We start from the raw sequence: 72089 nt of genomic DNA on the forward strand, positions 1-72089 counted from the left end.
TCTGTTCATTTGCATGTAAGCTGTAATATTGTAATAATGGGTGTCAATATACATAGACTAGTTTTATAAGTTTTATAAGGTAAATTAATATATTCTAAAAGGAATACAGCAAACAGAAAAACATTTGGGTTTTTATGTGCTCAACCAAAAGTTCGTATTTACAGACGGAGACCAAAGCATTATATGTGGGCTCATATTTATCTATATATACCATACGGAGATGTTACTATATCCCAAATATAGTTCAGTATTAGAAGGATGCAATGCTAGTAGAAAACATTTTCCAGGTACTTCGGGCTGCCTAATCAAATGAAAACAACAATATTGCAGAAGTATTGCTCATACTTTGTTTCAGGAAGTGCCTAATGCCATACAAGTCATTCATCAGTGGCGTACAGTGGGAATAGTGCAGAGATACAGCATTTTCATTAAGCTGGTTTTTGGGTGGCTGCCTGACGGTCAGAAATGAAGCACTGGTCTGCCTGAGCTCAAGGTGTGCAGATAAGGAAAGGAGAAAAGAAATCAAGCAAGGAACACAAATTAAATACATAGTCAGTGCTCTTTTATCTGCCCTGGCCAGAAAGTGTCCTTCCCTTTTTCTTCCACCTAAGGCTCCAAGCAAGCTGCTTATTTTTGCATACTATTGTTGCACTATGACAGCATCTATGTTCACGTTTGCTTTCATTTTGATTTCTGACACTGTGTATTACTCATTTCGTGCTAACTGGGTCTTCTGCTTGCTGGGTCTTTTTTAACACTGAATAGTCAAAACCTTCTACTTGATAAAAACATCATTTGCAAGGAGCTGGCAGCAGCTGTACTCAAAGGCTTTCTAACTTGTGACAGCCCACTTCTGTTTCTCCAGAGCCCTTTCAGCTGAATTCAGCTGGGTTCTCTTTCCGACCGCAGAATAAAGCGGTACTACAACAGCACCCGGGAACATCAAGTCTTGCTGCTGGTTCCCCTTTGCCGACGCCTCATCCCCCTCCGGGGCCGCAGAAGCCGGGGGCGGGCGATGTTCCCGGCACTGCCGGGCGCCGCTGCCGGTAAACGAGCCGCGTCCGCGGGCTCCCGCCTCCGCTGAGTGGCTGAGCGCCGGCGGGGCGGAGCGCGGGGCGGTGCGGGGCGGCTCCGTCCGCAGGCAGCGCCCGAGCCATCGGACAAGGCCGTGCCGGGCCAGCAGCTGCCGACCCCGGTCTCTCGTGCCTCGACCCGCGCCATGGAGATCGAGCTGCCGCCCGCCGCCCAGGTGAGAGCGCGGCCGACGGCCGGGGGGGGCGGGGGGAGCGCGGCGGGGACCGGAAGGGGGGCCCGGCACGCCCGGCTCCACCGGCAGGGCCCGGCCCGGTGTCCGGGCGAGGAGCGGGGCGGGGAGGGCGGTCACGCGGCCGGCGGAGCACGTGGCGCCGCTCCGCCCCTGTGAACGCGCTGAGTCACGGGGGGGCGGGGCGGGGGCTCGGAGGCCCCCGTAGACCCCCCCGCCTCTCCCGTCCCGCTCTGCCGGGGGGGCCGGGCCCGGCCGGGTTTGGGCACGGGCAGCTTCAGCCCTCGTCGGTCGCGCAGGGGTCAGTCAGGGCTGCTGGGAGCCGTCCGCTGCGGGCAGCCTCGGCTGGGGCAGGAGCCCGGAGGAAACGGGGAGGGCGAAAGGGCAGAGCCGACACCTGAGGGAGCGGCTGGGGAGGCACTCGCCGGCGGAGGGTCTGCCCGGCCAGGCGCAGCCCCGCGCCGCTGCCCTCGGCGTGCCCGGGCGCCTCCCGCTCCCCACTCGGTGAGTTACCGCCGCAGCGGCCCTTCTGTTGCAGCGCTGCCGGAGCCGGCCCACGGGGGCTGTTCACGATCATGCGCTACCCTGGGGCGGCTCTGGCCTTGGTTCGGCCTCCCACACACAGCCCCGGGAGTGTAAACCTGGTTGACCCCTGCCTCGGCCTGTGCCGCTGGTGCGGTCTGCGGCCGGGGCGCTCACCTCCGCCCGCTGGGGACCCCCCGGGGCGGTTTCAGCCAGGAGCTTCGCTGGGGTTTTGGTATATGAGGGGATGAAGGCTTGGTGGTCTCCCCTAAGGCTCATCTGGTGGAGGCTGAGAGGTGTTTGGGTGTGTTCATGTCTTGTACTCTAGTACAGCGAAGCCTGGGGAAATCCAGTACTTCTGTATGGCAAGCTAGTTGTACAAGAGTGGGGTGAATAACTGAATTTAGAACCCCGTTTTAAGTTTATATGATAGTTATATGTTTTCCTTGAGCTTTTAAATGGAGAACATACCCTTATCAAGTAAGATCTAAAGGAGCATTACTTATTTAATCTCTAACCAAGTAATCCAGAGCTGCTTTAATTCTTCTAATACTACAAATTTAAGACTCAAGAGTTTTTAGGCTCTTTCAGTGTATGTCAGTACAATATATGCTATGTAATAGTTTATTCTAATGTTACCTGTCCATCCATTGGGATATATACATGGTTGCTTCCTACAAGTAACATCTCTCTAGCAGTGTTGTGTATACCTTGCTGTTGCATTTTCTGTCTCAGACCACTTAAAGCCCTGCCAGGTCCATCTGTTTTTTTCACCCCAGGTAGCGTGGCCATGGCCTCCACCTTGCATCCTTAGTATCTTGGAAAGCACTGCACCAGAAATCATGCTCTTGGCCTGTGCTGCGTAAACACCCCATGAATGCCTTTTTTGCCTGTAGCATCCAGCTAATGGCAGTCTTGCTGTTACTTCTGCAGGAATCATGACAGACTGATTCCTGTGCACCTGCTTTTGTACCTTCTTGCCCAATGTACTGTGGCTTCTCTACCAGCTAACCTAGCTTTTGTTACTTGTTTGCCTACTTTGTCAGCCCCTTTCTACCAAAGCCACCTGTTGCAGTGTCCCTATCTGAGCTCAGCAGCTGCTGGTTTCTTCCCTTGCAGACCTAGCCTGAAAGGCACTGCGTTTGTTAGATAGTAAATGATTACCATCTTGGACATAGGGTTTTCAATGTATTTATTAAATGGAAAACTCAAATACCCATTCCCATGAAATGTTCACTCAAACTGAGCAACGGGGAGCACAGTCTTCATTTAGCCCCTCAGGTTTTGCAGTCCCCAAGGGATGGGAATGGTGTGCACTTGTGCAAGTACAGTAGAAACACTTGGTCTTTTATGTGCCTGTTAGAAGTTAATAACAGCAGTAAAGGTGAATGTGAAGGACTAGGATTGATCTGACTCATTAACCAGAATGTTAAAATCGGAGTTTTCTGCTATATACTTCTGTGGGAGATATGTAGAACCCTGCAGTGTTCTTGGGAAAAATAGTCCTTTGTTGTGCCTCTTTGCCTGGAAATAAGGGTGCATGTCTGTATGCAGGGGTGAAATGGGATTTTGCCATTGCACGCTAATGACACAGACATCAAAGCGTCTTAACAAAAAATAATGCAGTGTGTCAAGATGCTTCATATCATGCTTGCGAAACCATGATATTCTCTTAGTTGCTCTTGTTCTCCTTGGTAATTTTGAAGTTACTGAAATGGTCACTTGCAACCTTGTAAAACAGCTCAACAAGCTAACCAGTTATTATGTTTTGAGTCTCACAACAAGAAGAGAACAAAAAGCATTCACTCTCCAACACAGAGTGAAGGTGTGGGTTGCACTTAGGCTGAAGGAAAACCAACTAACAACTGGCAAAACCAAATAAGCAAATAATTTGAGTGCCTGTGTAAATGTATCTGTTAGGGGCTTTCTACCAAGAGAAGGTCCCTTCAGTCTAAAGGACTTTAATGAGGAATCACACATACTTTTTTTGACACATTGTGTTCAATTGTAAGGTGAATGGGTTTATTTTTTAATTCCCTAATGGCCTGTCATTTATGGGCAGAATGAGAGAATGGTTGTGGTTGGAAAGGACACCAGGTAGATTCTGCAGGCAAACAAGTGCACACTGCTCAGACCTGGCAACAAGTCTTTGTTTTTTGAGTTGCTTATTTTTGGTTTTGCTTCTTGATAATGGGATTTAATAGCCCTGTTGAACAGGAATATCTGATCAAGGTATCTTTAAAAAGATTTATTTATCTATCTATGTAGACAGATTTCAATATAAGAAGACATCCCTATTTCTGAATATAATGTTGTCTACTAAAATTACGGACAAGTTTGAAAGAAGTAGATAGCAGAATAGGACAAGCTTTATCTTAAGTAAAAATGCATTCATTTTGACCCTCTTAGTTCTTCTCTGCTTACCTTGATATCAGGCTGCACTGATAAGAGCTTTTTTTCCTTCAAAGCTCACAAAACTTATCTTTCAGTTAAGCTGGGGGTAGATGTAAGCTTGGCTGAATGAGTATAGACTAATAGGAGCTGACTGACAGTCCCTTCAGGAGAATAGCTAATTGGATATTATTAGTAAATATCCATCAAATGAACACTGTTCTGTAGTTTGTCTTTAAAATGTGCAAAGAATTTACAATATACTGGAAATTGACGGACATGCAAGAAGTTAATGGCCCCTGAAAAACTGATTTGAGGTTTGTGGTTAGCACTCACAAAGTTGGAGAAGAGTTTGGCTTTGAAAGCTTGTTGGGAAATCTTTGAAAGACACCAAACTGGAACAAAAAAGAACATTCAGTGTAAGCAAAGGGCAGCTGGATGATCTCGTGTGCTTTAAAGAACTTGAGACATTTTTATGGTGCTGTGTGGGTGGTTAGGAAGGTTTGTGTACACTTCCCACTAATGGTCATGGGCTAATATAAATTTTGGCACGCTGTCCCTTTATTCTGTTTCTTACTTGAAAAAATAGGATTGGTTTCATGCTTACCCTGAGGAAGAATGCAGCAGGTTATGTACATTCACGAATGACAAGGATACTGTTGAAAATGTGTCAGATTGTCTCTATTGTGGCCCCTAGATACCCTTTTGTTTTTTTTTCCTCGGGCTCTATACCTTAAATTTGCAAAGCAGAAAAATACCTGTTTGATAGATACTGCTGATTTTGTGATCCTGACTGAAATGAATGCAGCAGCAGTATATTGAACATATTTCATTAAAGAAATCTCAGATACTGTTGTGGAATATGCTGGGCATTGTGAGATGTCACTGAGGACCACTAGCAATGGAAGGACTGAAGTGAAGCATTTGTTTACTTAGGTTCTCGGTAAAATCATTTTCCCTATATAGTTGTTAAAGTTTGTTTTATTTGGTCCTTCAATAGAACCAAGAACCCCCAAAGTAGCAAAAGCTCTCCAAGTTTTACTAAATATTTTTGGAATGCATTAGGCTTTTAAAGGAGAGTGAAAGAGTCAATTGGAGGCCCAGAAGAGGGTGAGCTTAGGGGAGAAGGAGAAAATATAGAAAGTCCTGATGATGACAGTAGATGATGCCAAGTGTGCCTATGGCTGTGACACTGGATGTCTGCTTCATTGGAAAGAAGGATTTTTTTTTTTATTTTTTGTATCTAGGACACTACTTATTTCCTTATTTTCCCCCCCTTTTTAGTTTAAAATGATGAAGATGAGCTTTAAGGTGACTAAACCATTCAGTAAAATTAGGCCAATTTGTGAAAGTGTGATGTATTTGCAGTGATTGTGTTGGCTGAGGCTAGTACAGTACAAGTCCGGGCAGTAACCTGTCAGTGTGAATTAAATATTAATCTCCTGCTGCTGTGCTTGAATTGCAGCCAGCAAAGAGTCCTCCAAAGTCTGCAGTTTAATCACCTAGTTAAAGTTTGTCTTGGCCTCCATCTCATTCCAACCCTAAGTAAGCTATTATTTTAATGTAGCACATTCCTAGTGAACTTGAAAGCCTGTTCAATTTTCTGATACAGTCTATTATACCAAAGTTGGACTTTGTGCCACAGGATACAGCTTTAGGTGAAGGGTAAAAAATATTGTGTGTAGTTCTTTTTCAGTTATAATCTAGTTTAGCTTGTTTTGGAAACACCTCATCTGCTGCTTGGACAAGTGTTTCTACATAGACCAATGGAAAGTTAGGTAGGAGGAGTTGCAAGTCGCAGCTTTGCGTGTTAACCAAAGGCAACTGATGTACAGTGAACTGAAATCCTGCTCAGGATTGCTCAACAGTAATACTTCTATGGCATATTTGTTTTATTAAGGTAAACAATTAAACCAGCTGGTAAGAAATGAAACCAGCAATGCTATCTGTGGTGTACAAAACTGCTTTAAACCATGGCAGGCTTATCTGAAACAGATACCGGCAAATACGTTTCAATTTAAGATAGGCATTATATGCTATATCTTTCCTACCCAATAACTGCTTTCTGTAGAGGAAAAGCAAAGCTGGTAACAGTCACATATGAGTTGGCAGTAGCATGAAGTTTGCTGATCATATAGTGCTTAAACTCTTTCTGCAGTACAAGAACAGTATTGGTACTCTGTGCAGCACAGTACTGAAGCACAGGAACAGCTGTCTCAAGACTTTTTTGTTTTTCTTAATTTTTCTTTGCCACCTTTTAGAATAAGGAAACAAATACTTTCCACAGGAGAATATCTTGTTTTAATATTAGCTTAGTTTTACCTAGATGTGCATAGTCCAACTGTGCCTGTTTCAAATAGAAGCAGAGTCTCTTCAGAACCATATGTTTAAATTAAATATTAATTTGGATAACCAATCAGTCTCTAACAGCATCAAGTAAAGATAAAAATGTTTAATTGTTTGAACTGCTGTGGAGAAGAGGGTTTGTCTTCGCCTTGTGAAGCATCTTCTATTTTCTGTCTTGAGCCATTTTGACTTCTTGGTGAAGTATTTGCTTCGTTTTCTTTAACTGACACATTGATTTTTGAATGTTATGTGTTGATACGCAGACTTTGTGTTTAGCTCTTAATTTCTACTTTAATACTTCAAAAGAATTAAGTATTTCTATATGTTGATCATGGAGATAACTGGAAAGCTAATAGGAGTTAAGATGTGAATAACTCTAAGCTAGCATTGTTTTACCAGCAGAATGTAACTGCTGCTCAGTGGTATATTACTAATCCCTAGCAGAAGTACTAATTGGCAAGGCTGTAATAGAATGGGAATAGCTTAGAAATAACACCCAGGTGGGAGCATTTTATAGAATACAGGTCTGGTTGGAGTTTTTCATTTTCATTTTTCATCCATTTAAATTTCTGATTTTGGTCTGATTAGCTGCATTTTTTTTCTACTGGGAAGAAGGAATCTAAAATAGTGTTTATTTTTAGCTAGGTTTTTTTTTTGGAGGTGCTTTGAATTACATCTTTACAGCTAAAATAAAGCATTTCAAGGATTATGTCTTTGTTCTTGATGCTATTACAGTACTGAGGGAGTTGAGACCACCCAACCTTGTACTTGTCTTGCAGAATCTTAAGACTTTTAGTTCAACTTCTGCAATATTAGTATGAGCCCATATATATATATATGTGCAATTAAAGTAACTTTGCTTTCTCTTCCCTATTTTAAGTTTGATGTTACAGCAACAAGTTATGTAAGACCAGTTTGAAATGACCTCTTTCAAACCTTTTAAGGAAGTATCTTCTGTATGACTATGAAATATAAAGATATCCAATTTTCCCTCCTTACCCCCCACCTCTGTCTTGCAATTCCAGTTTTATTGCTGCTTGCTGCATTGGTTTTACATGCTGCCTCTTGTAAGTGAAAAAAAAATCCACTCTCGGAGACTGTTTGCAAAACAAAGTTTGCATACTTGAGAAATTGACTCAGAAAGAGATAGCCTGCCTTTAAGAAGAGGTTTGTTTTATGGTTAAGGGCGTGCCTGTTTGCTGTGTTTGGAATTAATGCTCACTAAATGTTGAAACAGTGAGTTTTCTACAGTTGAGTTATGTGACAAGATGCTGTGACTTTGGTTTGCTTCCTGCTCAGATCATCACTGCCATTCAGCCATATGGAGCTGTGATAGAAAAATCCTGGGGGGGTTGGTTGGTTGGTTTGTTTGAACCGTTGTGATAAAACTAGTACCTCCCTACTTACTGCTATAATTAGAGTGGAGAAGTTCTTGTGCTGCTTGGGCTGCTGGAAGATCCCCCATTCAGAATTCCCAGGCAGCACGTGGTCAGTGCAGGTCTGCCTCTCTGAATGCTGCCTGCTCCCCATATAAGATGGTCTGTCTTGGTCACCGTTGCAGCTGGCATTTGTGTGGTGTGCCACCTAAACCTGGGCTCTGTGATTTCGCCTTCCTGTCTTCAGGAGCTGTTTGCTTGTGTTACATGCTGTTGGATGAGAAGGCTGAATGTTGTCCTTAACCCCAGGGTATTTCCAGTTTGCGTGCAGTTATGTGATCAGATGTTCCACAATCCCCTGGGCAAATAAAACAAGGGGCAGAAGAGTGGCAGGCATAGTTGGGCAGCTCAAAAGGCTGGTGCAGCTCAACTCAGATGGGTACCAGTTTTTCAGAAGCTTCATGGCTGGAAGGAGAACGTGGAGACTTTAGCAGCAGCAGTGATCCAGGATGTGTCAATGGGAGGATTCTGTCCCAGCTTGTTACACTAACACTTGTCTTCACCGCCATCACAGTTGTAGTAACTGATACATATGCACCGGAGCAGATAATGCAGTCATTAAGTGTCCTTGGAAGAAACGTACTATAGACCCTGATGCAATCTTCTGTGAATTGTTTGACCTGAGATACGCAGGCATGTTTTCTGTTTTGTAATGTTGAATTGTATTTGCTTTTTTTTTTTCCCCAGTAGTAGATGGGGCTTGAGCAGATCTGTGTCAGCCATGGAATTTTGGAAGATTGCCCTACCGATATTTGTAAATCAAACCTGAGTAAACTTTTGAAACAAATAGGATTTAAGATATGTAAGGATGAGAGTTGAAGCACTTCAGTAACCAAAATGATTGTAGTAAGATAGTTCTGGGTTTTTTTGTATTACACTAAGTTATCACTCCTAACAGCTGCTCTTTGAAATTATTTACATTGCATATTTGGCTGTGGCAATGCACATCATGTTTAGGTGCCTCATAGCTGTGTGTGCCACAACAGGGAGAATTACAGCACCATGATTTCTGATACTGTGCTTTCTCATTTGGTTTTAATATCTGAACTAGAGTATTATCAGGTCAACTCTTCAACTAGTATAAATTCAGTGGAATTTTGTAGTTCTGTGGGATGCTTTCCAGCCTAATTTGTGATCCTGTATCATCTGCCACTTCAGGATCTCCCAGTCCCAGGAATCCCTGCTCAGCTGATAACCAATGTGAACTTCTCCAAACATTTCTAATCTCTTGAAGTTTCTTTTGCTAGCAAAATGAATGGAAGCCTCTTAAAAATGAAACTGTTAATAGAGTGCTTTAAATTGTCCTGATAAACTCATACTGAGTTCAGAGCTACAGAATTATTTTAAATTCAAAATTAAGCTTGGGATGCGAGTTTTTGGTAAATAGTATGTGTATGTGGCAGAGATGATGAGCAAGGTCTTATAAAATGAAAGCAGTAATGACAGCAGTTCATAGCTGACTCTGTAAGTAATGAGTTACCCTAACAAGATGTCTTTTATTGTCTGAATTAACTGTGGTATAGAGGAATTTTAGCATCTTACAATTTTTACTGGTAATTTGCTTTAATGTGATTTCCCTTCCCCCCTTCCCCCCACGTTCTTATTGATGCATAAGGAAGTGTTTTGGTCAAAGGCAGAAAACTGCTCAAGATCCAAAGGGAGCATTTTCCTTGCATTCTGTATTTTCTTGTTTTGTAAGTGATGATCATAACCATTTTTGCTCAACAAATTTATTCTAATTGCATCTTGAAAGCAATCAAATCTTCTGTAATGTCTTCTACTGAAAAATCAATTGTAAATGCTGCTTTTGGAAACAGTCTTTAAATACAGTGTACTGTATTATATGTTACCCATATTAACATGCCTGGTGTATGCTTGCTGTTTATGGCTGGAAGAGGTATATTGACATATTTATTATTTGTGGCAAACAGTCTTGTTTTGGCCATCATAGGTCCTCGTAGAATGTGTAAGAGGACACACATGAGGGATCAGCCTTTACCTTTGAACTTAGGTACAGCTACCTATTTAATCAGAAGGCTGAAAGGGGCATCCCTGCGATGCTGTGAGCCTCATGTGTACTCCAGGGGGATAAACATGGAAGCCCCAGGAAAGCAGTGGGCAGTAGAGGCTCTTGATTTGAATGGAGAGATGGGCACAGTTACTGATGGTTGAGGATGGGGGTTTCGTTGCTCTTTTGTGGATATAAAGAATTACTGCTTTATATCATTTGGTAAGAGGTATAAAGCCATTCACCTACTCTGGTCCATGCCTTGGAAGATGAATTAGCTTCCCTTGCTTTCAGAATAGGTAAATTGAATACAACACAGGACTTTTAAAAGCGAGGGTTAGACTGCAGCACACAAACAAAGCTTTAGGTTTTGTACACAGGTTTGTTCAGTTCCTCCACGTATTTACCTTTTTTAAGTAAAAGCTGTTGCCATGTATAAAACCAGTAAGTTGGCCTGTGGGTGCCTGACACATAGGCTCTTTTTTGAGCTTTCTGGTTTAGTTGTTTGACTTTGCAGGATTTTCAAGTGGAAGAACTTCCTGAAACCTTTATGGGGGTTGATGACTTTTAGAGGATTGTTTTTTTGCTGAGAAATATGTGAAAAATGAGTAAAATCTATCCTTGCCTTATTCTGTGGATAAACAACTCATAATACATCCTGGTGTGGCCGGGGGAAGAGGAAAAGCTATACTAACTTCTTTTGTGCAAATTAAATAACAATTTCTGTTTTGTGTAAATTTAGATCACTTTTGTTTACTCGTGTGCAGTTGAGTGGTATTATTTAGTGAAGCCTTTCTGCAGTATGTCACTAATGAAGGCTGTGCATGGTGGCAAATAAACTATTTAACCATGAATTCTTTGTTTGGAAAAATAGTGTCACCACAGGGAAAATTTGCCACACTCCGTTCCTCAAATCTGTTACTATCCCGTGTTGTCCAGTGGTGAGCTGCTGAATAGCAGTGTATGTTTGGCCTTTTTCTTTCCCCTTGTAGAAACTAAATAACCTTTCCAAGTGTATTTGAAGTTGAACACTAGAAAGAGAATAAGTAAAATGTGGCCCTACTTACTTAGTCAAAAGTGTACACTGACTCTAAATTCCCAGCACTATCTGTATGTGAAAAGTGCACAGAAATTACAGACTCTGATCCATAAAGGTACTTAACACTGGGCCCCGCAGGCTGCAGTGGTCAGTAGGCACCTGTGTAATCTACCAGAGGCAGGCTGATGTGTACTGAGCATGTCACAGCTGACCACCTCTGGAGTAAGCTATTCCCTGCAATGTACCTGTATTCTTAAACCTTCAGTCTTACAATAGTGCTTCTAGGCTGGTGAGGTGTTTGGGTAGCAAGTTCTCAGAGTCTGCAAGCATCCTTGCTCTTTGTTAGCTCAGCTTGGAAGTGCAGAAGAATTTCTGTGATGCAGCCTTATGGAATAGATGTCTGTTTCTGAAGGCGGGCTGATGGATGTGTGCTGTCATGAACCTCACTGCTTTCTAACTCTCACGTATTGCAATTGCTTGCCATTGTAGTTCGGCCCATGAGCAACAAAGTAAGTTGCTTATGAGATCAGTGAAGTGAAACTCGGTGAGACATGCTTCTTTGTGATACTAGAGCATGCTGCTGCCACATCCAGGCTATAGTGCAGCTGTAATGACCTGTCTGGTGTCTGTCCCCATAACTGCCCAGCCACCATTGAAATGACAGCTAGAAGTGGGGGCTTTGCAGTAAGATCCCAGTGCAGTGAAAATGTGTAGTACAACCAAGGTTCTACATAATCCTGGAGAATATTCTGAACCACAGGCGTACTGTTTGCATGATTGGTTTGAAAGACCCTTTTCCAGAAAGTATGTAATCAAAAATATCTGATGAAACCTGGTTCAAGGCTAGGTTGGACAGAGCCCTGGGGGATGTGGTTTAGTGTGAGACATCCCTGCCCATGGCAGGGAAGTTGGAACTAGATGATCTCAAGATCCTTTCCATTTCCAACCTGTGATTCTATAAATCAAAATACTGACCAAGAGGTTATAACCCAAGGTTAATACAACTTAATAAATGTGCTATTGACAGGTTAGGTTCTTTTCTCTGTTTCTATGTTCATTCTTTCTTGCTTCCTGATTTGTCTCAGTGGACATAGGAGTGTGCTGCAATTTGACTGGATCATGTTTCCCAGATGACTGAGCCATTATTACAAACAAATCCTCTTGCAGATAAACTAATGAGTAGCCTGTGGCAGTGTCCACACACAGCACATGCCTGACTGGGTACAGCAAGATAGCTTGAAGATAATGATTTAACAGGTAATTGTTTTCCAAGTACTGTAGATTCAATATATGAAATTAACTGGGACACAAAGGCTTTTGTATTCCTATGGTTTAAAGTTCATCAGGATTTTCAGATGCTGTGTATTTTCTTATATTACTTGCTTACATGTAGGGTAAGCATTTTTTGTTGTATAAATGACAAATTGCAATTAATAATCATTTTCTTATGATGACGTTCTAACTCGGGAGGGGGAAAATAAACCCCAAGCACCAACAAAGCCAGTGGGACCAGCTTTTTCTGAAATGAGGTAGATTTCTCTCCGAGATGGCTGTTATTTGAATGCTTCTGAAAATGGAGTTATGTGGTGATTAGACAACAGCTAGAGAGTCAGCCACAACAGAATCCCTTGGTTTACTTGCTGAGGCAACACAGCAGAGTTTTGTTGATGTATCAAGCATGTAAAAACCAAACAGACTGACTAACCCACTCTTTCAGAAAACAATCCCCTATTTTTGCTAACCTCCCAATGTCATTATGCAACTTATGTAATAGATTTTAACTTGAATACATGCTAACTTTGTGTGCTTATTGACTTAATCATTTTGTAATGCTGCTGACTCAGGACAGAGTAAAGTAGTAGCAAGTCAAGGGCTCTGTAAAGCCGAAAGAGGGATTTGGAGTTTGAGTAGAAGGGGCCACAACACTTCCATACCAGCCAAATACGCTGTGGAGAAGTGAAGTTTACTGTAATACAATATAATTAAGACCAAAAAGGGAAGAACTGAACTTGTTGAACTGAAACAGCCAAACTCTGAAAACACCTAGGATTTGCTGCTTTAGCTACTGATGGTCCAGAAAGTGCTCTGGGATGTCGAGAGATTGAGGACTAAGTTTGAAGAAGCAGGATGACACCCATAGCCATTTCTGACTTTTGCTTAGCAGCTGGGGTAGTGGTTGTAAAAGTACGGGCAGAGTTAAATGTATTCTAGAGAAATTCAGCAGCAGCAGCTTGCAACGTTAGACCTCACTGTCCTTCCTTTAGGCTAAGGCTAAGGCAGAAATAGGGGAACTGGGAGCAGTTACAATGCATGACTGGTCTGGCCATCAATACTAGAGAATAACTTTTGATAAATTAGATATTGTACAAAGAAAATTATCTGTGTCAGATTTAAGATCTTGCTTTCCATAAGCCATGCAAATGAGATGGTGGGGTTGGGCTTTTTTCTTCCTATTTTATTTTAAGGTGTTGAGGCAGGATCAGTCCCGGGACCATTCAGACCCTGGAAACCACTTGCTCTATACTGAGCTCTGTTATTTTGAAGCTACCTTCTAAAATATGGATTGGTCAAGCAATTAAGTAAAACACAGCTGCTTCTAGGGTGTCTGAGAGAGAGCACAAAACAATCTTCTGCAAAAAGATCTGCAGCACTGAGCAAGAATCCCTTGATCTGTTGTGCCAGAAATGGTCACCCTAAGGCAGACCAAATGTGGAGAGAAAAAGATGTATATATACACACACATATATTTAATATACATACATATATATATATTTAATAGAATATATATATTTTTTTTAATTAATCTCTTTGACTCCGGACATTAATGAGACAGAGAGGAGACTGTCACTCCTGCTTCTGTGCCCCAGGCTGGAAGGGAGTGATGCAAGGCTCTGGTACACCTTCAGTGTTTCAAGGAGTGGCAGGGACTGGGTTTTGCAGAAAGAGAAAACTGTTGTTAGAGTGAGTAAACTTCTTTATGTCCCTTGTTCCCCTTTTCTTTGTTGTCTTTCTGGTGAGGGTGTTTTTCTTCACTGGCTGTGGCCTTGCTCTACTGTTAGGGTTTTGTGGCTTTTGGAGTTGAACTGAAGTTAGTATGTTAATGACCATAAAAAGCTTACAACAGCTGTTTTTTTCCAGTTACACCCTCGTTCATTTTACATTCTTCAGGCTTAAAGAATTCTGTCTTTTCATGATTGTTGGAGAATATGTGAGGTATGTGTTTTCCCTGGCAGTTTGGAAAGCTTACTTGCCATAGGGTGTACATGGGAACATCATGTTGGAAGCTGCACAGATCTTACAGTGGTAGCCTTTGTTAATACCATTCCTGGAAGATGATGCTTCAGGTGAAATACATAAATCAGCCACTTCTCAGAGGAGTTATTTCTGGAGTGAGGGGTGGGAAAGTGGGTGACTAGTGTCCAGAATTGCCCTTGTAGGGGAAGAAAGACTGTCCTTCAAGTAGAGCCTCTCCCCATCTGTATCAGAATCATGCCCAGACAAGCCCTATAGTGAAGCTTTAAGAACACTGGACAATCCAGGCAAAGAGGGTTTCAGCTAATTTAATTTATCGGAGTAGGTCCTGACAGTTTGGCATGTATTAGGAGAGCCAGCTGGAATACAGGGAGGTACAGTCTGAAGTATGAGATATATGTTAGGAGAAAACAGAGGCTAAACATTTTTAGCTAATGAAATACCAGGATGACTTCTGTTCCTGGTCTGTCAAAGCATTCTAGAGCTTTCTTCAGTAAGAAAATTGAATTTCCCTGCGAACAGATTTTGGGGACTGAACTTATCTCATGTGTCTTCACTGGGGCATAAGAACATCCTGAGACACATGGTCAGGATGTTTATATAGACATGGAGTGGAAATTCTCTAGTAACATCAGTTCTTTAAGGTTATAGCTTTCCAACCCGATTAGAGTCCTTGTTTGGGTAAGTTAGCCTGCCGAGGCTTGAGAAGTTTGCTGACCAAGATACCAGGCATCCAGAGGCTCTTAAGGGCCAGGAAGAGTAAATGGCCATGAAGAAGCAGAAGCAGGCTGGTACAGAGCCAAGGCCAAGTCAAGTTCAGTGTCAGTCCAGTCACACCAGCAGTAAGTGGCACAGATATGAAAGAGAGAAGAGAGAGGTAACCCCTCACACCCACCTGAGCCCCCTGTTTCCTCCAGGGTTGCCTGGAAGGTGCTTGTGAAAAATGTGGGGCAGTAGGCAGCTCCACAGGGAAGGCAGGGATTTGACCTTGTGCATTAGTCACAGGTTGCTCTCACGTGGCTTTGTTGGACAGCTGTCTGTTCTGTCACTCTTCCAAATCCTAAAGCCGTCTAAAATTGCTACTGTACACCTCTGCCCTCCACTGTGAATAGCTTTGCCATTCTTTTTTCCCCATTATCCCATAAGAGCTGCTGCTTCTTCAAATTTTTCATGTCCTTACTGTCCCTTCCACATTCTTGAGCTAACTTTTGTTCTTCCATTTCCAGTTCTAAGGGGTTTAAAATGTGAGTCAGCTTTCAAAATGTAATTGCTTTTAAATGTTAAAACTATCTGTGATTCCTCTGAAACGTGAGGTTTGTGCGTCCTGGAGTTCTTCTGTCATGATGAGTTGTAATTAAACAAGTAACTTACCTTGAAAAGGATTTAGAAAACAAACCACTAGATTTCAGGGATCATGTGAAATACATGCAATGACTTACAAACCATTCTTAAAGCCTACTTGAACAAAATCAGCTCCTCCTGAGGATAATGCGGGGAAGATACTCAGCTGTTGTGTCCACAGCCCGTGCTTTTCTTAAGTGGCAAGATGCTTCCAGCTCCTCTTGCACTTACTTTGTTACTTGATCTCCTCCCTTTCATTCTTGCCTTGGATTATCTCAGGGCCTTGTTCCTCACTTCCCATGTGTTTTGGTTGTGGTGTTTGGGGTATTTTTTATTTTTATTTTTTGCTGTTCATTTGGGTAAAGCAAAAATGTAAAGTTTTTTTTTGTTCATTCCTTTCTCTTCCTGGAAAACAAATAGGAATTGGGGGATGCTCTATGATACTTTCCGTGAGTAAACTATGGGAGTGTTCTGCTTCTTGTGGGGTGCTGGTCTGAGCTCCCTGCTGGATGCAGTAGGCATTGATTCTGTTGCTCTCTGATTTATTCATGCTGGCATGTGAATCTTCTTGGAGTTAGGTGCTAATGGATTATGTGAAAGAAAACCAAATCCTTGTCTGGTGAGAGATTCTGCTAGTTTTATCCCAGTTAATGTTGCAAAAGGCATGAGTTTTATGAAGCAAATCTGCAAAGGCCACGTTGTGCTCTGTATTAAGGGATAGCTAATAATGGGCTGAAAGCACTGGCTGAGATAGCAGATTGTTTCTCTGCTGACACTTAGGTTGCTGGATGTTTCCAGTTTACCAGGGCTACCTGTAAATGTCTTCCAATCAAGACCAAAACCAGTCGATAACTCAAATGGGGATGAAATGAAAGATGAGCATTTTGTTTGAAGCCCCAAAAGTCCATCTATGAGAATAACATGAAAACCAGAATCTCTTTCCTTTGTTTACTATACTGCAAATATGTTTGTTTAGAAGCAATAAGAGTTAATTGTCAAACTTTACAATGTAGTCAGAGTTTTTCTCATAAAATGTATAACAGACTCTGCCCAGATGGCAAATGCTCATATGTAAATCTAAACATGAAAATTTCCATTGGGGGCCAGATGGTGCCATAATGTGAATTGTTTAACATTTATGTTTATCTTATTAAAAGTGCCTTTATATGTCCAAACTAAGCCATCAGTGTGGTTGGAAGAGCACATCACTAAATTAACAAAAAAGTCAACCCACGAGTACAAGACGCCTCCTGCTTACATGCATCATGGGAAAGCAGAGCGTGTCCTCTGTGAGAGGAGTTCTTTCTCTGTTTACAAAGTTGTGAAGAAAACATTATAAACAAAACCAAATCACTGCTTCCCTGCTTGGGAGGAATATTAAAAGCATATTCACTTTCCCAGAAGCTGTAAGTGTTTGGCAATGGTGATACATTAAATACTGTAATGTATTTCCCCTCAAAATAGGTGTTGGTGTTGAGTGGGATAGAGCTGAGCTCTAGACAAGGGGAAGCATCGCGGCTGCATTCCTTTCCAGGCACAGTCCTTCCTACTGCAGGGGAGGCTCTTCCTGTGCTGCCAGAGCCATCATTTCCTCTGATGCAATCCAAGGCATTGCACAACGGAGGAAAGAACAAACGGGCGCTTGTGGACTCAGTCACATGAGGCTGGCGCCTTTACAGTAAATACGTCTGATGTTAAGGGAAGTGGTTAGTGGGGCTCCAAAGGGCAGCAGCCAACCCTTGGTCAGATGAGTCTTTCACAGGGTTCTCAGTGCACGTGCACCAGCTCGGGTACCAATCCGTGCTCACTTGTCCCTCCAAATGAATCTGAGACCAGCACATCTGGTTGAGGCATCTGCAAATCGGAGGGTAGCTATTGCACAGGCAAGAGGTAAAATACCTTCTAATAGCTTTAGTTGAACACTGCAAGCATCAAATACAGTTATTTTTGTGATGCTTTTACAGTGGAAGAGAAAAAATGCTCCATTGATAAACATGAAGTAGAGTGCCTGCCTGTGTGGATACCTTTGTGTATGTGTGTGATGGGGTTCAACAAGGCAGACAAAGAGGAAGGCTGTGGGGAGGCTGAGGAGCAAAACTCCAAAATACTTGCTTTAGACTGCAATCTTATTTTTTATTTCCTTGCCATCACCTCATGCTGGGGTTGTGATTCACTCTTTAGTGAATCACTGGGCAGTGTTGGGTCCATTAACTTTGACCTGGGCTTTGGATTAAAGCCCAGAAAAGGACAGTGTTACTAACAGCACTGGCTGAAGTTATACGCAAGTGTGTGGCAGGTTGATATTTACATCAGTGTGCTCTTTGATGATATCATATACTAGAACAGAACACTTCCTCCATGCAACCCATTCATTCTGAAGAGTAATTACTTGTTATTGCTGTATTTATGCACAACTTTTCTGACTGAAAATAGGAGGGCTCTTTTCCAATTGTATCATGATAATTAAAAAACTAAACCAACCACAAACAAACCCCCAAAACCCAAACCCTCGTTTGGTTTTAAGTGCCACCAGCACAACTAAATAAAAGAAAGGTGCTCCCAGCAAGCATCTCTCTGGGGTGTAGAGCACAGCACTGTTTAGCAGAGCTCAGCCCTTTGCCAGAGATAAGATGCTGGGTGAAATATGGCACCTTTGGAAAGTGATGACTTGAGCCAATCGGTGCTGTCATTTCTCAGCAAGAAATAGTCCAAGATCCTGAAAAACCCTGAAAACCAGGCGAGCACATTGATCCAAAAATGAATCCTGCTTGCTGAAGGGATAGCTGCACACACAGAGGTGGTGGTGCATAGCCGCAGATATGGGGGCTTTTGGCCAGCTGGTGCCTTTGGAGGTCTCTCATCCCACATATGAGGCAGCACCCAAAGCTACTTACCTTGATGATGGATATAGCCAGTAGTGTAGCAGACTTACCAGCAGTGCCTGGGCACTAAGGCTACCTGTTTCTTCTTCTTAAGGAAAAGATGTCATGCCATCTGTATCTCTTTTTTCTTGATCACATTTGTGTTTTGTGGCTTAAACTGAAACTGAGCACCAGTTCTGCTATTTCTGTGCTGTTGTATGTTGCAATTCAGGGAGGAAAACAGCTCTGCTAATTCACAGCCTCGTGCGTTATACACACAGAAAATATCTTTGGAGCCATGTTTTTAATGGTGCCGTGTAAATGAATAATTCAGAAGTGAGCCCTAAAATCCAGATCCTGCAGTTTCATCCAGAACATATTGCAAATGCTCTGAGACTAGGAAAGAGTTCCGAATCTGCTGCAGAAGGAGACAGTGAGCAGCTGGTAAACTACTGGCCCATAATGAAGTTCTGCCATATTGCAGGAGCTCCAATTACTGCAGAACTTAATTAGTTCGTTTTACCCTGCCAAGCTGGAAGGACCAAACATTGTCTTGGGCAGCCACTGTAGTTATTTCAGTTTCTTCATTGCTGGCCATTAAAGCTGAGTTCGGTCTCTCCCAGCAAGATATGTTAAGTTTGTCTTGGATTTGGGAATGCCTGCAATGTGTTACACACAGATATTTTATGTAACTGCCTGATCTTAGAGAAAAGTAAGGTTTTTTTAGTAATTGGTAGAAGTAGTTCATGCCATGTGTAAATATGGGTGCTAATGGTACAGAAGTTTTAACAAAGAAATGAGGATGCTGAATTGGTTTGTTCAAATGGGGACTTGCCCTAAAGCTTTTTTCTGTAACTGTTGCATGGAGGTAACTGATCAATGAACTGAGTGTTCAGGTTACTTTGCTTCTCTGCTTAAAAATACACTCCAGAAATAAGGGAACGTTTTAATTTGATGACAGAATAAATGTATCTCAGGTATAGAACTGCTAACGGGAGCGGTAAAGTTCTGTGTAAATGAAAGTAGTGTTGAGTGTGTCATTTGTATTGTGCTAGCCTGATGGATGCCCAACACTGGATTTTATTTGTGTGTGCTGCCACTAAAGGGCAATTTTAAGACTAATGAAACATGCCATAAAGTCAAAACTGTTGGGCACCAGCCAGGAATTGTTGGCTTTTACCCATCTGACAAATGTGGCTGCTAAGTATGAAAATTCTTTGTCAGCTGACAGCCAAACTGATGGGGTTTGAGTGTTAGGGGTTCTTCACAGAAGAAAATAGTGCAGCCCTCAGCACTTAAATATGGAGTATTTGAACAGTGAAAACCCAAACCAATTCACTAACTTCTTCCCCCTGCCCTGATGCAAGCAATTACTGAACAATCTAATAATCATCTCCCCCCCAAAAAACCCCTTATGAAACAAATCAAAATAAGTTGTAGCTAAATCAAATAACATTAACTGGTCTGTTTTCCCTAAATATCAGAGTTTAATTTGTCTTCTGAAGCACTACAGGTACAAGGGGCAGCCAGTTGCCAAGAAACCTAGGTCTTTGACAGCTGTCTGATGATGAGCCAGGGGCCAATTGATGAACAATATCTGAGACTGTTGCCCCCTGGTTTATACTCAGCTGCTCCAAACCAACTGCACTTAAAAACATCAACTTAGACTAAGCTTTAAATTGCAATTTTGTAGTAATATTCTTAATAATTGTGTTTAGTGCTGCAGTGTTATGTCAGTTGGTGACTTTGAGACCAGGTTTTCCTCTGTCCTGCTGATCTTTGATTAATATTTAATACCAGGATGGAACATACACAATTTAAAATCCATATTGCAGCAGTGCTATGAGCAGTTACTTCAGACAGAGCCTGTCGTGGTTTGAGTCAGCTCTTACGGTTTTATAAGATCATCTGAAAACAATTCTTTTCTCATAGAAATTGCTTTTTTTGTGTGGTAGAATTCATTCCTTCATGTTTTCTGTGACTGAACTTAGGAAAAGAAGAATGTATTTATCCTCTGGCTGGTTCATTCATTGCTTTACCAACTGTAATACACTTCTGGTTTCTGTGAGCCCGTGGATGGGCTACACCAACTGAACCATCAATTCACACACTTCAGAAAGGTCGTATGGAGTCATATTTTATTTAGGTCATTCTGTAGGATGAAGAGGATAAGCCTCAGTCTGCCTGTTTGATACAGAAATGAAAAGCTTTGCTGTTGTTTTAAACTAGTTTTGCTGGGGAGGACCTTTGCTTAAAAAAACATTTCTATTACAGGACATGAACTTGATTGACATCCTTTGGAGGCAAGATATAGACCTTGGGGCAGGGCGTGAAGTTTTTGACTTTAATCAACGACAGAAGGAGTATGAACTCGAGAAGCAGAAGAAACTTGAAAAGGAAAGACAGGAGCAGCTCCAAAAAGAGCAGGAGAAAGCCCTGCTGGCTCAGCTGGAGCTAGACGAGGAGACAGGTGAATTTGTTCCTGCTCAGCCAGCTCAGCACATTCAGCCAGAGAATACTGAACCTCCAGTCAGTTTTTCACAGGTAAACTCCTTAATGTGTGCTTGTGAGCATGTTTAAACCTTTCTCCATTCACAGGAAGACATAATGTTAGTGGTTATCTAAACTGAATTTGCATTCATTGCTGTGATGGAAGATTCTTCAGTTATTCAAAAATGCAGTTAACATTTGTCATAACTTTCCTATTCAGACCACACAGAGTTCAAAACCAGAAGCAGAGGCCTTCTCCTTTGATGACTGCATGCAGCTCTTGGCAGAAGCATTCCCATTTATAGATGACAATGAGGTAAAAACACTCAATGCAGCGGTTTCCCGGGTGGTCTTCTAGGGGCTCAGTCTCATGTCTTTCACTAAGATTTGTTTGCAGCATAATCCTGATCTGTGATATGATTTGGGTTTTGTCCTCAAGCTGACTCCAGCTGGAATAGAGCAGTGTAGTGCGCCTGAACTAGGGCTATGTCTGGAGGGAGGGGAGTGGTGCTCTTGTGTTCCTTCTGCTGGCTGAATCCTGCAGGCAGGACTCGGTGTGTAACACCAGCTGATGACAGCCCTTCCAGTTGCTGCAAATGTCGGTGCTCAGTTTGTTACAGTGAGCTTGGTGCAGCTCTTGGGAGTCAAGTGTGTTTGGTTGCTCTGTTACCATGCACTGACCCAGACGGTTTGATGTATAATACAAAGTTCTTTTCTCAGTGGGGCTTCTTATGTAGGGGTTTCCTTTTTGTTACTGTTTTGTTTGGGGGGGTTAATTTGTATTTTTTTCTTTTCTTCTAAACATTCCAGTCTTCTTCACCTGAATTTCAGTCACTGGTTCCTGCTCAGATCAATCAAGACCAAATCTTGATCTCTTCTGATGAAACTCAGCCACCTGAATCGCCTGTTCTAGATCCAGTAACTGATGTGGAGAACATGCAGAACATAGATCAAGTCTGGGAAGAATTATTGTCCCTTACAGAGTTACAGGTAAAGGCTTGGTAGGATAAGCACCTGAAAACAATAGTGTGATATTTTGCAAGAGTATTGCATTTCGGAGAAGGCAGTACAGTAGCATCTTAACATGATAGTCACAATCACTGTGTGTTGGATCCTGCACCTGCGGGATGTCAATTTAAGCTTTATTTTTTAAGAATATATTGAAAAACACATAGGAGGAAGGAAACCAGTTGTTTATCCAAGGCCATATGACACACAGTCTGTCTTCCCAATCAGAACTTCCCCATGTTTAGCAAATCACTGTTTGTCTCTGAATGCAGCTTATTGCAGCATGATCTTGGTTTAAATTTCAGCTGCTTAAAAATGGACACTTCTGAATTATGGCTGCAAGAGGAATTGTTTCCATGAGTGTTACTGTAAACGATGTTCTTTTTTCAGTGTATGATTGTGTAAATCATTTAGAGTTGCATTCAACTTTTATCTGAGGAGAAGGTTTCGTTAAGATAAGAACTACTACTGTTTATATGTGTTCAGGAAGAATTAACCATGTAATGTACATGAACCAAATATTTCAAAGGAACAAAGGAATCATTTTGCTGTGTTCCTGAGCTATGTGTTATGGAGAACATCCAGGGTTTTGGGTTTTTTTTTCTCCCATCCTCATGTTTCTGTTTATATATTCTTTAGATTTGACTATAGACTGAGTTACCACAGAACAACATCATGTTTCAGCATGATGCAGCTCTACTTTATGCTATTAACACAAGAGATGAATGCTCAGTAGAATGCCTGTAAACTGAAAACACTGAAAAACAAATGCTTGCTGGAAGCAAGTGGTTTGGGGCCTCTACATTTTTCCTTCAATTTCTTGTATTTTTCAAAGTGTCCCTACTTCCCCATTCTTACTGCTCTGGTAGGTTTAAAAGCCCCACATAAGTAATAAGGGCAGTTGGCTGTGGAGGGGCAGCAGCAATGCTGAAACTGAAGTAAGAGGCCAAACCAGACTTAGTCTGTTTCAGTAATTCTGAGTAGTGGTGGAATAATTCTGAGAGCAGTGAGATAGTTCAGTTGAGGGCATCACCTTTCACAAACTGTGTTTGAAGAGAGGGGAAAAAAGGAGGTTTTGCTTCAAAACCTTAGCTTAAGCCTTGGACAATCTCTGGTTAAATAACCAGTGTGTGGTCCCTTAAGAGAAGCAGAATCATTTTGGTAATGGCCTAATTCTTCAGGGACAGTGGGACCTCTTATGTCAGCTTCAGTGCAGAAACTGCCACCCCTTTGGATAGAACATGGGTCTTGTAGCCAGTGAAAGCCCATCACAGCAACAGTCTTGGGTGCTCACTGTTAGTCAGCCTAACTAAAATTGTGTGTGGTGAGTTAATGTTTGCAAGGCTTCGTGTTAGTGCTCTCTTTACTTCATTGAGAGTTAACGTTTCTCTGCACTGAGCAGCTGCCTCTTTCAGTACATCCTGAAAGAATCTTGCTCTTTGAGGAATTCTATCATATATAGCATGAAATTAAGAGTGCTAAAAGTGATTGTTTGCTAGAAATGCTCATAAAGTCTATTTCAGTAACTTTACATTGACTACACTCCTGCCATTCCCAGCAGTGGTGCTTGTGAGACGTTCAGACTGGCAGCTCCGGGATCCCCATGAGCAGTTTACCAGAACAGGAGGGCTCCATGCAGCATCCATTCAGTGTTGGCATGGGTCTCTTAAGCATCTTGCCAGGAGTTTGAGAGGCTCTGCTCTCTGAATCTAACTAGCTTTGTCCAGAATGCATTGCTTCATGCTCTTGCTTAGGTATCTAATCTTCTTCGTAGTAAGCCCCCCCTTAGTAAAAGTGTGTTGTAGTCACTTAGGTTGTAGCAATGTTGTAAGACTCGTGTTAAGTGCATATTGACTGCTAGAGTCTTTAGTGTTTGTGGGTTATAGAAAAAGGCTTTATTGATTGGAGATGTGTTGCTCAACTTCTCTTTTGCATTTCCCATGCAGTGTCTTAACATTGAAAATGATAACCTGGCTGAGGTAAGCACAATCACAAGCCCTGAAACCAAGTCAACAGAGATGCACAACTACAATTACTACAGCTCATTACCCACAATGAGGAAGGACGTTAACTGTGGTCCAGAGTTCCTGGATAGCATTGAGGGGCCCTTTTCTGGCATTTTACCAGCAGAAGACACCAGCCAGCTGAGCGTAAGCTCTTTAAATGACATGTCCCCCTCCAACTCTGATTTCTGTGAGGATTTCTACACCACCTTTATCGACACAAAGGCAAACGGTGACACAGCAATGACAAACACTGTCAGACAATCACTTGCAGAGATTCTAAGTGAACCTATTGATCTTTCTGATTTCTCACTGTGTAAAGCTTTTAACAGCAATCACTCAGGAACTGGACCAGAATGCAATGATTCTGACTCAGGTATTTCATTGAATGCAAGTTCTAGCATAGCATCGCCTGACCAGTCTGTGGAATCATCTGCCTACAGAGATAAGATTTTTGGCTATAGTGACTCTGAAATGGAAGACATGGATAGCGGTCCTGGAAGTGTGCCGCAGAGCAATGCTAGCATGTACTCGCTGCAGTTCAAGGATCAAGTGTTCTCTTCCATGGGGCCAAGCACTGAAACACCAAGTTTGCAGGGTACGAACACAAAAAAGAAGGAACCCCCTGCCAGCCCTGGCCACCCCAAAGCTCCCTTCACAAAGGATAAATCTTCAAGCCGCCTCGAAGCTCATCTCACACGAGATGAGCAAAGAGCAAAGGCTCTGCAGATCCCTTTTCCTGTAGAAAAAATCATCAATCTCCCTGTTGATGACTTCAATAAAATGATGTCTAAGGAGCAGTTCAGTGAAGCCCAACTTGCGCTCATCCGAGATATACGCAGAAGAGGCAAGAACAAAGTGGCTGCTCAGAACTGCCGTAAAAGAAAACTGGAAAACATAGTGGGACTGGAGCAAGACTTGAATAACCTGAAGGATGAGAAAGAGAAATTGCTTAAGGAGAAAGGAGAGCACGACAAGAGCCTTCGTCAAATGAAAAAGCAGCTGACCACCTTATACCTTGAGGTCTTCAGCATGCTCCGTGATGAAGATGGCAAGTCTTACTCTCCTAATGAATATTCTCTGCAGCAAACCAGAGATGGCAATGTCTTCCTTATTCCTAAGGGCAAGAAGTCAGAGACTAAGCTCTGAAGGGCAGCACAGCTGGCTACTGCTCTCAGAGCTCTTATTTTTGTATCATCCTCCTGATAGTTTTTACTGTGAGGTGGAATGCAGAATTAGGTAATATTTTTTCAAGTAATTCTATGCAATGATGATTTAAAAGTTAATGATTAGTTCACGGAAGATGCAGGTTTAAAACTAACAGTGTAACGCAGATGGAGGTATGCAAGATTTGTAATCTCACTTTTATAACAGACATTTCGTTCTTATAGCACCACTTTGACTAGTTTCCATATATATGTAAATATTTAAAGATACCATATTTATATACTGTTCCTATCTCTTGTTACATTCATAGATTGATTTGATTTATATATATAAAAGTTATTTTAGCCTTCTAAATATAATTTCTGGTAAGACAAGCAGCATGGTTTCTGATCCTTTTGTATAAACATGCAGTAGGGCTTGTTTCTCATTTTTCTTGCACATTTATACTTGCTGAATATTTAATATGATTTTAATATAGTATAAAAGTTGATACTCAAAGTTTGATTTTGATTTATCAGCTCATTAAACTTTTTTTTTTTAACTCTACTTCATGCACATTTATTTCCCTAACAAAGGGAATTCCCCCCTAGTTTTCCAAGGCTTAAGTCTTCAGGCAACAAATGTACTTAATAACCAGGGAGATGTATTGCACAGCACTGTTAGCATTACTAATGCCTTGTTCAGCTTAGTTCTAACTGCCCTTTGGAAGGATTGTGTAGCAGAGTTTTGCGTTATACTAGGTTTATGTCATGTGTTTTGCCCTTTGAACACTACCTAAATTCGTGATCTTTCCTCCAAAACCATTTAAAACCTGTGAATTCGGTCACTGGCAGCATTAAGCGTTTTCCTGTCTTAAGATTCCATACACTCCTGGGAAACTGTTCTGAATGTGCACTGTGCAGCTCTGAAGGGGGCTGCCTCGGGTCAGAGTTGGTGACTCCCATTGCATCAGAGCACATAGAAGGTGGTGCAGCAGTGGCCAACCAATGCTGCTGCCTGCAACCTGTGCTCCGGTAATGGGAAGGTGATGTGAGCTTAAATTATGATCTCTAAGAGAGTAACAAGCTTGAGGATCACTGGCATTGTGTTGTTTGCTCCTCACATAGACTCATACTTGATCACTGTGGATTTTCTGAATGCAGGAAATGCATCATTTGTAATTTGAAATCCACATGTAGATCTGAACGTTAAAAACCTCAGCATCTTCCCTCTGAAACTTACAGAAGGTGTATTTCATCTGAGCTTTTCCTCTGGCACTGATGCTTTATATAACTTTCAGAATCTTTTGTCTATAACAATATTATGCATAACTTCATTTAGTACAATAAACACCAAATTTTGCAACACCTTCTGGTATTTCTGTCTCTTAAGGAAAATGGCAGAGTAGGACCCACACTGTTGAAGGAAAAAGGGTTTAAAGAGGGACATCAGCTCAGGAACCCAGCCTTGCATTATTAGCTCATTATTCACAAAGTTAGGGTAATGCTAGACAAAATGATACAGTTGCTGGTGAATTCAGGCTTGAGATTTTTATTTCTCTAACTTTTTAATGGTGCTGGAGCTGCACACACAGCAGAAACCACCTCATGGCTGGCCATGAAAGCCCAAGAAACTCTTTTCATTAACATAATCCCAGTTCCACACTATTTTAGGGATGTCCTCAGTGACATACAGAACAGTGGAGTTGTGATGTGACTGTCACAGGATGCTCTGGAAGGTCTCCTGTTCTCAGCTGCTCTGTGCTGGTTGTTTTCATGCAACTCCTCAGGCCCTCTCACCTGAACAGGATCAACTCCTTTGCAGGCTATGATTGTTTAGTGCCAGGTTTGGTTTTCCCCCTGTACACAGAATTTCAAGTGCTGTTTTGTTGTCCAGCTGGTCACAGTAGGATCAGTGTAACCATTTCACGACTTTTTATTGCCCCCAAATAATGTTCATTTCTAATCTTTGTCATTTGCCATTCATCTGCCCGTTACCTCATTCACCAATTCTGAATAGCAGAGTACAGACATCCCTCTCACACTTTACCTGCAGCACAACCTTAGCTAACCAGAGTAAAGCAGGGGAGGAAAGCAGAGCAGTAACAGCTTCACCAGGAAGGGAGTTCTTGCTGCAGGGCAGCATAATGCCAGGAACCACAGCCCTATTGACTCATCTCTTCTTTAAAAGGCAAGCATAGTGAGCAAGTGCCAGTACCAGAAGAAAGTCTTTGGCACCATCAGGTGTTCCAGCCCTGACATTAACTACTAATATTTGTGGTGCCAAAGACACTGGGAAATGAAAACCCAGGTGACCTGGCTTGCACTGAGGCCACTTACCTTGTTTATACTGACCTAGTTGTTACCTGCCTGCCAGTGCATCCCACTGCACAGCCCTGCACAAGCTCAGAACGCAAGGACATGCCTCTTGGGGGGAGGTGATGGACAATACCAGCAGCTGAAAACCAAGAGACTGGATTTTATTCGGTAAATGACAGAGAACCTGAAGAGCTCCTGGGTACCCCCCCCCCCCCCCCCCAGCCATTAACCAAGCTATTAAACACCTGACAACTGAGATGTTCTCTCTAGCTGCAATACTTTAAGTACAAATTGGGTATAAGAGACCTCAGTAACCTCCTGCTTTCCACTGTTCCTTGTTTTAGTGCTAATGCAAAGGGCAAACAGCACCATTAGAACCAGCCTTTGCAGGAGCTGCTATACATGTACTACCCACATGGTGAAAACCTAACACTGGGATACTTATTCCATTACCAGGATGAAAAGGAGAAATGACATAATACCTGCAGTTAATGCAGAAGCCTTGTTCAAATTCCACCAGGCACAGGATCAGTCTGAAGTAACTCACACTCAGTTTAAAACAGTATTTTTTGTATCACCAGGACAGTGAATGTTGTATTCACATCAGAACACCACATCAGCAAGGAAATGTATATTCCACACTAAATTTGGTATACACAAAAACATTGGATTGCAAACTATATACTTCACTTTATTGTTATTACTGAGTATTTTCCCAAAGCTGAGTGACTGTGACACTGCCACATCTTAACACATCCCGGTGCTGACCTTATACACCAACTCTCCACGTAGAGACCACTTGATCAAAACATTCAGTTTTACAACCATTAAACGCAAAGCTGAGGAGTGGGGCTGAGCTGTCCCATGCTGGAAATCTGATCCTCTAACTCAGTGTGCTGCAGTGAGTTAGGACCACTTTGTGTTCTGCAAAGCACTTAAAAAAAGGTGATGTCAACACATTTTAGATGCGATTCATTTGACAGCATACACTTTATTCTGATACAAAATGGAAATATTTTAAACAAATTTCAATCCAGTATGGATTATACTGAAAATTTTAAATTCCCATACTACTTTCAAACTTGTTTAAGCACAAGTTCTAAGATCTCAGTACACTGGCACCATTGCCCTTCAAGTCTTTGCCAGTTATTATAACGTATTATTCTGTTTCCAATCTTGCGATATTATCTTCGACATGAAGGCCATTTTTCTTCTACGTAGATACTTGGGTTACTTTAAGTTCAGGAAAAAGCTAATCTTAGACAGAGATGTCAACCTGTAGCACCCACAGCAGAAAAAGAACCATCCATCAGATACCTGAATTTCAGAGATACTCAAGATCTTTCATGCTCCACAAAGTTTAAGACACAAACACCCATCAGAGACCACAGACCAATATGTAAGTGAATATTCCACTGTGGTGAGACAGTCTTATGAAAACACATTAATGTCTTGAACACAGGAACCAAAGACAGCAAGTCAGTACATCACAAAACCAGTGCTTGAAAGAGAGGAGCATTCCCCTTCCCACCGTATTTTAATGATACCAAAGTTAAGATGCTGTGTTTAATTTCAGGGTTTTACAATAACAAAAGTCATCACATCCACATCAACCTGGGCCCCTTTTGGGGAAATACATTTTTACTTCTTGAAGTAGTATTTGCTTTTAGATTAAGAGACAGGTTTAAGCAGCAATAAACTTCTGTAAGAACTGCAGCTTAGGGACCAATGCATCATTGACTTTACATCTCCATTTACAGCTATTTCAGTAGCAGCCACTGTAGAAAAACCTATCCACAAACCAGAATTCTTAACTCTTGGAAGCACCTCTTGGGCAAAGATACACGTGTTTACCTTTGACAAGGTTTACTTCTGAACAAACTGGGGTATGAACAATTGAAATTAAGCAAATTAGTCTAAAAGGAGTGTTATAAATCAAAGGGTGAACATAATTCTGACCATGACCATCTAGTTCTACGTGTGGTGCAAAAAAACCCCTCCAGAGCACAGAACAAGTCTGCAGCAACACAGACTCCTCTCACACTAAGGCTGAGCTGTGCTCTACACACAGGCCTAATAATGGGATGCAAAGCAGTTTTTGTTAAAACATTTTCAGGATTCTACTGTTAAAAACCAGGAACATTTCCCCTCTCCTCCATGAACAGAAGCATTTTGCCCTCAGCAGAAACACACTGCTGCTCTAACCCACTTACTTGGTGCCATGTACAGGTGAGCTCACAAGGAAACCATGCCTAGCAGAGGAAAAGCAAAGGTATTCCCACCCTAGGCATAAGACAGCAAGCTGTCAGCTCAGCAGCTCACTGCCAGCACATTATGCTGCACTAAGGAGACTGTGACTTTACTGCACCAGATTCAAATTCTGGTTCAACCTCTGCTAAGCAAAAACATTTATCAACATTTGCCAAAAACACAGTCATTGCGAGGTTTCCATTAAGTAGCTCCTGATTACATGAAAATCTCAGCATCAATCACCACTGTAAGTTACTTTCAACTTAATTCTAAGTTACAATGTCATGAGTTTGCTTTCTGGATCTTTAGGGACAGCAAGCAGCAAGTTTAAATACTGAAGTCAGCCTCTGAACATGCCCAAGCTCCAGGTTAAAACTGAAATGCAGGGGTTCTGTTTGACTTTATTTTCTCAGTAACTGAAGCATAACCCATGCTAAAATAGAAACTGACTTCACAAAACTAATGCAGACTCAAAAATTTATTGCCAAGTTTAAATAGGTACTAGGCTACTCTAAATATAAAAGGGGCTAAAAATACTCCAGGCCTGTAGCGACCAAAGACACAGAAAAGGAAATACATGTTCCAAGAGTTAAGAACCAATCTGCATTAAAACAGGCTGATGAAAGATTCCCTTAATGCCATTCATCTGTATAACACAGCTGTGCTTCCAGCCAGGCTTCACATGATGGCATCAGCCGCCAATAAAGCCCCCTGCCTGGAAGCACTGCACAAATGAAAACCCAGAGACATGTTTACCAGGGAAGGAACTTACTGCCCTGAGCAGTGCAAAGCACCTTTACCATGTTCCCATGAGACTTGGCATGGACTGTTTCCCATCTTCCCTGACTGGGTCTCTGCAGAACACCTCTTTCCATCAAAGGAAAAACAGCTTCTCCCCTGGCTCCTGCCCTCCTCCCCCATGCACCCCAGTAACTTTTACAGCACATAGTTCAAAGCATTTCTTGTTTCTCTCTTGTTGATCTCAGACACACACCAGCTTTGTACCTGCCAGGAACAGAAGACTCTTGAATAGCAATGATACCAGCAAGAAACCCTCACCCAGAACAGGGAGTGCTGGATGAGATACTGGAGTACTTGCTCCTTAGTACTTAAGGCTTTCCTTGAGGCTGGCAAAGGAAAGCCTAGAAGGAAGTAAGGGTTAAACAAGTGGTTTACTATACACTACAAATCTTACCCAGTCAGAAACCTTCAACTGAAGAGGATGTGCAAGACATTCCCCATTTTGTCAAGCAGCAGCTTCTCATTCAACCTGAAAATTAAAGAAATTACTCTTACCTCGTTCAAAAAACCCCCGCTACTCTTTATAATTCATGAAAAATTTTAAAGGCAAACCTTACCTATGCTCATTGCCCTTCCTTTCAGGTCTAAATGCTAGACCTATTGATTTTGAGTCAACTCAAGTAGCTATCACTCAAGGAGGTTCCAAAGGGTGAAGAACTCTTGCTAGACTTTCTTCGATATTTCAGCTGTGATAAGCAGATTTAACTAGCCTTTGGGAAGCTGCTCACTATCAGCACAGTATCTTATGCCTTCACTTTTCTGGAAGTTGAAGCTGTTGCTCTTGCTGCCTCGTCATTCTTTAATTATGCTGACTTCTCCATACTCAATAGGCTGCTGAAGTCCTGTCTTAAGAGTCTCCTTAGCAAGTATGGGTCACAGGAGTACATCCTAGGTTCTTTCAAGCTGGTTAATCACTGTCCTCACGGCTTACACTTTTCCACATTCACAGACAACATCTAAGCTACCCCACCCGCCTACAAAGCCATCACTTACATCATCTCTTAAAAGGTTGCATACAGATCTTGTTCATAAAGTTTATTATGACACTATTGTTCAAAGTTAACATTGTTGTCACAGTACAGCTACAAGAGGCCCTGTTAAAAAGAACACTGTGAATACATTCTAAAAAATTTAGAAATACCAGATCAATTGTCAGAAGGGACATCAACCCCATCCTTGTTGTCCCTGCAACCAGGTGCAGGCCCCAGGTACAAGTCTACACATCTTCTAAGCGTAGTAATGTACAAAGCAAGTCGGCAGTTAGGTGGCTCACTCCCTAGTGAGTTGCATTTTAGTTTCCATGTTTTCAAACTCCAAATGGGTTGTTTAAAAAATGCCTTTATTGAAACACAGCCTCCCTCCCACCCCAAGCCCAAATTAGTATGTACAGCAACAGAAGTGTTCACTAAATCACCAATTCTTGCTTTAGCTTTAGAGATGTTTTAAAACTCCACAGAAAAGAATAAGCAGACTTTTGAAATCCAGTTTGGAGGCTACCATCTTGACACCAGTTCCTTGTTTTAACGTACTGCAGTCTAAATACACTCCAATAACAGTGTTTAAATAACATTGTTTAATTTTTTTCAAACAACACACTCATTATTCTACTACTTCTTAAAATTATAATTCATTATTAATATGACTGATGATGCCTCGACCCATTTCATACATCTTTGCAGATTCATTCCTACACTGGAATTGCATTTACCTTATACTGCACATTGACCCAGAAGTGAGACAGGTGTAATTCCATTACCACATTGCCAAGTGTCTGAGCATTTCTTCTATTGACTGCATCCCTACTCTTCTGAGCCTGAATGGACAGAAAGCACTGTCCTGGCAATGGTGGAGAGAATTGGCATCAGATGAGAAAAGGACAGGCTGCAGTGCCTTAATTTGGAGGTCAGAAGTGAGAATGAGGTACAATTTCTAGCCACATGTGCTGATAAGATTTGCTACTCCAGTGCAATTAAAAAATATCGAGTTGTCACACGCTATCATTCTACCTTTGGGAACTCCATGCTGTACCATTCTACATTGTGGCAAGTGTTTCTAATCAGTAAATTACAACTAGATTGTGTTTTGTTTCATCTTCAAGCTCTCAGCTGAGCACAGACATTCGCAAGGGCAAAGGCTTGAAAACTATACTACTCAGAGCCCACGGTGAAGGGGCTTTTGGAACGCGTTACCTGGGACTGTCAGTGATTACACCTGTGCTACCCTTGGCTCCCAGTCAGAAGAATGTGTCCAGAAAATTGCCTAGGGTGCATGCAAGAAAGTATATAGCCATTAAGTTATTGAGGAACACACCTATTACTCTCACTATGACACCTTATTTTATCGCAACAGCACAGTCTGGTGTGAGGGAGAGGGAACCGGGGACAAAGGGGATGAAAATTCCAAACCACCCTCCCCAAAGTATAGTTTTATTGAAACAGAATCATTGTATATCCCAAGGAAACAGGCACTTGACTCCCCCCACCTTAACTTCTCGGGAATTACAATAAATATAAAGGTAAAAAGCAAGTTCCTTTTTCTCTTCACCCAAGACTTAAGCAACTGCGGTTATCCCTTGTACATCTCAAATGAGACGGGAGACAGCTTTAATGTGTCTAAAGTTGGTCTTGTTAAAATATTTATCATGCCTTATTTTCTTGAAGCGCTAGTACTAATACAGAACTACAAATTAAAAAAATATGCACAAACCAAAAAAGTAATTTGAAATTTTCATTAAGGTAAAGCTTAGTTCTATAATTCACAAACACTAATTTGAGTAACTCAGTCCTAGTTATACATCTAAACAAACTATAATGCAACATACAGATGTTCTCCCTCTGTATGCCTATGTAACTCATGTCAATGACAGTTACATATATACACTGAGACTAGACCCCTTAAGACTGCAAATCAATAGGTGTTTCTATTGTTAACTTTAAATTAATACAAAATAGTAATTGAGAAAATGCATTAATCCTCTCTATTAACTAACAAGGAAACACCCTAAACTACATTTTATTTCTGTTATAGAGTTCTCTGTACTAAATGTGGAAAAACTGAACTACACAAATATTGAAAAGTTAAAAATTCCTTAATTTGTTTATTCCTGGTACCACTACCACAATTTACAGGGCAATATACCTGATGTAATGGGAAAATAAAAAGAAAAAAGAAAGACAAAGCTACAACAGATAAAGACCTCAGGAATGTACATCTAATCGACACTACATTGCATTAATCAATAGCTGCACTTTTTGCAAACTGTGGCTATGACAGTCCTGAACAAGAAGGGTTTCCTGTTTAAGCTGCAGTAACTTTTCTGACTATGGATCATCGCTCCTTCTGTGGCAGATTTTACAGTTCCTCTAATGCATTTGGGACGACTGTCTCAAAGTAACCTGCAGCTTTCCTGACAACTCCTCGCTCTCTCTCCTGCTAAGAACTGTAGCCTGTTGAATACAGGATAAGAAAATTATTACTCTCAGTGAACAGTTGTACATGGTTAATCATCATTAGAAATATGCATTACACCTACCCTTTTTCTGGTAGCATTTTTAGAATCTTCTACCACCATAGCCCCCACTTCCACTTCCAGATCCATAACCACCTACAAAAAACAAGGTGTATACTGAAGTACAAGAAAGCCAAGAAATTTTAACTAGAAAAAAGAATATTGTTTGTATAAAACTGTATTTACCACCATAGGGACTGCCTGAACTTCTGCCACCAAAGCTGCCACCACCTTTCATGGGACCATAGTTGGACTGCTGCTGTCCACTGTAATTGCCAAAATCATTGTAGTTTCCACTTCCACCATAATTACCTGAAACAAATACAGATTTATAAAGCCATTTCTGTTCAACACTTATGATATGATGCTTGCCAAATTGTGACACCCAATGTTAATTCTAATAATTTAAAACCATTTAAAATAGAATTGTAAGCATTTTGCACACTCTCTCTACTTGCAATGCACTAATGACAGAAAACCTCTTCGCATTTTTAAGATTAGAAACTCGTCAACACAACAGACCAAATTTAAGGCCTCCAAACTCATAGAAGCACGAGTTTCACTGTCATTCTTCCACTGCCCAACTCTTTGTATGTATGACAATAATGTACACAATGTATTTGCTCCATTAAGTGACAGAACCACAAAAGTCATGCTGCATATACACATCAAAGAGTATACTGAAGTATGCATATTCTGCAGCTTAAATCTCCACACTTGGGGCAAACAATTAAAAAGCTTATATAAACTTAGGTTTATAGTCCTCACAAGGAGGATATCACCTACACAATGTGAACTGGTATCTGACAGCAATGGCATTCTTCAAATGGTCAAAAGCCTAAAAATTCACCTACTCTACACAGATTTATAGTTGCTGCTTTTTGCAAAGTTCCAGGCAAAACAGTATTTGATTCAGATAGAACTTTCCTTATGTAACATAGTATTCTAGATTAAGACCTCACTGTAGAACTCATTTTAAGCAGTATTATACTCAAGGCACTGTACAACTCAGACATGTCTGAAAAATGTCTAATGAAAACTTGCATCTTACCACCACCGAAATTTCCTCCTTCATTGTAGCCATCATATCCTCCTCCTCCACCTCCATATCCACCACCTGGGTTTCCATATCCTGGTCCTCCACCACCACCATAACCTCCTCTGCTGCCATAGCCAGGACCCCCTCCATAGTTGCCCCCTTGGAACAAAAGAATCAAATTGAACACACCAAAGCTAACTAAACTGGTGAGAAAATGTCCATTTGAAAACAAAACAAAAAACAAATACAGAGTAAGACTGTCTACTCCCAATGTTTTCCCTGTATTATATTAATTGCAGTTGGATCACCTATCTAAACTATTTAACCCAAACAAAAAAAAAACCCATTAATTTATGTACACACTTGAAGAATGATACTCAGAAGTTCATTCTGGCTCACAAAAAATAGACACGCTGCTACCACCCCTCCCCCGCTACGTGCAATAACTGCCTCTTTACACAAATGGCTTTGTCAGTACTGTGTATCATCCTCTCTGTTCCTCTGAATTAAAAAGTCTCATGAAGGCAAGGTCCTCAGAAGAATTCTTGCTGACAGCTTTTATCTAGGCCTATGGCCTTATTTACGTGCGTGTCAAAACTACTGAAAATTCTTTTTTTCTAATCACATAAAGCCTATCTGAAAGACACAGTATTCCAGAGGCTGACCTGGTCTCTGACATTTTGATGAAGTAATCCCAAACTGGGAAATAGTTCCAAAGAACTCAACATAACTACATTTATCTGCTTATAGATTCAGGACATAAATAATCACATGCTACTTAACCCATTTGTGTCCCCCCCCAAACCCCACTACTTCCACAGCTATTTGATAATTTCCACAGTTCTCTTCAGATGCATTTTGTATCCTCATTCAAACTTTTTCGCAAAAAAGACACTACTGAGCCATGAGAAGTCTTACAGTTGATTGAAAAGAATTTCTTATGATAGCAAGTCACTGCTTTATTCAGTTTTAGTCATCTCAGCTGACAGCAGAATCTTCATGTAGTTCTCAATTATAATGAACAGCTGCTGAATGAATTTTTAAATAACCTCATGTCACAAGGTAAGTACAGAGGTGGTTTTTTTTTTCCCCACCCCTATTTTGTGGGGAAAAAGAAAACCCTTTAACTCTTCACAGCTCTGCAATGTGGAAACATGATTACCAAAGCAGACTTTGTTTTCAAAGTGAAGGCAAGACTTACAGCAACCTATAACATTTGGGAGGGAAGGGGGAGTGAACAATACACTTACCATCACCAAATCCATTGTATCCGTCACCACCTCCAAAGCTTCCTCTGCTCCCACCACCGCCACCACCACCCCCATAGCCTCCTGGAACACAAAACAGATAAGAATGTTTTCCTGAACACACATCCAGCATTTAAGCCAACTGACACAGGAAATAAGAATAGGAATCACATTCTGTGTAAGCATTCCAGTTATTTACCTCTTCCACCAAAGTTTCCTCCTCTGCCAAAGTTCCCTCCACCGCCTCCAAAGTTTCCACGACCCATGAAGTTGCCTGAGCCACCCCCACGACCTACAAAATATTTTACTTCAATTACATTAATTGAAAACCAGTTCCATACAATACCGATGTATAACTCCAAACTCACCTCTCTGAGAGCTAGCAGTCTGCATCTCCTGTTTTGAGAGTGCTTTTTTCACTTCACAGTTATGTCCATTTATAGTATGGTATTTCTGAACTAGAGAAAAATGTGTAATAGGACAGTCAGAAAATAAAATCATTGAAAGCAATCCGCTGTAAAACTGTCATAGAAAGGCACAATCACACTTTTAAAAGGAACATTAAATCTATCCCTTCTTTTACAATAGTAAAACAGTTGATTATGCTTACATTCTACACACCGCTGTTCTGAAATCTAATGTTACACTTTTATCCTGTCATTTCTCACTGAAGAGCTACATACCAACAATTTTATCAACTGTATCATGATCATCAAAAGTTACAAAAGCGAAGCCTCTCTTCTTTCCGCTTTGCCTGTCTTCCATGACTTCTATGGTTTCAATCTTGCCATACTTTTCAAAGTACTCCCTTAAATTATATTCTTCTGTGTCTTCTTTAATTCCACCAACAAATATTTTCTTTACTGTGAGATGCGCCCCAGGCTTTACAGAATCCTACAACACCAGAAACTCCATTCAGTGTTTTAAATTATTAGGTAAAGATTAGGAAATCAGGTTAACTTAAACACTTAACTTACCTCCCTTGAAACTGCTCTCTTTGGTTCAACCACGCGTCCATCAACCTTATGAGGTCGAGCACTCATGGCAGCATCCACCTCCTCCACACAAGAGTAAGTCACAAAGCCAAAGCCTCTGGAACGTTTTGTCTGGGGGTCTCTCATCACCTGCAAAAAATATAGGGGGTGCTCTGCATTTCTGTGTTAGATTAAGCACCTCTATCCTTCAAAAGCACAAACTAGTATTTGACACTTTACCACACAGTCCGTGAGTGTGCCCCATTTTTCAAAGTGCTCTCTCAAGCTATCATCTGTTGTTTCAAAGCTCAGACCTCCAATGAACAGCTTTCTCAACTGCTCTGGCTCCTTTGGCTCATGGCCCTACAAAATCAAAAAATCAGAAACGTATTTTGACTATAAACCAGAGTTAAAATTTCACAATTTACAAAAAAATTATCTGTGCACATTGTAACTACAAATAGGTGGAATACATTTACATAAAAACAATGACTTCTAATGGGTTTAGACAGCAGCATAGTAAACACAATGAGGTGTGATTTTAATTAAAACACTAACTAAGTGCTCCAATGCACACATCAGTAAAGAGATTTCAATATACTAAATAATCTGGTCTCTCCCCACCGCCCCAGAAGCATGTTCATTTTATGCTTATGTTGTTATACATCGCTCTGTAGGGATTAGCAATGAAGCACTGCTAGGTAAAGGGAAGTTCTAACACTTTATGAAGCATATTCATGAGAAACTATAAAAAAATGTAAGAATACCATGTGAAAGAAAAAAGGTTATCGTCCAGAGTGTCCAGTCCTTTGCGATATCCACTGTGAAAGCTTATTTTATGCATTATGAGAAAAATTTATCCATTTTTAATTCCTTAAAATGGTAAATTTCCTAATCTGATAATTTTGTAAGTTGTATGGATGCAAGCAAGAAAGCAGAAGTACATGTGCAGTTTTCAGTGTTATGGGAAATACCTCTCAAAGGTGACTCAACGAGGACTTAATTCTTACAGACAAATGATGTCTTGAGTAATGACCAATCAATGACCAGTAGTGGATACAACTACTACAGTAAGACTGGTACCTTAACAAGCACACTAAACCAAACAAGTATAATTGAAGCTCTCAAGAATATCACCTAAGTATGACCAGCCACTTTGTAAAATGTGCTATTTTAAAAGCCCAGTTTTATACATCATAATTAAAGTGGGCTTACAAGTGTGTTAGTGTTTCTGATCTTTCAGTGTTGCATGAGGTTGTTTTTTTTTTTACTTAGGCCAGGAGTATCCTCATACATTTGACTGGAGTTTATGAAAAATTATTTTATAGCTTACTCCCATCCCCAAGACAGATAAGGCTTATGAAAAACCACCAGATTAAAATATTATTTAGCCAGCTGGTACTTGTGCGTATGTAAAACACTGCAGAAGGTGCTGGCCAGCTACACTGCTGGCTAGATATGCTGCATATGACTTTAATTCTGCAGCATGAATGCATAATAATTTTCATCATTTCTGCTGCAGCCGGTTAACCCAGTCCAGACGCATTAGCCTGAATGCTGAACTACATAAAAGTAACCAGACTGCTACATGTAGATGTCTTGCTTCAAACCCGAAGGTTAAGTGCTTTAAGCTCTGCCACGGTTTAAATAAAGGGAGGGAGTGGGTTTTCTAGGGTTTGTCAGAAAAGTGTATGTCCCTTTGAGTGCAACACAACCACCCTGAAGAGCAATGAATATTGTGAAGCAATATATGGCAAAATATAATTTCTGAACTACATACTGCTATAGGAAACACTTGGTTTACGATGTTCCACTTGTAATACAGGAAACAATGCCCAAGATTATGAAAAGCTGGCTGGGAAGTAACCCCTGACCTTACTCCTGTGAAACTTTGTACAGAAGAGCACCAGCATTCTCAGTAACAGCTTTCTATTTAAGGCACTAATTTTGTAACTACAGGAATAAGATATAAACAATTGTCACTCAGTGGTCCTCTGACTACAAAGCAAAGCTTTTTTTCTACTGTATCCCAAGTGGTCTGGACTACAGAATTAAAAAAATCTCTCTTCCAACTATATGTTACTTTAAAACCTTACAGAGTTCATGTCTACTGCATATAGAAACTTGCTTTAAGTTAAGTAAAATACTGTTTTCTGTTGCTAATTGCATTGTTTGGGCTTTTTTTTCTTTAATCTATTGACAGTACTTCATTTTTATCTGGGATATGTTAAAACTGGGACTATTAAGTGTTTCAAACTCTCCTACACACTAAAGGAAATCTATTATGTGAGACTGCAGAGTTTGGACTCATCCAAAGCCAGAAGCCTTACGAGGCAAAACTGAACAGACTTTCTGCAGTTCTCTGGCACCCCTCCAGGCTATGGGGCTTATTAGCAACTCTGACTGCTTTTACCTTAAATGAATTACCAAAAAACTCCTCAGGTCACTTCTGAAAGGAAAAGTGAGGTCTTTTTCTGCTTATTTTTATTATGTGCATGCGAACTGCCATTTCATATGGGAGAAGAAACATCTGCTGTTACAGCTTCTTTATCAGAGAGAAATTAGCCCCAGAACACACCCATGTTATAGGAACTCTTCACAGACACAAAAGGCAACATTTTCTTAGAGCATTAATTGGGTGTTCTTTTTCTCCACGTAGTTTGTTCTCACTGGGGATTCCAAGCACTGTCCTCTACCACACAGGACATTGCTGTTAAAACCAACTTCAGCAGAAGGCCTGAGAAACAATCTCTTGTGGGCAGCAAACCTTGCACAACACATCTCTCCCTTCCTCCCTAGTGTATCTACCATAGTACTTAAACAAGACCAGCAGGGTCCCTCCTACTCAGCTGATACTGCGGGCCAGCATGCCATTCTGCAGTGTTCATTCATTTAGGGGGGGGAAGTGGGGGAAGGAGGGGGGGTAGCAATAAGAATGCCCAGCTTGCCTGTAGCCATCAAGCAGCTTTGTTTCTCCCCCTAAGCTATTTAAGCGGCCCCCCAAAGGTATTAATGGGCTCTGACAAGGGCAAGAACTTCCTCTCCTGCCGTGATTAGCGACTTCCCCACTCAGGCCAAAGCTTGGAGCGGCACCGACTGCCTCCATTTTGTGAGCAATCTCATCTTCTCCACCCTCAATATGGAGCCGGAGGGCGGGGCTCACAGGAGCAGGAAGGCGCATACAGCAGCGCTGGCCCCACCACCCGCAGTGGCGCCATGGGAGTGTCCCGCCGCCAGGGCTGGGGTCCAGGAGCAGGGCAGGGGGAAATGGGGTGCTTTGAGCTCACCCTTTTGTCACCATCAGAACACAACTTGTGGCTCCTGTGTGCTACCTAAAGCCCCAGGCACTCAGCACAGCCTGACTAAGCCTTTCTCATAAGAGGAAACAAAAATGGCAACTGTCCGCCTCTCCCATGTAAAAATCCTAATCTTTGCAGAAGTGACAACACTGCTGCAGACACACACTGCCTCTATCCCACGTTTGCTATATGCTTAACTTCCATATGTCCAGGGTTTTGAAGAGCCTTTTAGAATTCATATTTCTCTCTAATGGCACTGTTTCAAAGTGGACTGTACCTTTGTGAACACCAGCAAGTGCCCACAAAGTGCCTGGCACCACACCAGGTAGCCCAATCCTAGACTGCCTCCCTAAACCAGAAAGCCTACAGACAACTGGGGCCTCACCAGCTTTCCCTGTGAAGTATTTTCTCTAGAAACTTAACAGCTTTTAAGTACATTTCAGGGCAAGCTACTTTTCCAAACTGTATCATTCAGTAGGCAACCAAGTGACCCCAGTTACATTCTCTCCAAAGTCCAAAGCAGTGAGATAGTTGCAACATTCCTTCCAGAAGAATTTTACACACCATACTTCAATGCAAAATAACCAAATGCTACCAGATACATGCAACTCAGACAAGATTTGTTCTTAATTCAAGTGCACAGGCCCTCCCCACATTGCAGTATGTATCGTTCCCGAAAAACTTGAGCTAGCTAAAATATTCAGGCACCCTGGAAAAGTAATGTTAGAAAGCAAACAAGTCAAAAGAAACAATCAGAAAATGTCTCAGTTATAAGCTATGTAAAAATCTCAAATACCCTCTTTGCTGTCGAGTTTATTTTCTAAAGGGTATCAAGACTTTTCCCCCCTCCCACTTCCACACCCTGCCCCACAGTAACTAGCTCCCATCCTCCCAGAACAGCCCAAACATCTTCTCTATACTACGCACCTTATTCAGTCTACGGTATTTCTGCTAGAAGCAAAAGAAAACAGTTATTTTTACTTAGTACAGCCTCACTTTCATTTGCAGTGACTATAAGGCAACCATTTTTAATTGAAAAAAAAAAGAAAAAAAGAAAAAAAAGGAAAGAAAGAACCTGTCTTCATTCCCACCAAAAACAGCATTTTGAAGATAGGAAGGAATCAAGTTCCTGCTGATACTCTGAGGATACATGAATTTCTTAATAATTATACCTTGCTTTTATAACAAACATACATTTAATCAGTTTTGTTATAACAGAAAAAAATATAAAAGCAAAATTTCCCCACTATGCTTAACACCCCACCCCTTAAAATTGTATGTAATGCACTGCAACTTAGTTACTCCATCAGTACAGGGATGAAGAAGGTAGGAAAAAAAAAAAGCTATGAATTGATACATCAGATAGAAATGGTTAAGTTGTGGGTGTTCTCTTTTTCTCCCCTTAAAGCTACATTTATATATATAAAAAAAACCAACAATCCTCTCACCTGTGAGGATCGTCTTCCTTTCCTCTTGTAGTCTTCCACCTCTCTCTCTTCCTTAATAGCAGCCATTTTGGAAGGGTACTCTAACTCAGCCTTTCTTTTAGCTCTAGGAAACCTAGAAAACAGGTTGGATAAGTCAGTACTTACCCCAATTCCTGTGAAGCAGGGCCTTCTCTTGCTGCAGCGCATGGGTGTGGCTTTACAGGTAGAAACAGGTGAGGGGGGAAGTAGAAAAAACCGTAAGAATTGAAAAGGGGAGAGTGAAAATCCTGCCTATTTTGCTCACAATTAAGAAGAGCTGCAGAAGGAACATTTGCTACGCAAGTAAAAGCTTTCTACAACTGTTGGAATAACTAGGTACAAGCTAATGCTAGAATTGATAGAAAACAGCCTATGTCAGTTGCTGTCTTCCATAACTATTAACTGGTAAAGGGCAAGCAAATCCCACTTTTTGTACCCAAACTCGCTGCATAAGTTCTAGTTCTGTAGATTTTAAAACCACGAAATATCTAACATTTTGCAAATATCGTTTATTAAGAGTTCTCTTATGTGCAACCTACTGCATCTGGTTATCCAGCAGCCCGGAAATGCAGAGGATGCATTAAAAGTTTTTCTGTATTAAAAAATACCTTCCACTAACACCAGTGCAAGAATCCCTTATTGATTCTAGTCTTGCAACATCATGAATGTTAATAGTTGATCCTCAGCAATCTGTAGCACTAGTCATCTGCATTACTTTTCCTTCCAAGCGATGTATTTGATTACTGTCCTATACTCTATTTACATGCCAAACTTTTCACATACCAAACTTTTTACAATTACTGTTAACAAAGTCATATACATATTATTATAAAAATCAAGTATTTTACAAGTCTGATGAAAGAACCCATGGAGAAACATTCCAACTAACAAAAAATCATATTCCATTTAGCCTTTATTTCAAGTTTTCCAAGATGAGTAAGTTATCTCTCTTACTATAATGCAACTTTGGACAGTTCTTGAAACTTTATTACAGTAGCCAAAATACAATAACTAACATGCTTCTGCAAAATTACACTCCTGCTGCATCAAAATCATTGATATTTACAAGATTAGGTGTATTTCTGTGGCAGTTTTGTTTCTTTGGGTTATGGGTGTTTGAAGAAATTTTTATTCCTGCAAACACTGCCTAGGCCAAGGCACACAGGTGTCTGGTAATGATCAATACATACTGTTATTCAGAGTAGAAATTATTTAATGTAATTCCATGGTAAAATCCAGCTTCAAATTAAACTCAACTGTGAAATCATGAGTACCATGATTTAATGCATTAACAATTTTAAACGGTTAATTATGTATCATCAAAGTGTTTGTATTACCTCCAGTTCGACTTTACACTATGCTAAACCTGCTCCTAAATCAAACATCGGTTTAAGAGATACTACACTCTATACTACTACAGGACACTGTGTTTCAACTGAGCTGTTCAATTCCTGAAGTCATACAGGAGAGGTATGAAATAGCACATTAATAGTTCAAGAGCTTTTTTAGAAAAAGTAGCTGTGTGGCAAAATAAAACTTTGGGAATTGCTAGGCAGGAAAGGGATACGCTTAAGTAATGAAAAGTATGCAGTCCCCCTCTGATTTTGTCATCTGCTGCTTTCCCCAAGGAGGCTTCATGCCAGCCACCTTAAAGCTATCAGACATGTGTGTGCCACGATGGCCTCTGAAGGCCAGGAGGGTCAAAACAGAATTGTCTCCTTGCTACTGCATACCATCAACTGAAGTGGAACACAGCCCTGGTCAGCCCTATTCCTACTTTGCCTCATTGTTACAAAAAGCTGTCAGTATCAGTCTTTCTGTACTTAGCAAAATATTCAACTCTAAATAAAAATATTTGGAACTTATCTGCTGAGTTAAACTAGCCCTGAAAAGGTTGTATACTACAACCTAGCTACAGAACTGAAAGTAGGCTCAGAACAAACCTGCTATAATGAGAAAAAGTGAGTAGGAGATGCTTCATCACTCAAAGGAACTTACAGCACTACTGTATCTCCTACAGGGACAAGAAGTTAATAGAAGCAAAATAGACATTCCCAAGCTGGAAGTTTACCTGTCCACTTAGAGAATACTACAGAGGTATACTGGTCTTTTCTCTACATAATTACAGTTGGACCTAACATACATACAGTGTATCATGCCAAAACTAAGAGTTAAAGCAGCAAAACGCAAGATTTTCAGCTCTAAGTGCGTCGGCAATTTATTCCCAAAGCTAACAGGTACATCTACTGGGAGAAAAAACAAGATATTAGCTTAACAACTTGTGCAATGCTTTGAACTCATCATCTCCAACGAGCTATTCAACAACCCTGAAGCAGCTAAAATAATTGCTTACATGGAAAGGTTATTTTTAGCTGTTTTGCTAAGGGATCAATTTTCTTGTCTGCTTTTAATGTAGGTACAGAAACTACTGTGACCTGTTGGGTTTCTCTGTTCTCAGTTTTGTAAGGTTTCTGCCTGCAATGAAGGGGGTCAAAATAAAATAGCCAAACACAAAACCTGCACCGTTTTTGCTCACCATACTCTATTTAACTGAGAATCAAAAAAAAAAAAAACCACCACCAAACAAAACACCTTCTGTTTTGAGAAGAGCAACGGGGAATAATCATGAGCATATTTCCCTTCATTCAGGGTGTGTGGGTGACTGCCCGAGTGCACATTTGATCTCAACTTCAAGCTGTGGGAAATTTGAACGAAGGTTTGTGCAGGACTGCTTCTTCGTGTTTCCCACCAGGATCATGGCGGGATGCCACCGAGTGTCACGGCCCTTATGCATGTGTGGCTGGGGGAGTGGAGAAATGGAAGTGGAGAGCGCTGTGTAGTATGCCTTCCCCTCCCTCCAAGGCCAACAAAAGCTCGCTACACGTGCTAGCCCCCAAGGGAATGGAATGAAGGGACAAGAACACTAGGGAGCTGCTGCAACGTGTACCAGCATTCCTCAGCGAGAAGCACGAACGCAGTGCTTTTAAAGTCCGTTCCCAGGAAAACTCGTGGGATAATACACCTAGCGCACTACTCCAGGTAGCTTACATGGGAGGAGGTGGGGGCAGTCAGGAAGGACAGAACAATGACACACACGTGCACGGAGCTCACGTCTTCCCATTCTCACTCGAATCTGCACCTAAGTGTTTCGATGTTCCCCAGAATAGCTCAGGGCGCCTCTATTACCCACAGCTCTGTGGCAAGCAGAAAGCCAAGCCTCCCCCAGCCGCGCGCTGGAAGCAGCGAAATGGCGGCCACAGCCTCTGAGCCCGAGGGGCCCACGGCGGAAGCGCAGCCTCTCCCGCATCCTCCCTCTTCCTGCCAGCAGCCGCCATTGCAGGCTAATGCGCCATGTCTCAGGGGAAAACGAGGTCTGGAAGGCGGCAGAACCGCTGCAAGGAGGCGGCGACCACAGTGGTACACGAGCCGGAACTGAGAGGGGCACCATTACGTGCCTCCCCCTTCCCGCCCGGGGGCTCTGTCGGGAGAATTGAGGAATCTCTACTTCCACGGGGGAGACGGAAGAGTAGGGGATCAGCGGTAGGAAAGGAGGCCGCTTCACGTCGCCTTCCACCCCTGCCTCAGCTGAGGCTCACGAGCCCCGCTCCCTCCACGCCGCGGGCAGTTACCTCCATTTTGTGATCAAGCTCGCCCGCTTCAGAACCAATATGGAGCCGAGGAGAGAGGGAGGGCGGAGAGGGGAGCCACGTGACGGGAAGGCGGGCTCCGTGCACCGCGCGACACGGTGGATGCGGGGGGAGGGAGGGCTGGGTTGGGAACAGCGCGCGCGCAACGGCCGTTACCGCTTTCTCCTCAAGCGGCCGGGCCGCCCCTCCCCTATTCCCCCACCCGCCCCGCGAACCCTGGCCCGCAGTACGGCAGAACGGCCCTTTCCATTCTCCCGAGCGGGCAGAAAAGGACGGGAGCGAGTGCAGCCAGAGCGGAGGAAAGAGGGTGCGGGAAGTAGGATAGCAGAGACGAGAAAAAAAGATAAGATATAACCGTGCCGGCGTTCAGCTCAAGAGCCTTCCCGCCCTCGTCGGTCCCACGCCAGCAGCCGGCCCAGCTCACCCACCGCCGACCCGCTGTGGGAGTGGCCGCTCCTACCGCGCAGCCGCGAGTGGCGCGCGCAGGCGGATTCCGCCTCTCCTCTTACGCAACACCGCTCGCACCTCCCCCCCTTCGAGAGCAGCGCATGCGTGCTAGCGCGTCCGTCGCGCTGTAGGAGAGTGTGTGTGGCTGAGGGGGGGGGAGTGAGGGGGGTGCGGGTGCCTGGTGTGAAGGGACAAAAGCACGCGTAGGAAAGGGAGGACAAGTGAAGGGGTGAGGTGCTTACAGAGGACTCTTTCAGGGGTGTTAGGGTTTACTTGAGGCGCCCAGGCTCTTTTCGCCGAAGTTGTTGTCACGTACTGTTTTTGTTCTGGAGACGCTGCAAAGAGGCAACTCAAAGGATTTGCTTCCCAGACGCTGTTCAGCACTCACCCTTTGAAAGGGTAGGTTAGTGTATTTATGGTTGAGCACCAAAAACAAATACAAGCAGTCCGTTTCACGAACCTCTGTGTCTTCTCCAGTAGAGGCGTTACCTGTATCTTTTAATAGCGTTTGTCATCATAAACTAGCAGAGACTTCAAAAGAGAGGGTTTCCTGCAGTCATTCTGCCCAGAATAAAGCATAGTTAAGCGCATACATAACAACTTTTTCCTTATCTGGGAAATCAAATAGGGGGGAAAAAAGGAGAGAAAAAAAAGGCATAAAAATCTACCCTTCAAGTCAGGAGTTTCTTCAGACTTGATTAACTATCACAGTACCAGCAGCTATTTCAGTATGATAAACCTAACCTAGACAGACAGAAGGTGTTGCCACTGACCACGTTTAAAAATACCTTTATGCTCTACAAAGGGGTAAACCAGTTGATGTGGTTTACTGGAAGGTTTGTAGGTGTGTACTGAAGCATGTGAAATGCTTGACTAAAAGGGTTATGAATCACTGGAACTTTAGTATTAGCTGCTAATTTCAGTTCTTTATGCTTTACCCTGCAGTTCATACAAAAAAACCCTACAAAGCAACAACAAAAACCAAGAAAGGAAAATGTAACTTTGAGTTTCATATTAGCATCTTTCATTTTATACAAAAGGCTCAAAACCTGTTTGATTAACTGCAGAGGATTTTCTTAATACATAGAGAAATTCCCAATATGTTTAGAAATGTTTTTGCTGTAACTGTCTACAGAAGTTAAAAGAAGTTTTTATATTATTCCTACATTTTGATCTCTATGGGAAGGCAGGTGACTTTCTAGGAAGTAAAACTCTAGAAATCTTAGCAGCTTCCAGATACTCTTTGCACTTAGGCCAAAACCAGCAATTTCTCATATCCCTTCTCCCTAGTAAACCACATAATTTAACTTTTTATTTCAGATAACATTCTTAATAGATGTTGCTTCTTGCCTCTGTTACCTACACTGTAAGGATGCTTTGAAATAGGTAAGGGTACTGGCTGAATATGTCTCTTAGTTTCTTGTAGTTTATACAGGAGCTGCCTCGTGGAATTTGAGGAATATCATGCCTTGATTAGTTTGATTGTCGTTCATTTCACAGTTAAGTGTCACTGATGGAGGCTGATTGTCTTGCAGTCTCATTTGGTTGCACACCCATAGGCAGATTACATTTGAGTGCCATAGTTTCAGTTCATGGTTGTCCTCCCACATGTGAAATCAATTGTAGAGAATGTAATAATTTTATAATAGTGTGCTTACTCCACTGACGTAAAAGACAAGCCAGTAAATGAGGGAGATGCGCATTTTACAAAGATTCACAGCTGCTGATAAAAAATATCTACAAGTTTGAGGTCTTAGATGAAACACTATGATTTTAATTTCAGGCAAACAATTTTTTTTGCAAGTGAAGTGTTCTCAGATTCCTTGTTACCTAAGAGAATATTGCTTTCCAGTTTGGGTCACCCATTTCCTTAAGAGAAAATGCAGCGTTTAATATACCTGTGTCTATTCTGGCTGATGTAGTTTTACAGTCAGATGAAGTTTCAGATTAGGTAGCAGATGCAGTATTGGTGATCTAGGCAGATGGCTAACAGGCTTTTATTCTTTCCCTAGCAGTGTTTGCAAGCACGTAATGTCCTCTTTTTAAGCCAAGGTAACAGTAGGTTGTACCTGGTTCAGAAAAAAAAAAAGGGAAAGACTTTTAACTTTTATATATGTCTGTAGCTGAAATGTCAGTTTCTCTTAAATGTCATTTTTTTTGTTGTGGATTTGTCGGCTGTTTTTATTGCTTGTTTCCTTCCTGGCATTTGTCTGTGAAGTGAATCTCTGGATATGTAAATATTAACGGTGAAATTGACCAAGGTTATATTTTTTTTTTAGTGTTAGACAGAGGTTGATGGGAATATGAAATTGATCTTGTAATCTAATCTCCAGAATAGTAATGTTAATGGAGACAATTCAGTGAAACAAGTATATTTTCCGTAAGCCTCTTTGGCTGCACATATGAATAGACTCATTTGCTAATTAAGTGTTACTATTGTGATGATAGCTTTGAAAATGCAGTTGGCTTGAATATGTTTAAGTTCTATGCTTTGAAAAGGACACAAACTACAGTTTTGATAAGAAGGTCCTTGGGCCATATAGTTAAATGTTTGTGTGAGCTTCAGGACAAAAGATTGTTTAATATTCACTTCTTTTTTTCTGGGTTGTAGAAATTTTTAAACAGGGACAAGTATAACTGTAGTCACTTGACTATTGTGCAAGCAGCTGCAGCTTCTGCTATCTTCATTTAGAAACAATTGTTTTCATCTCTCAATTTGATTTAAATTGCTGAGCTTCACTGACCAAAGACAGGATAATATATTAGTGTAAAGTCTGCTAGCATTTTGGTAATTCTTCTTGTATGCAGCACAAGGTGAATGAAAACCTTTTACTTCATTAATTAAAAATACATAGAACCAAGAACCTGATTCTTAGTATCAGAATTAGTAGTATGATTATGCTGCAGTATTTGCTTTATGTCAGAAATTATTAATACTCTTTATACATATATACAATTGTATTCACACACACTCGAGAAACAACAAATCCTGAGGACGCTTTCTACTTGAGGTTGTGCCACAAGTGTCTTATGCCCCAGAACTCTGCTGGTCTCTGGAGGACTTGTTTGCAAGGGTTGGAGATAGCATTTCCCCTTTCTGTCTGCTGTTTTTCTGCTAAAGTCACTTCATGTAGATACGTCAGCTCCTTCAATTTAGTCTCCTATATTGACTTTAATGATTGATAAAGGTGCATTTGAAATAATATGTCAGACTGTGACCTAGTTTGAAGCAAAACAACACACACTTGTCCACCAGCCTAGTACAGGTTTAGTCATCTCCAGCAAATGTTTGGGGAAATAACACGAAACTCTTGCAACTATGTCTGTTAGACTCCATCTGTCAGAGACCGTAGATCAGTTTTGCATGACTGTATTCATCAAGAGCTACATCTCAGAGCTGTGATCCAGGAAATGAGAGATCAATCAGCAGCTATCTGAATTAAAAAATACTTCTAAACTGCTTTCCCTTTGTATATTTTGGTTTCATTCAGGGACACAGAATGAATTTTATATATAAAATGTTTATTCTTTGGAATATTTTGTATTTGTACCAGATATGTAATCTTGGAAAGAATCCTGCATTTTGGATTGCTATAAAAATGAAGGTTCCTAAGCATTTTTTCTCCCCATTTATTCTGGTCTTTGGATACTAATTACATCTGAACATATTATACTCTTATTTTATTCCATAACCTGCTCTGTCTGTGTTTTATCTGAATTTTCTTCTTAAAATTGTATTTGCTTTAACACTTTTGACAAAAAGAGTGTGCATTAGGAACAATATTAGGACTAAGAAAACAAAAAATCCTCTAGCAGAGAAGTAAAGATAGCTTGCTGAGCTGCTATTATAACATAGTTGTCTCTGTCACTTTGTGCACAAGAATTTCATGTCTATTGTTTAGATGTTGGGATAGGAAGAATTCTGTTACTAACAAAATTATGCCCTAGACAAAGTGTAAAGGTGTCATGTTGAAGTGTCAAGTATTGTATTTAAGGAGCTTACTTGAGGTAAACATTCCATGCTGCTTGATTTATACAAGGCTCTGGGATATGTTTAAGTCTTCCTTAAAAGCAATAGACTTTGTTTATGCAATATTTTCTTTTTTTCCTAGCAAACATACATTTTAATGTAGATCAAATAGAATAGAGTATTGCTAGAGGGGAAAATAATGTGATAGCTACTTAGAATTGAAAACTCCAGGTAAAAGGAAATTTAGTATGTTTTGTTTGAGATACCAGTGCTTGAGGAACCAGCTGTGTTAAAATTTGTGTAAAAATATCACAACTGGGAAAAGGGTAAGAAATAAAAGATTCCTAAAATAATTTTTAATTGGGATTTCTGTTGTCTACACAGGAAGAAAAAAACCCTTGAGATTTAGAAGAAAGAAGAAAAACAGAGGATGTAGCAGGTAACATCTGCTGGTTTTGAAAACAAAATCATAAACAATAGTGTATGACTGTACCTGATCTTAGTGTGCATTCTTTGTTACTAAGATTTGGAAAACACTAGTTAGCAGTAATTGTACAGCTAGCTAAATATTATTTGGTATATTTTATGAAGGCAACTACAGGTGGATTTCCTGCTTGCCTATGTATCTGTGCAAGAGGCTAGGGCTGGAGAAATAAATCTTTTTCTTCCCTTGACTGCAATGCAGATCTGGCTCTGGGAGGGGTTTTTATATCCACACGGCTCAAACACATGGTCAGTGTTCAACCAATAGCTAGCCTTACATCTGGCACTGGATTTGTGTGGCACAAAATGCCTTTTCTGACTGCTAAACGTGAAAACATCACACTTTTTTTTTTTTCTAAATTGAATTTGCACACCTTCTTCAGACTGGGATTTATATCAAACATAATTTTAACTGTTTATCTGGTGTACACTGTAGCTTCTGTAACAACTGCTTTGCCAGCAACTGCTACAGACAGGATTTTTTTTAAATACACATCTACATAGAGAACTCTTCCTGCACTTACTCTCCCAGCAATGCGTAAGCTGCTAGGATCATGCTTTTTGATAGCATGCTGCATTTTAATCTGTTTGTAAATTGGACTCCACTATTAAGTGTTACATTCCCCTGGCAAATCAGATATTTCTAAAAACATTTAATTTTCTTTACATAATTATTTTATGGTCTGTTGCTGCTGAGAAACATTTTATTAATTTTATAATTTTTGAGATTTTTAGATTACTTTGATGCCAGGACATATGTACAGTTCTTTATATATAGCACGAAACATATGTGAATAAAATTATGTCTCTTAAAAGCTGCCAAAATAAATTTAAATTCCAAAAGGTAATACCACATGTGCTATTACTTGCATTTGGAACATTAAGGCATACTGGTTTAAAAAAAATCACATCTTCATGATAAATTCCATACAAGTTTTCTCTTTCCTAACACAGAAATTTTGTATTTAGCTAGAAATAGATATGGCTAATACAAACTGTTATGCCCTAAAATACAAGTGGTTGTAATTTAAACTGATATCATAAGCATTATAATAGTATCCGCTAAGTATCTGATCATTCTTTCTCGCTACATTTACAGTGATTGTACTGACCAATACCAGGAGTTTAATGGAGGTGCTGGGTAAGTAGTATAAAGCTCTAGAGAATGTCAAGAACCAATCTACTCCTTGTGGCTAATTAGACGACTTTAATTGAGAGAAATGTATTGAAGCCGTTGGGAGAATATAGCCAAAGGTGAGGAAACTGCAGCTGGTAGTTCAAGTGAGAGAGCTCAAGTGTATGAACCGATGTTTTCCATGGAAAATAGTATTCTGATTTTTAAAAAATGCCCTGTAATTATAGAATATTTGCCACAGAAATGGCTACACATGCTTGTTTACCAAATATTGTAGGTCATGTGCAATAAATAGTTAGGAAATGCTGAGTAGTAGAAATATTTATGGCAGTATATAACCTGATGACATTTCTGCCTTCAGGACACACATGGTTTGAATTCATTTGCCATATAATTAACGGTTTTCTATGTGTTAATAAGAAGATAGTAATATGAGCAGATAGATTATGCAAGAGATCTAACATAATGTCAACTATCTAATTCATAAAAATGTATTTGTGTTTAAGGCTGCAGCTTTCAAACAAGTTACATTGTATAAATGGGAACAATTCAGATTTAAAATGTTGCTATTTTGCTTTTGGAAAAATGAAAGCTGACTATTTTTTTGTCGAGTTTCCCCAGAAACCTGTAACTCTGGCTGAAATGTAATATAAAAACTATTACTTTTTTTAATGATTACTACCATCACACTGTTGTAGTTGTCTTATCTGCATTTAACATTTATTTCATCAATATAAGTTATTCAGATGTCAGAGGACTTGGTTACAGGCTCTCATACCAAATATAGTTAAAATGTAGATTTGATTTTGTGGTGTTTAAGGGATTTAATAAACTGTCTAACAATATCCCTAAAGTGTACAAAAACTTCTGGATAAAGGCTTTGGAGTTATGAGATCAGATTCTTGTCTGATGCACATTCCTTGCACTTTTGTTGGCTGAGGATGAGGCCTACAATCTAAGCAGGACTAAGTAGTATGCAGATATTACCCATTTTCATATTCTTTCTGGGTGGTATTTCAGAGACTTGTTGCTCAAAGCATGCAGATAAATGGGTCTGTTTCCTTTACTTCAATGGGGCCAGCTGAAAGGAGCATCACCTCAGATTCTGTAACTGGAGTTGCTTTCAAAGTTTAATCAAACAAGGACTGCATTGTTTTGAATACTAACTTTAGCTGTACCACAGGATTTCCAGTTATGAAAATAGTTTCTAATATTTTTAGAATCAGTATACAATATTTTATTTAAAAGTCAAGAAAGGTGCCTGTAACTTGTAAATACAGAAAACAGACAGCTGGCCATTTCTCTAAATTAAAGTTGCCATTTTACCTGAGCAAGAATTGACAGGTTTTTACATCCTTGTATGGAAATTGCTAAACCTCCAGTACACCTGTTGCTTTTATTCCCTCCTTCTCGTGAAGTTAGCTATGGGATTAAATGAATTAGTTATTTTTTCTTCTCTTCTGTAGTCCTGTGCCCAAACAAAGCCTCTGTCTTGCCTATTTTTTTTAAGTTTAACACCCTCCTAAGAGTTTCAGAAGCAGACTGAGGCAATTATATAGTACATCCCAGTGGAAAACTAGGACTACTGTGTCAGGCCTGGAGCAGTGAGGCAATATTCCAAGCTGACTGCTGGAAACCACAAATCTTGACCATTATTGCAAAACTTGTGATAGGAACATAGAGAAGAATATTATTAGGCAGTCATGGAGTATTAAATTATACATGACTTCAGCACTGCTGAACATCAGCCACCAGCCTAAAGCTCTTCCATTTTCTGTTGTGTTTACTTCAGTGGCAAGAGGCAGATTTTCCTTTTTTAACCTTTGGATTTAAATCTGTAAATATTGATTTCAAAATCTGCCTACAGTCCATCAGTGCATCTTCTGAAACCAAGTATTTTTTTTGACGTGTGTGTGAAATCTGTATCTGCAATCCCATTTGCACCGAAACACACGCATGCATGTTTCCAACTGGTTTACATTCATTTTGGTCTCAGGATGCTGAGGGAATTGGCAGTATGTAAGCTGAAAAATCTCTGTGTGTGTTTCACCCTGTTATTAAGATTTTGCTTTAGTGGTATTCCAGTAAGAATAGAACATAAATTTCAGTCTGCTCTAACATGACTTCTGTGTGTCTGCAGTAGCAAGCTGCTTTAACAAAAGCTAATTGCTGGACCTGTTAAAACAGCTTTTGCTGAATTACTTCTCTGAGAAGGGTAATGAGGAGAAGGGAATATTTGGTCTTTAAATACAATTTCTTTTGGAATGTATGTCTCTCCTACATGTTGCTAGATACTGTCTTAGCTTGAGAACCATCCCACAAACCTTCAACTCCTTGTAAGAGAGGCCATGTTCATTTGTTGTCTCACGATGTTAGTTTGCTAGAACCCACATTATTTACCATTTTATAAATATCACCAGGGCAGAAAGTTTCCTCAGAACTTACCAACATTGTCTCAGGCCTTCCTGAGACTTTCCTGGACCCTGCTGCTCTTCTAGAGCTCTCTGAGTGTTTCTACTTCCCTTGAGGACTGTATGGCAAATTGCATTCAGGCTTTAAAGGTCACGGCCTATGTAGGGTGATTTGGGAAGAGGAATACACTAGAGTTCTATCTTTGTTGTGACAATCAGCTGTACTTTCACCATTCTGGAAGGAGCTGGGTTAGAGATATACAGAGAATTACTAGTATTTTGAAAAATTCAAGTAATACATAATTGCTCATTGTTACTTCCGGGGGGTGGTGGTTGGGGGAGGTGGGTGTGAGGATGAGGGAATTGGTGTGTTTCTAATAAAATCTGGCAAAATGCTGTTTTCATAATGCTGAATTTGAATAGGTTTTGGGTTTTGTTGTTTACTTCTGGCAGATTGGTTATGACTTCAGCTATGGTAATAGAGGATGTTTTCCTACATCCTGTGGTTTAACATTTTGGATTGTGAGTTGAAGCAGCTGAAGGGTAGGCCCACATTCCCTTCTCCTTACTATTTTCTGAAAGTGGTAACTTCCAGCAGGGGAGGTACCAGACAACAGGCAGTGTGCAAATGACTTAAATCTCTGCAGCTGTTGGCTCATTTCTGTTCTGGTGTCACACGTTGTTATCAGTAATTTGTGACATTCATCAAAAGTGGAAAGTGTGTATGTTTTTACTTTTTTTGTAATGTATGTGCTAGCATTACAGTTAAGCTAAATGTTAAAGCATTAATGGAGTTTGTTTTATTCTGTGCAATATTGCCCTGGCAATTACTGCTCAACAGGCAGACTGTTGAGAAAGTCAAGGTGAGGCACAGGAAGGGAAGCAATGTCATCAGCTCCTAGCTAAAATCAGAAAGAACACCTTAATGGTTTTATATTTGTTTTAATTATTTTCTGTTGTTCTTAAAAAATATATATATAGCATAAGAAAATGATACAAGAAAGAAGGGGCTTGGTGAATTTGGGGGGGGGGAGATTACAGGAACAAATAAGCTGCTTTTTTGTTTTCTTCCCATATATATGCTTGTATGCTTGGTGAATTTCAGACTCTGGACCTTGCTGTGATTGTATTCACAGATAAGGTCATTGGCACTAATTCACCTGGAATTAGCATCAAATCAGAGCACACAACAACAGAATAAACATTTAAGTCCATATAGAGTTTGCTCAAATATTTATGTATTAGGCTAAAAGATTTTCACCAAAGCCTACATCCATTATCCTAGTGATATGTCCTAGCTCACAAAATTCAGATTCCAGGCTGCATTTTTCCATAATCAGGAAAATAGATTCCACGACCTGTTTAGTTTCCAGGTTTGCTTTTTGATCTCTCAATAGACATTGTCTTTTACTTTGTTTTTACTTATGAGTGAACTGCAGCCTTGCTCTTTTTTTTTGTATCTGCCCTTAATTTTAAATTTTTAATTAATAATAATTCTATTTTTATATTCATAATTTTTTTAATTTTTCTTCAGTCTCTACTTTTTATTTTAAATAAGATGGCTGACAGCACAAAGTAAATGAAACAAAATGTTAATAAGCAGTGATTGTAATAAATACATTTTACTTGCAATGCTACCTTAGTATTTTACTCTGAGGTCTGAATCTGGGACTCTTATCATTGTACACAGATTTCTAATCCTTGCACAGCATTGTACAGCAATTGGTCCTTGGTAAAGAAGAAGTCTTTCTTTACAAATAAAATCAAAGTCTACCATGAGTCTTTATATTACATTCCTAAATCACTTAACATTTCTCTTCATTTTGACTGTGTCCAAGTGGGCTGGCAAACTTTAATGTTAGTTGTAAGAGTACAATTTGCCTTTTATTAATAAAGGTGGCGGTTTGTGTGTGGCGTAATAGTTGAAGCCATCTCCTCATTGATAGATTGACTAATAAAACAGATTAAGGAGTGTCAGGTTCAAAATCTTGTATGTTCAGCAAACACCACATGTAAAGCAGATTTATGCCAAACTACACCATTTTTTCATTTATTTGGGATTGGAGATATTAAGCCTGAACTCCTTTTGCAAAGGAAGATATTAAATACTTTGGAGATCAATACAATAATATTACCTGAAAGAATATTTATTTCTTGAGTGTGAACTCTGGGTTTGTTGTACTAAAGCTCTGATCCAGCCATCTTTGGGGTTGGTTTAGTTATGAAGTTGTAATATAGTTCTCTTACAAGACCCTGTATATACTAGCATTGAAGAAAGGGTTGCTAAATTCCTATAAAGGATGAACCTGTCTTGAAACTAGTAAGTTAAGTACAGTGTGTTTGTCAAGTGGACTTTAGATAGTGATGTATACATTTATTTTATTCCTAAACCAGGTTTTTTTCACTATTTAAAGTAGTGGAAATTACTGGTATTATGAAGCCTGGTCTAGCTTTGTGAGGGACCTTTTTTTTCCTCCTCATCATTCCACATATAAATACTGAGAAGCTTGGCATAAAGAACACAGCCTGGGGCATACCCCATAAAACTTACAATGCAATTAAATGAGCAATTTCTGCTGGAAATAAAATGGGTATGTTGAGTAGAATATGAATTAAACCAAGCAAGAACAGAGTCAGACAACCTTTCATAGTACTCCAGGCTCTTCAGAAGAACCCTCAGGGTCAGGAGTACCAAATGCAGCTGACAGGTCAAGGCCAATCAGTAAAGAAAGATAACCACAGTTTGCAATGAAAAGCAGGTCATTCCAAATTTTGATTAATGTAGTCTCAATGGTTTGGTGTCCACTTGACTGGCTTAGCAAAATAAAGACAGATAGCAGAGGATTAACTTGAACACTTCTTTATTATACCGCATTCCAAGCTTCTCTGCTGCATTCACTAAGACTGGGTTTTCTCCAATTTATGATCCTTCTTCTCACATTGCTGTCTGTCCTGAATTCTGCAGAATTGACTCAGTTACAAGGGGCTGCCCTGTTGACCATATGCAGGACTACCAGAATGACCTCAAAATAACTCTGGAACAAGGCAAACCCACCACTATGATTAGTTGATGTTGTCAGCGTGTTTATCCTGTAGAGCATATATGGCAAAAAAGTGTCAGCTTCCATGACTTTGTTAAAATCTCAAGGGCAATGAACTTGTTTATTGATGGTTTTTGTCACACAAAGCAAAGACTCAAAACCTTTGGCTGCAGAGTGAACTTTGCAAGTATAATTTGCCAGTGGCAGGTATTTGAGAAGTCCAGGTACAATGAAGAAATGTTGCTGTGTAAACTTTCCTCTTAGGAAAGCAAAAATGTGATCCTAATATGTGTTCCTTAGATAGCATTTTTTTGAAGTAGAAGAGAAATAGATATGCTCTCTTAATTGTTCTGCTGTGTTCCAATTTAAAATTAGCAAGGAAATACTTGTATACATACTGGCCAAAGTGGGATCGAAATAAGGCTTTACAAAACACAAAATATCTGTATCGGTGAAGGATAAAATTCACTAGCAAATATGAGGCTACTCCAGCAGATTTTAAACACCAAAATATCTGGATCCAGATGGGTCCTTCTCATTACTTTCCGTCTTTTCATTTCCCTCTTTCCTTTTGAAGGTAAGAATTTGTGCCATAGCAGTTTGAATATATATAACTGTGCTTACTAGCTGAAGTCCTTCCATGTGCAGTCTTCCAAATCAATCCATTAATGAGAGCTGGTTGTGTTATTTTAGACAACAGCACTTTCATGAATGTCAGTGATTGTCCTGGAAACAGGTGCAGTCTATATGCATAATCTCCTCAGTACTAGAGACTGTATGGGAGCTGCTTTTGCTCTGCTGTACAGCTGGATGGAAGTTTAGTATTTAAAGTGAGCTGAAGACTAGCTGGTACTGCAGTATGCTAATGGTAGAATCTAAGTGGTCTAGATAACAGTGAAAGTGTAGATAAGTTTCAGCATTTCCCTGTTGGGTAGGACAGAAATGTCACTATAAAATGATACAGGAGATGACCTTTTCCAGAGTATTAGAATGCTTTTTTTTTTTTTTCCCTGCATAGATGACAGTACATGTTATTCTGTTGTACTGCTGATATTGTAGTGAACCAGCTTCAGAGTTTGTGACAGGCATAACTCTGTTGTTCAAAGTGTACATTATCTTCTCTCTGGTCCTATGGAAGATTGTAAAATGATTGTAAAAAATAATATGTGTAACTTTATGAGCTGTCTAATGGTGCCAAGGCCAGAATGGCTGGGTTCTCTTGAGGTGACTGCCATTACTGATACAGAAATCTTGCCTGTATGTCCCAGTTTTTAAGAGTGACTTTGGTTGTACACCTGCAACAAACCTGCACCATAATAGGAGGAAGCTTTATTTTCCTTTTAGGCAGGATTTTCTTAGATTAAAAAAAAAATACTTTTAGAAGTATTTCTTCTGTTCAGACCACAGCAGAGAGATTGGCCACAAATATGATGTATTTGTAAATTAACAATGCTGTGTTACTGGTGTTTTGTGAACATTTGGGGGTTTCTGTGCCCAACCTGTAAATAAATATAAAATTCATAGGCAGTTTGCAACAGTTGCCTGAATTTTTGCTTGGTTTCTCCTGAGGCTGGACAGTACTTGACTAACTTGTAACTCCCTTGCTTTGAATTTTGTGTGTGTCTGAATGTATCCGTGCATGTGCCAATGCCTGTGTGGGGTCAGCCCATGGTGACTAGTCTGGAAGAATTAGAGCAGAACATGGCAGTGAAGTCTATTGCAGTGTCAGAACCACTGCAGTCAGAGAATGGAAACCGAAGCCCTGCCTCTTAGGGCATTTGTATCCTGCCAGCAGACAATGAAAGCAGCAGGCTATAATGAGAAAAGGGAAGCCAGTGAAGGAGGCAGACTCTGTGAAATTTATTAGCTGGTGCAATAAAGCTGCTTCTTTGGGAATGAACCTGAAGTGGCCTCTGAGTTTATTTGGGATGAAAAGCCCAGTAAGGGAAGCAGTTTATTGGGGTTCATCCTCTTCATAATCCAAGATAATGACCTCTATGGTCTCCCAGCCAGTAGCAAAAAACATCAGGCTCCTATTTGTGCACAGTACCGTTTATTTTCGTCTAATAAAAAAAAAACCCTGAGTCTGTTAACTATTACCCATTTCCCTTTGCAGGATGTATCTTACCAGTCGTCAGTGAGAATATTGCTTTCAGCCTCATTTTAGTTTATAGCCCCAAATATTTCTCGTTTGCTTTGAATAATTGTTTTCTGTTAAAAATTAGGTAGCTGGCTTGTTAATTAGAAAGAGATAAACGAGTCACATCACTACATTTTTAAAGCTATGGTGCCAGCTAGTGGTGAGGAATGATAGCGTCTCAAGCTTGACATTTATGTAAGGGTACAGTATATTTTTATTTGCATCATGATAAGGTGACATTAAGTTTTATTTGTCAGTTATCACTACCTCGTATCAAAAAAAAGGCAAAATAAAGTCAGCAGCTGCTGTCATTTCCCATTCGGATTTTAACTGGGTGTTGTTTATTTGAAACCTTCCTGCCGTTATTGATAGTAATTGCATCATTCATCAGGTCATTTGCCAGGGAAGTCTTTTAGCCTTTAGTTTCTTACATGTGAACGTCAGTTCTGATGCGTTATGAACCTGTAGGTGCCCTTTTGCTTTGCTAGACAACTAAATTCTGTAAAAAATGCAGTAGAGTTTAGTTGTGAGCAGCAAAAAGCCGTGTAAATGGTTTTTACAATTTGTGAACACCGAGGAGAGCTCTGGTGTGGTCAGTACAGGTAAAACTCTGAACTGATCATCCTTGTAACTGATACACCACACTTAGATGAAAACCCTGTATTTTATTAGCATGTAAGGAAAATCTGAACAATTCATTATTGCATACACTCTCTGTTTTCACATAAGCTCACGACAGAAAAATAAGCAACCCCTACAAATATTTATAAAGAAATGTAAAAAATAATATAATTAATATTTTTATGGGTTTTTTTAACAAAGAGTCATTGACAGGCCATCTTTTTCAGTTTAATTAAGCAGTAACTGATCTCAGTGAGGTTGTGGAAGGCTCTTGAATACTAATAAATAAAACCAGAAGATGAAGCATTTCTTTCATTAAATAGTAGGAGCTGTTTATAACTCTATTACTTACTGCTAAAATCAATTATTATTACTAATACTCTACAAGTAATTTATAACTGAAGCCACACTGAAGGTTGTAAAGCAGAACTTTTCTTTTTAAATGTCAGACATAGCCATGAAGGTCAGCTATTGTGAATAAGGACACCTCAGATGAACACACTTGTAATAATATTTGTGAAGATAGATCTCATGTTAGTGACAGCTGCAGGCAGTAAGCAGAGTTTTCACAGACTCACTTCCCATCTAATGCTTATGACTGCATTGGTCTAGAAGTACAGGGATGCTTCTAATCCAAGGGGATAAAGAAAATTGATTTTTTTTTTACAAGATTTAATCAACTGATTTAGACACACAAGGGATTTATTTAAAAAAGATGCTTGAAATATTAACCTGTGCAAGAAATAATCTTCTGTTATTAAACCAAACTGTATTCTAAGAGGTGTGAAAGAATTTCAGGGGCCCATGGTGCACGTTTGTTTCTTTGCATGTAACTACTTGCAGTGTACTGTCACACTTTTATCACATGCTTCCTTTTGGTCCTTTTCCTTAGACAGTGTGTTTGTGGCAGATGTGCACTTTCTGTTCTGTTTTGGTTTTGCTTTTTTTTTTTCATGTGCTATTACAGCACAGTTGCTTTAATTTAATACTACAGGGAATATTTAAATTAAAAGCCCTATGTCTCTTAAAATATTAAAATGCAAGCATGAATCTTCTAACTGTGGGGTTTATTTATTTCATGCTCCTTCCTAATTTATTGCTGAAATAATTCGGGATATTCTGCAAACTGGTAGTCTCTTGACATTTACATAACTGTTGATTCAATAAGGTTTCAGTTTTTCAAAGAACTTACCATGTGTTGCCCAGTCATGACAGGCATAGAAAATTCTGTGCACACTTTGAATTTGAGACCAACAAGTAGCGTTCTCCAGCGTCAGTTTTCTCTTTTTGGGCTTTAAATTTAACAGCTGTCCACAAATACTTTATCAGTATGCAACTAAACCACCATAGTTATGCTATAGTATTCTATTTTGTTTTATTGGAATTCCACTATAAAAAAAAACCCTATAAAGTCATTTATTCAGACTAATGACTATAATGCTGTCAGCACTGGGGTTAAATTGTCAAAGTATTTGATTTCTAAACAAAATAAAGTGGAGTTCAGTTATTTAAACACAGTGACCAGTATTTATTATGTTCAAATATTCATTTAGATTGGCAGTCCTTTAACTATCATGGTATTGTAATCCACATGTATTTCATGTCCAAAATACATACTTTAAGGAGAAGAGAGAAATGATACAAAAAGATTATTTTAAAAACTACTTTTAAAGGTATTTTAAAGTTTTTTTTAAAAAATGTGTTTACCAGGTAAGATACAAATTTAAGAGTTTGCTTTCTTTACTGCTGTTACATCTTGTTACAATAGCACTGAGATACTATATACTTAGTGAATTCTCATAAAAGTCTGTGAAATTTATGCATTTAAAATCTGAATAATATATTAAGCTCAGTGGATTTAGAAACATTCAGATTGTAAGCATAAGCCCTGATTTTAAAAGAAGAAAAAAACCTACCTAATTTGAGGTTTCATATAATTCCTTTGCATCCACTGATGTGTTGGTACTGAATTTTATACTATGACTGATGAAGAGGAAAAAAAAGATTCACAATAGTTTTGAAGCCAAAAGGAATGTGTTTGGAAGGCTCTTTGGCAAAAAAAGCTGCTTTATTATTTACGAAAAGCTACCACATTTGAGTATCTGGTGGTGGCATCTTTTGCACTCCCCTCTGGAGCTCTCTGTGTCAGAAGATGTAATGGCCCAGTATGGGAGTTGGCCACATCTGTCAGGAAACTGCTACAGATGGTTCAGCTCATTAGTGAAAGAACTCCTAGCAAACATCATCCAAGAGTATGGGGACCTCGCTTGGACTAAATGTTAAGCTTGCCTCCTGTTCAGTGCCACTACATTTTCTGCAGAATAAGATCCTTAACCATTTCTATTGGGCTCTGGGTACACTTGAATCTAAACAGTCTGCAGCCCTTTTATATACAAGCATAGCTCACAGTATCTTTTACATTTTGGCTGTATCTTATATTAGTATGCCCCCATAATATCAGAACTGTGATGCAATGAATTCTAATGCATTTCTAATATATAACACATTTGTATTTGTAAAACCTTTGCTTTAGTGTCATGTTTATTATTGTTATGTGTGCAGTCACTAATGCAGAATTGCTCATCTTACCTTTTTTTCTTGTTACTTGGTGTTTCTAGCAATTTCTAGCAAGGTTGTGGCACATTTGTTAGCGTTGTTAGTAGCAGAGCAATTACAGCAGGTGTGTTTCATAGTTAATTTCTGCAGTAGAGCCAGCAGAGGGAGCACACACATTGGTGGTTTATGATACAGATTTGGGCCAATTTTTATTTCTCTTTTTGTAAATACATGTATTTCCGTATATGTGGTTATTATGTATGACAACATCACCAAATGTTTGTGCTCTGGAAATGCTGTAACTGTGGAGAAAAGCTGAGCAGTCTATTGTTAGCTTTGATTTTATAAGTCCTAGCCTATATCAGTTTGTGTACTGGGAGTAAATTCTTTCGACAGAGGGTTTTTTGACCCTGGAGAGAAGCGAATTTCCCCCTCAAACTCCCTTCTATTATAACACAGAATACACTGTCTTTAAAAAAACCACAACATAAATTTAAGGGCAGGTTAAAATGACTTCACACACTTGCAAGGTCAAACCCTTAATAAATCACTATATGCATTGTGTGCAGTTCACCTGTGTGAAATAGGCTTGAATACACTATTCTGGTTTTAGCTGATATTTGGAGATACGTTTTGTGTGTATGCGAAATATACTATGCAAAGACTTCTTTTTTTGTTACATCTAAATGCATAGACTCTTAGAATGTGCAGTTGCTCTGAAATCATTCTCACATTCATAGTCATTGTGCCTTTGGCCTGCTCCCAAAGTTGACAGGAATTTTACATGAAGAAGTGCTGGGTCAGAAGCGTGAGTTTTTATACGGTCTTATGTGTGTTTAAACAATACAGTGAATTAAGGACTTCTTTGTAAATTATGTTGTTTGCATCATAATTTAAACTTTATTTAAATACTTTTCTTTGTATTTAGCATTATTACACTATGTGCTTGGTTAAGTCAGGCGGGGTTGATTATCATTTAAGTGTTATTTATTTCTATTTTATTAAGCCCCTTTTTACATTCATGTTACAGGTTAATTTATACTTTTATTTCATGCACTACTTGGCTTTACTGATTAATATGCCCCATGGCATTCAATAAAGCCAGGCAGTGGAGGAAATAAGAGTGGTATTAATTTCTAACATTGCTATAAATTTGCCTTAATAAAACTAGCTCAATAACACTGCAGTAGTAATACAATGGATGCTTCCAAATTGTTAGCAAAGACACAACTGAAAGAACAACACATTTTTTTCTGGAATTTAAAAATGCTGTGCTCTCTTTTTTCTAGTGATCAGTTAGACTACCTGTTACAACACTGAGTGCTCTGAAAAGCAGTATATGTTTATCAAAAATAATTATTATTTTACTTAGTCAATGAGTTCATTCAGATGCACATAAATCCTTTGGTTCCTTTTAAACGTCTTGTGGATTTTCATGCTACTGTTATGTAACAGGCTTCCTAAATCAGGTTTTAAAATAGAAAAAAAAAAGTATATATATACATATAAATATATATATATATATATATATAATAAAATTCTGGAGTATAAGGGCAGACAGCAAACAAGAAAAATTAGAAAAATGGTTTTTCTTTTTAGTAGTAAAATAACTACTATTGATTTACATTTCCAATATTTTCCATTGGTTTACATGTTGGTTTTTAGTAGAGTGAGAAACACAGATGGGATAGGTGAATGATAATTTTAGGTGTATGAACTATTTGTGCTGGAAATATTTTTGCTATATTTTATTTATTAACTGATAACTATGATAGCTCTATTATTTTTTTCAGTCTAGATTGTGAAACCTTTAGAATATGAGATTCCTAAGTAAATTTTTCCATATAACAACTAGCTATAACAAACTTTTTAGTCATGCCTGTATTTTTTTCTGGATGAATCTCCTATTAGCTGAAGATTTTGCTCAGTAAGAGGGGTTTGGATACAGCTGTTATTTGACCTCAGTGCGAAATGAAAGCATAATAAAGAAAGTTAGCATACAAAAGTCTGAACAAAACCATAGTCCAGAAGGATTGCCATATCCTCAGAGCTTGATCCTGAAAGGTGCATGGAGAAGCCCTTAGTTGTTCCTAAAGCTGGTGGGATATGAGCTTTCTCTGCACTTTGCTGGGTCAGGCCTTAATAAATCACTCAACACATTTTGCAGAGATCACCCACGGGGTGAAAGGCAGCAACTGTTTAAAAGGATTAATATAAACATTATATATCAAATGGAACTTACTTTAAAATTCAGGCAGCTATGAAAATAATGCTGTCATTTTGATAGTTGCATTGGTTAAAATCAGATGGTCAGCCGACTATACTATCATTTGATTTTACTAAATAAATGTACTAATATACAATTGCATAATGCATAGGCTGAGGATCTACCAATGTAGATTTAAATTCAAATTTTAGGCTTTATGTAATGGTTTTTGCTTAACATTTTTTTCTAAATAGTAACAAAACCTGTAAAATCGCCTTATTTACTATCTTATTTTGCATATACATCCAGACATACCATTCAGTTTTCTTATATGGTGCTGGTATAGTTTAATTATGTAAAATAATTGTGCAAGTGTTCTGTAACCTTTAAATCATAGAGCCACTGAAGTTAGAAGTTGAAATTATCTCCTCACACATGCAGGACACAGCCAGTGCCCTACACATGCAATGTATGGTACGTTGTCTGGGTTAGTCCTCTTGCAGAGTTCCACTTTCTCAACTGCTTTCTCAGAAGAGTATTTAGTTTCTAATGGAAAACTAATTGTCTTCCTGTATCAAGTTTCACCTAAGATGTTAGCCAACAATAGGAATAATGGCAGTCACAGACACCTTAGAGTCAGTGTTTTACATTGGGATATAATCCATCATACTTTTGGGGGAAATTTGCTAACTGCTATGTCAAACTGGACTGCTTATTCTAGAATTGTACTTCATGAAAAGCTCCTCTATATGCCCCTGGAGCAGTGTAAAATTAGGTTAGATAGAGACCATCAGTTACATTGTTAGGCAGTTTGGTTTGCCAGAAATGCTGAAAATCTGTGCCACATATCGATATTGGTGATATGTGCTTTCCATCGTTCATTGAGAACAGTAGAAGTCTGGGCTACTCACTAGCTCTCGGGATAAGGCATTTGGGGGGTATGTAAAATGCACAGAATATTTTCATACTGGCACACTTAAGCAGATATGATTACAAAGGAAAATTCACTATTTTTAGTATTTAAGCCCCCAGTGCAAAGCTATAAGGTCTGTTTCCTTTTTGTATCATCCCAGGGAAGCAGAATAAGCTGTGGTGCTTGCAAAACAGAAAAACCTGTCTTTGAGCTGTGAAGCATAACACGTGCAATTAACTATGAGGAGCTCCCTTCAGTTAACAGGGAGATGGCTGGGGCTGGGATGGGTGAGAATCATCAGCCCGAGTGCTGCCAGTAGGGTACTGAAGGCTATGTCTTTTCCTCTGAGTGGTTTTTTAAAAGCACACTGTTTTGAAGGGATAGCTATAAACTACAAAACCCCTTCCCCATTTCCTGCACTGCACTTAGCTTCATGCAGATGCTGAAACAAGAACATTTGCTTCTCTTTTAACTCCAGGTGTCTTTTCTCGGTAGGGATAGGGCTGGTGTTTTGACTTCTTTTCCCCCCCTCCTTTTTTTTTTTTTTTTTTTATTTCCCCACCTATAAAGCACACCTGAACACAGAAAATTCTCTACTTTTTGCATAAGGAAGTTGGTACTGATTTTCTTTTCCGCCCTTCCACAAAACATTTCTCCTCTTTTAATGTATTTTTATGGAATTATAAGGTGTTGCTTTTATTTATTGGCTGGCAATAAACATTATTTATTTGTACACCTCCTTCTTTACAGCACAATCCTGGAAGAGGAACTGTGGTGTAAACACTGTTGTTAGGTTTTGTATTTCCAGCCATGCATTTAAGTGACTTTTGTTTCAGAAGGAATAGATCACTTTTGAGGTGACATTTTCTGGGAACTAGAACCAAAAATTCGAAAACAATGTACCCAACCCCCTGCCTGTATGTACAAGAAGAGTGTAAACTGAACAAAAGAAACAGCCAAACATGGTCACAGGCTCATTAAAATGTTTTCTGGACATCTGAGACAAAAACGTGTGTAATAGGACATATTAGTATGTATAATAAATCCTGTATGAAGAGTTTGGAACAGCTGAGCTGTTCCGTTGTCCACTCTCACTGGGGATTCGAACTGTGCCTTTACTCTGGTTTTCTTGCAAGCGGCAGATTACATGGAGACTGTGGAACCAGAGGAATCCCTCGCGGAAGAATACCGTTCATCAGCGCGCTCCTCTGGGAGCCCTCCCTCTGCTGCACCGCACCGCCGCGTACTGCCGCCAGGGGGCGCCGCCGCCCGCCGCCTGCGCTGAGAGGAAGGGTTGGGTTGGGTGGCGGTGGTGGTCGGCTTGTCCGTGTGCGGCGTCCGCCGCGAGATCAAACACGCGGTGGTGTAGCTGTGGTAATGTGATCATTATGTGATCACTGTGGTGAAAACGGTGTTGCTGTCTGTTCAGTTCCGCACAGCAGAGCTGCGCTCTGGGTTCAATGGGGAGTCCTTGCAGTGTGTCACTGCCTAGCAGCCTTTGCAATAACGTATTTCTGCAAATAGCCACCGTCTTTATAAAGAGACAGGAAAATAAAGGTGGGGGGTGAAGGAGGAAGGGTATCAAATTGCATATAGCCTTTCCTTATTTGCTTTCACATATTTGTTAAAATCCTGCTTGAAAGGCAGATGTGGAGAAATGTCCTACCTTGTAAAATGTTGGAAATAGACCTCAGATGACGGGTTTTGTATGGATAGTAGTTTAAGTGCAATGCTGAACACACTGGATACAGCGATGAGTTTAGGAACATCTGCCTCTGGTGTTCATGGAAACTCCTTTCTCATGTTTGGGCTTGGTAATGCAGATACAGAAAGGTGAACTTCGCTTTTTTGCCCACCACAGTACCATTGCTCCTTACACGATAGTAAATAATGACAGTTATAATAATGATGATGATGATAATAATAACAATGCTAGTAATAACCAGTATGAAAAGCAGAACAGACAAAAGGACTTACTACTAGAGAAAATCAGCAGAAATGTTCTGGACACCTCACCCAATCCATTTAACTCACAGGAATAAACTCTGTATTTAAAATTCAAGCAAGGTAATCACCTGTTACTTTTTCTCTTCTCCTTTTGACCAGATGCTTGCCAAAAGTCTTTGCTGTTGTGGCTCCTTAAGTGAAAGGTTATTTGGAGGTTCCTTAGAGAGTGTGGATGTGATTCGCTGTAGCTTAGCCCAGGTAGAGAGTCCCACTCTAATGGCAAGATGCTCACTATGAATTGCAGAAGTATGGCCTGTTTAACTAAAAATCAGTGTGCCTCATTTTGTTCAGCTTTCCTGAGACTGATGTTGGGTAGCCACACCATTCTTTGTATTTAAGTAAAATTCTTGTGAAAAAAAATACCTGGAATTCATATAATGCGTGTATGAATATATATAAAACCAGATATTGGCCAAGGAGCCTGGGGTGGTGCTCTCAACCTGGAGCTTTTAGGAAAATGATGCAATAGGTCTTACCAAATGTCTGAAGACAAGACGTCATCTGAGTTAGTATGGACGGTTTGTGTCAACTATAATTCTGTATGTACCTATCATCCCAAGCCATTTTCCTAAAATCCAGCAACTTTTGTGTTTGGATCTTCAAGTTCCTGTTACAGTCCTGCACAATAAATTCAGCCTAGGGGATGTAGGGAGAATACAGGGCTTTGTGGCTTCAGAATTCTGTCCAAGGAGATGCATGTGAAAATACTATTTTTTCTATGGTTATTTTTATCCTGTCCTTTGTTAGAGAAAATACGTAGGAAAAATGCATTTCTAAAATGTGTTCCCAACTATAGTAGTTGTTACAAAGCAGGGGCTTTGTTTTTTAAACAAATGTTCTTCCAAATTGCAGCATGTTCTCTTTCTGGCATTTGTTACTTGGAAAAGAAAAGATGGGAATGACAGAAGGAAAAAACGAGAAATAGATTACAACAAATGGAGTAACTCTTTAGGAGAAGTACACTTTTCACCTCTGGGTGCCACTGTTCAACTGTTTCTTGTGCAGTGACCATCTACTCAGAAGACCAGCTCTTATTGGAGAAATATTCCCTGAAAGAAACTGTTAAAGAGATACTGCCTATATCCCTGGATAATCAAGAAAAGAGTTTCTGATGTATGGATATTAGTTATGCACTGTTCTGATATGGTATTTACAGACTGAATAAGGAAAGAGTAAACAGTCCACATTGTTTATTTTAATGACTGAAGTAGTGTAATGGTTTATAGAAAACTTTTCTTGCCTTTTTAGTTAGAGTTGACTCTCATTTTTTTCTTTCCCCCTGTATAAATGAGCACTAGTACAGATTTACTATGTATGTGATTTACTGTAATCATTCAGTTGATTTAAACAAGTTTTACAATATCAACAATAATTTGCTTTATTGCCCACAACCTACTTAATTCAAAAATCTATTGACTGGTATCATTTCTTTTCAACTCCTGTAGGACTGTTAATATTCAGAGCAAAATTAATTGCAGTCTGTGTATCCAGCTGTTCCACCAGATTAATTATATTGTGACTATTTCTCCTAGAAACTCAGCCAGGGCAACTCATTGCTAAATGACACTAGACCTTTTCTCTGAACTGTGCTATGATTTTAATTCTAGTCAAATAGAAATCTTCTAAGAATTAAATCATGTCATCTAACTCCTGCATTACTCCAAGGCTGTGTTTTGGGCACATTTTGAAAACAATAACAATTGCATTTTAGGTCATGATGATGTGTACCTCTCGTCATGCAGGCAGGAACATGGCTGCTGCCTTGCCCATACCTTCAAATCTAGAAGTGTTCTTCCGGCACACACTAAGTACTATGAAAGCTTTTTCATACCTGCACACAGACAATGGAAAGTTCCATGATAGCTGTATAAACAGGCATGGGCGGTATTTATTTCTACTCAGTTGTTCTATATGTCCTATATATGCAGTTGTTTGAAGAGGAAAAATTCAGAGTAAAACATCTGTTAAAAATTAATTTCAGCTTTGTCCCAGATTTGTAGATTTTTTCTATTCAGTTCCATTGGAAAATCCCAAATAAGTAGAGCACTTCAAAATAAAAGAATTTAACTTTATCCTGGGAACACGCAGTTCAGGTTTTGGAAAGGGAAATGTATAATAAAATGCAGCTCAAATGAAACTGGTAAAGCTGTAAAATACGTAAGTGGAAACTTTGAGGAAACTGGCAATGAGAAACTGGAAATCAAGCAGTAATTTAAGTTTCACACAACCACCCTTTGCATGTGTGAGTACAAAGGAGAAACTAGGCACAAATGTGAGTCAGAGCTCTCCTCTCAGGAACTGAAGGGACAGAGATTCCCAGCATCTGTTTCCTTAACTATCACCCAGAGGATACTGGTGGTAAATCACAGTGAGTAAAAATAGAATCAGAAAACTAGCTCAAAACAAATGAGGTACTGTATTTTGCAGTACTTTTGCAGTAGATCTGGTATCTAGCTGAGCTTCCATTTGTATTCAAATTGAATGTGTCAGATTACATTCTCTTCTAAACCAAGGGTTACTAAAATCACAAGCATGGATAATTAGGATGTCCCACAGAATAGCCAGCCAAATTTGATGCCTAAATGGGAAATTTATCCTGCTCATGTATTTTATTGAATACATCAATGTCACTGTTATAGAACAAGATGGCCAAACCCTTTGTTAGTGTTAATCACTGTCCTTTTTAAGTGAATGGGTCTATGTCGAGTTGAATCAACTCTGGTCCAGCTAAGAGACTCCAATGGGATGAGTGAGTTTGTATGTGAATTATTTTGCGTGCCCTATTGATCTGTACATAATTTTTATGTCACCAGTGAAGGCTGAAGTAATGATATTTTGCCTTGAAGGGCTCTAGGGGTATTTAATTGGAGTACTGTGAGTTCTTAATCTGGAAGACACACAGAGTTGCAAAGAATTCTTATCAACTGTACCAGTTCTGATTTTATACTTGAACATCAAACATTTAAAATAATATTTTACCCATTTATTAAGTTGGGAAGTTTTCAAAAAATGTGAAAGATCAATGTGAATATAATGTAACTCTGGGACTTCTGAAGAAAATCCCAACTTCTATTTTAGAAATGTATTTATATGTGCAAATAATACGAGATATTTATGGAATCTATAATATTTTAGTAAATAATAGTTACAGATTTCAAGAAATACAGTAGTTTTAATGAATTAGATTTTTAGGTTAAAGAATTGATGGATTAAGTTGTCATTGACAACTGTTAGTAACTACAGTTTCAATATATACTACTATCAGGAGTGAATAAGTTTTTTATGTCTTTTAGTGTTTTGGCTCCTCATATTTTGAGGATATACCTTTTTAGTCTTGTTTTATTCATCATAAAAGAACATTTAGTTTTATTTCCAACACAAGATGTTTTAAGAAAAGAATTTTCTTCTAGAGAAGTTCATCATTTTAGTAGCAATAGCCCTAAAAAATCTTCTGGTTGAGGAATATGTAATAAATCAATAAAAGGATGACAAAAAAGAGAACAATCATATGCTGTAAATACTAAGAATGAACTACTGTTGGTTAAAAGCTCCCAAGCAGAAAAATGTTTTCCAATGAGAATCACTTATCCTACTGTCTCCTCTTGCTGTTACATAGAGAGAATTTTATAAAAATCAGTATCACAAAGAATGCAATAGCAAATTACCGGTGATGGTTTCAAGAATATTTGAATTATCTGAATCTCTAATTACACAGAATTTACAATTCTGAAAAAAAAATATTTTCTTGTGCAGTTCTGAAACTGGCAAACTTAACAGTGTGACTCTTATCTGACCATAAGTATCTATTTGTAATTCTTTTCATCTTTGCTATACAGTGCATTTATTCCATGTCCACGTTGTCTAGTTTGTCACAGCTACCTTTCTAAAGCAGTTTTCTTTCTTGGCATTTATAGAGTTTAGAATCTGCATGTCAAGGTGAAGAGTACATATTTTAAAAGAAAATGTTTCTTACATTTTTATCCAAGTTAAAAGATTTTGAATACTTTCTTTATTTGGTAGTTTGTGTAGATAGAGTCATTTAAGCCCCCTTAATACAATGATGGCCCAGCTCCATTCAGTCCCTTGTGCTTACTTCTATTTGTGGCATGATCGTTTCTAGTGATTTTTTTCCAGTAGTATTTGAGTCAGGTAGTGCAGTGAGTGCACCAGCTGCTTCAGGTGCAGATGGCATTTCCTTTTATGTTTCTCCATGCCATTTGGCATTTGTTTTCCATTTTGTGTGTAGACAAGTTCACTCAGGAGCTCTAGCAACTGAAATACATCTAATTTGTTTATTGAACATCATACATGTTTTGTCTCATATCTGCTGCTGAGAAAAGGTGTGAAAGACCCTGGAGAGACATAAGGCAAACAAGGCAGCAGGTGAATTAAGTGATGTTAGAATTTTTTTGCTTTCTGTCCCTAGTTTCCTTGATTAAAAATAAGCACTTTGCCTACATCATATATATTTTTAGTAAAATTGGCATATATTAATTACCCAAA

General features: G+C 39.8%; 2 protein-coding genes across 13 annotated transcripts; one reads left to right on the forward strand and one right to left on the reverse strand.

Annotated features, from left to right (window-relative positions):
• Window positions 1–1128: 1128 nt before the first annotated feature.
• NFE2L2 (NFE2 like bZIP transcription factor 2) lies at window positions 1129–26474 on the forward strand. 2 transcript variants are annotated; one of them, XM_034065569.1, is made up of 5 exons: window positions 1129–1249; window positions 20735–21004; window positions 21171–21266; window positions 21761–21940; window positions 23905–26474. In XM_034065569.1, the coding sequence occupies exons 1-5, from the start codon at window positions 1220–1222 to the stop codon at window positions 25108–25110; spliced, it is 1782 nt and encodes a 593-aa protein (XP_033921460.1). In that variant the 5' UTR covers window positions 1129–1219; the 3' UTR covers window positions 25111–26474. The 2 variants fall into 2 exon arrangements, with proteins under 2 accessions (XP_033921460.1, XP_033921461.1); XM_034065570.1 differs by lacking the exon at window positions 1129–1249 and adding an exon at window positions 1503–1768.
• Window positions 26475–28396: 1922 nt separating this feature from the next.
• Window positions 28397–46124, reverse strand: HNRNPA3 (heterogeneous nuclear ribonucleoprotein A3). Of its 11 annotated transcripts, XR_004081041.2 has the most exons (14): window positions 46012–46124; window positions 41992–42103; window positions 41471–41494; window positions 37485–37607; window positions 37248–37394; window positions 36954–37164; window positions 36639–36728; window positions 36470–36577; window positions 36274–36354; window positions 35036–35182; window positions 34171–34296; window positions 34009–34080; window positions 30871–33922; window positions 28397–28701 (listed from the first exon to the last, which is right to left on the reverse strand). XR_004081041.2 is itself a non-coding variant. In XM_031052186.2 (13 exons), exons 2-12 carry the CDS (start codon window positions 42055–42057, stop codon window positions 34028–34030), a joined length of 1173 nt encoding a protein of 390 aa, XP_030908046.1. In that variant the 5' UTR covers window positions 42058–42103; window positions 46017–46124; the 3' UTR covers window positions 28397–33922; window positions 34009–34027. The 11 variants fall into 11 exon arrangements, 10 of the variants coding, with proteins under 10 accessions (XP_030908046.1, XP_030908044.1, XP_030908045.1 ...); XM_031052186.2 differs by having other exon boundaries at window positions 28397–33922; window positions 41471–41491; window positions 46017–46124; XM_031052184.2 differs by having other exon boundaries at window positions 28397–33922; window positions 46017–46124.
• Window positions 46125–72089: the final 25965 nt, after the last annotated feature.

This window comes from Melopsittacus undulatus, chromosome 8 (assembly GCF_012275295.1).
Source record: "Melopsittacus undulatus isolate bMelUnd1 chromosome 8, bMelUnd1.mat.Z, whole genome shotgun sequence".
Taxonomy (NCBI): domain Eukaryota; kingdom Metazoa; phylum Chordata; class Aves; order Psittaciformes; family Psittaculidae; genus Melopsittacus; species Melopsittacus undulatus.

Excerpts from the sequence above, each read along its gene's own strand:
- NFE2L2 (XM_034065569.1), top strand. The coding sequence starts at position 1,220 with ATGGAGATCGAGCTGCCGCCCGCCGCCCAG. Across the intron at positions 21,005-21,170 it reads CTCCAGTCAGTTTTTCACAG|ACCACACAGAGTTCAAAACC; the intron begins GTAAACTCCTTA and ends TTTCCTATTCAG. Across the intron at positions 21,267-21,760 it reads CATTTATAGATGACAATGAG|TCTTCTTCACCTGAATTTCA; the intron begins GTAAAAACACTC and ends TAAACATTCCAG.
- HNRNPA3 (XM_031052184.2), bottom strand. The coding sequence starts at position 42,057 with ATGGCTGCTATTAAGGAAGAGAGAGAGGTGGAAGACTACAAGAGGAAA. Across the intron at positions 37,608-41,470 it reads AATACCGTAGACTGAATAAG|GGCCATGAGCCAAAGGAGCC; the intron begins GTGCGTAGTATA and ends TTGATTTTGTAG. Across the intron at positions 36,578-36,638 it reads GACTGCTAGCTCTCAGAGAG|TAAAATATTTTGTAGGTCGT; the intron begins GTGAGTTTGGAG and ends ATGTAATTGAAG.